The sequence below is a fragment of the Euleptes europaea genome, chromosome 11, assembly GCF_029931775.1.
Source record: "Euleptes europaea isolate rEulEur1 chromosome 11, rEulEur1.hap1, whole genome shotgun sequence".
NCBI classification, from domain to species: domain Eukaryota; kingdom Metazoa; phylum Chordata; class Lepidosauria; order Squamata; family Sphaerodactylidae; genus Euleptes; species Euleptes europaea.
Window position 1 is genome coordinate 5,226,247 of NC_079322.1, and position 60,948 is coordinate 5,287,194.

Genomic DNA, 60,948 nt, shown 5'->3' on the forward strand with positions numbered 1-60,948 from the left:
AGCAGTAGTGAGTTATGGTTTTTGGCTTTTATGTTTTGAATGCATTTCATTATAACTGTTGTACCGGTAAGCCTCCTTGAGCTCTGTGAGGAAGAAAGGCAGCTGATAAATGTTTTAAATGAAATAAATAATAAGAACATAAGGAAGGCCATGCTGGAGCAGACCAAGGTCCATCAAGACCAGCATCTGTTCACACATCAGCCCAACCAGGTGCCTCTAGGAAGCCCACAAACAAGACAACTGCAGCAGCATTGTCCTGCCTGTGTTCCAAAGCTCCTAATATAATAGGCATGCTCCTCTGCCCCTGGAGAGAATAGGTATGCATCATGACTAGTATCCATTTTTACTAGTAGCCATGGATACCCCTCTCATCCATGAACATGTCCATTCCCCTCTTAAAGCCTTCCAAGTTGGCAGCCATTACCCCATCCTGGGGCAGGGAGTTCCACAATCTAACTATAATAAATAAATGGAATCCTGAAAAAGCAGCAGTGATGCTGGTTAGGAAAGCTGAGGTCTCCAAGGACATTGCGCTTCCCATATTTTATGGGTTCCAGCTGATGCTTGCTGACTCAGGTAAGAGCCTGGGGGTTATATTGGCCTCAGCATTATTACTGAAGAGGCAAGTGAATGCACCTGCAAAAATCTGCTATTTCACAAAAACTCAGCCTAAAAGATGGCTCCCTGCTTTGACCTGGCTAATCTTGCCATGTGGATCCATGCCACAATAATGTTGACACTACAGTAATGCACTTCACATGGCTTGGCCCATAAAGTCAACTCAGAACCTGTTGTTGGTAAAGAATGCCTGTTACTCTGTTACTATCTGGAGCTAGGTGGAGCATGCGCATCACACTTTCTCAAGAATCTAGAAGAAGAGTTGGTTTTTATATGCCAACTTTCTCTACCACTTAAGGAAGAATCAAACCGGCATACAATCACATTCCCTTCCCCTCCCTACAACAGACATCCTGTGAGGTGGGTGGGGCTGAGAGAGTGTGACTAGCCCAAGGTCACCCATCCGGCTTCATGTGGAGGAGCGGGGAAACCAACCCAGTTCACCAGATTAGAATCCGCCGCTCATGTAAAGGAGTGGGGAATCGAAACTGGTTCTCCAGATTAGAGTCCACCACTCCAAACCACCGCTCTTAACCACTATACCACGCTTGACATAGTTCTTGCTTTGTTCCACTGTGCCCAGCAAGGAGTACCTGGACAGCGTTATTGTCAAAGCCAATGTATGGTGCATTTAAAACAGGACCAGATTTGATCACCTCACTGATATGCCAAGACATGTCTTTTACCATCTTTGTAATTATCAACACATTACTGACCTCCCCTTCCCCCCAAATGTATGGCTATCCACTGTTAATAACAGATTTGTTTAATTAGCAGCACACAGTAAAGCCAAGCTTGATGGTCTAATAAACAGGCCATTAACTTTGGTAATGACCTATTTGGGAAGATAATTATGAACTATTTTTCGACAGCTTATAAAAAGCAAGCGTGCAGTTTAGAATTCAATAAGCAGCCCAGATTTTAGCAGAGATGACTACCTTGAAATGGTTATTGTGTTAATTTTAATGAGAAGTAACATGAATCCCAGCAGGTGTATTTAAAAACATACTCCATAATCAAGAAGGATACACAAGAAGATCCCAAAGTGGGGGGCTTTCTGTTGTGAGATCCACTTGGCTTTCTTAACACTTCGCTGTCATCCTAACATTGGGGATACAAATGGTAGGTGTAGCTTTGGCATGGGACAAATAGGCTTCCTGCCTCAATTTCACAGATATTTCCATTTCTTTGCCTGTGTGTCCTGAGCCGAGGGAACAAACCTCCAGCTTGGGATTGCCATGCCCCCCACCCCGCGAGCAGAGCCCACCAAAGGAGCCACAACAACAGCCAAGAGGAAGTCGGCACGAATCCCAACCCCCTGCCGCAGGCTGCTTCCCCATCCAAGATGCGCTCAAGGCCCTGCCCAAGGAAGAAGGAGCCAAATACGATCAGCTCAAGGCTGCCATTTTGGACCAGTACGAAATTTCCCTGGAAACAGACTGGCAAAAGTTCTGGGCCCTGAGCTGGAAAAAGACCGAAGGACCCTGGGCCTTTGTGGGTGACTTACGGGACGCAGCATACCGCTGGTTGAGGCCGAAAACAACAGAGGCCAAAAAGGTATTCTTCTCCTGCCCCCACTTGCAGTGGTTAATATTTCATATTAATATGTGAAAAACTGTCTAATATTGGGGTCTTATCTTTCCAGCTGTTTTATGGGCTGCTTCTGGTCTGCTTTATGGATAGTTTCCTGCTGTTCTTATGTCCCTGATCTTGTTTTAACGTGTTCTTTGTTTTTGTATTGATAATGTATTATTTTAGCTGTAAGCCCCCTTGAGCAGGACAAGAATTGCCAGCTCCAGGTTGAGAAACACATGGAGATTTTGGGGGTGGAGCCTGAGCAAGGCAGGGTTTGGGGAGGGGAGGGACTTCAGTGGGGTATAATGCCATAGAGTTTACCTTCCAAAACAGCCATTTTCTCCAGGTGAACTGATCTCTATTGGCTGGAGATCAATTGTAATAGCAGGAGATCTCCAGCTACCACCTGGAGGATGGAAACCCTATGTAGGATTCTACAGAGGTGGCATTAAAATCTGTCCAATTCCTTTCTTTATTTACTCCCCCCCCCCAAGATGACTGAAGACTGCAACAGGATGGCCACAAGCTGGCATTTCCATGTTTGTCCAGTTGGCCAGCCACCCAGCTGTCTCCAGCCCATGAAATGGAGTTTGCCAATGAATCGCCAGCTTTCAGCCAGACAACCTAATCCATTCATTACAGACCCCACTGAATGTTCTCTGGAAAGCCTCCCAGTGGCTTCAAGGGGGTTGGAAGCAGTCTGCAGGCTCCACCAGTATTGATTTCATCGGTGAAGCTTTGGGAGCCAGCTAGGGATAGCAGGATGGGGCAGAAAACAGCGGGCTTCCTCTATAATTGTACAATTGGAACTGTTGTCTTCCAAGGTTATTGAAAGAAAAAGCAGACACAAACTGAGTACTTCTGGGGACTCGTCAAGCCGACTGCCAAGTCTTCCATTAGAAGTAATTCTTTGGGGACTTTCTGTAGATTATTAAACATTTCAAGGGAATAGTGAGTGACCAGCAACCACTCCACTTAGCCGCTGCTAACAGGCTACTTGCCGAAACCCAGATAAACAAAAACGGCATTTGCATCAAAATGCGCGGTTTAAGAAGATCCAAGAGGCCGTAGCTGTGGTGCAGAGAACAGCAACAACATCAGTGATCATGAAGTAGCAGATAATTTTGGAACTCATGTTCATGCCTGCATGATTCCTGACAGATGAGCTTATAACAAAATTCAGAAAACTCAACCATTACAAACTGATTTCTGTTCCAAAACATTCAACTCTTTAACATTTCCCTTTGGGATAAACTGTCACAAACACAAAAGGAAATCCGTGAGTCTAGAGTTCTTGCAAAATTACTCAGTATGTCACAGATGAAGAAACTGCTGGTGCTGCATGCAGATCCTCTGCAGAGACACTGCATTCAGCTCCAGCTTGGGAAATTCTTGGAAATTTGGCAGCAGCATCTGGGGAGGGAGCTCAGTTGGGGCCCTAATGCCACAGGGTCCAGCCTCTAAAGCTACCATTTTCTCCAGGGGAAACGGTATACGATTATAATTGTGGGGGGACTCCAGGGCCTACCTTGAGGTTGGCAATTCTATGCAGAACTAGGGTTTCCGGGTGCCTGCTAATGGTGGGCAATTGCCCCTCAATTCTTGCAGCTGCTACCAACAGAAGCATAACATCAACACAAGCATAACATCCAAATCGCAGGATGTCATAGTCCTGCTGTAAACAGCATTGGTCAGGCCACACCTGGAGTATTGTGTGCAGTTCTGGAGGCCTCACTTCAAAAAAGATGTGGACAGAATGGAGCAGATAAAGAGGAGACCAATGAGGATGATCAGGGGCCTGGAGACTGAGCCCTACGAGGAAAGGCTGAGGGAATGGGGATGTTCAGTTTGGAGAAGAGGAAACTAAGGGGAGACTCAATTGCTCTCTAAGTATTTGAAGGGCTGTCCATTAGAGGAGGGCAGGGAGCTGTTCCTGTTGGCAGCAGAGGATAGGGCTCGCAATAATGGGTTTAAATTGCGGGTGGAAAGGTACCAGCTGGATATTGGGGAAGGGAATTTTACAGTAAGAGTTGTTCAACAGTGGATCTGGCTGCCTATGGAGGTGATGAGTTCCCCCTCACTGGCAGTCTTTAAGCAGCAGCTGGACAAACACTTGTTAGAGATCCTCTAGGCTGATCCCGCATTGAGCAGGAGGTTGGACTAGATGGCCTGTATGGCCCCTTCCTACTCTATGATTCTATAACTTTCCCCCTTCTCCTAATTGGGTGTCGACCTGAGCAGCAATAATAGCCCTTCTTCTTTCCCCCCACCCCCGGCTTCCTTTTTCCAATCGACCTTGAGAAGGGAGCCCCTGGCCAGCTGGGTTGTGAGGGCTGAGCCAGAAGTGACGTCATTGCATGGGCGCCTGATCATTGCCCCCTGTGCCCACCTCCCATGATCTCCAGCCAGTTGCCAGGAGGAACCTGGCAGCCCTATGTAGAGCCCATGGAGAACTAGTTTTTTGCTAGGGTTGCCAGCTCCAGGTTGGAAAATACCTGGAGATTTGGGGGTGGAACCTGAGGAGGGCAGGATTTGGGGAGGGGAAGGACTTCAGAGGTGTATAATGCCATAGAACCCACCTTCCAAAGTGGCCATTTTCTCCAGGGGAACTGATCTCCATCACCTGGAGATCAGTTGTAATAGTGAGAGATCTCCAGCTACCACCTGGAGGTTGGCAACTAGGGTCCCTCTTTGCCACCAGTGGGAGGTTTCTGGGGCGGAGCCTGAGGATGGGAGTGTTTGGGAAGGGGAGGGGAGGGACTTCAATGCCATAGAGTTCAGTTGCCAAAGCGGCCATAGAGGCTGGCTTCTATCTTACAGGCTCCCAGGTTTGCCAAAGGTCTTGCAATTCAAGACTACAATTTTCAGTGTTTTCCTACTTTCTTCCTTTCAGTCAGCACAGTCTACTCATCATAATACCTCTCCAAGTCATGGCAGCTCTTCCAATGCATTTCACATAAGCCTTTGCTTAGCATGCAAACTCTTGACAGCTGGGAGCAGAGCCACATCTAAACATCTGCTGTCTGCTGGTCAGCCCTGGACCGGAGCCTCTTGACCAGCAGAGGCCTTCATAAGTAAACACTAAGGTTGCCAGATCCCTCTTCATCACTGGTGGGAGGTTTTTGGGGCGGAGCCAGAGGAGGGTGTGGTTTGGAGAGGGGAGGGACTTCAATGCCACAGAGTCCAATTGCCAAAGCGGCCGTTTTCTCCAGGGGAACTGATCTCTATCGGCTGGAGATCAGTTGTGATAGCAGGAGATCTCCAGCTAGTACCTGGAGGTTGAGGAAAAAAGGACTAGTACAACTCAATATATATAATCAACAATTCATTAACAACGTGCAACCAAGAAAAAACAACCGTGAGGTATGCAAATATATACAATATTTACAAAAATGATCGCTATAAACTTAATAGCAAGATACAAAGGTCCACATAAGGAAAAGAATCGCTACAAGCCCAATGGCAAAGTCCAATAGTCCATCACAGGTAAAACAATCTTCTAATCCAAAAAGTGGTTGACAATGTCAGTTAGTTGGCACGAAGTCCGAAAATAATCCAGAGAAGGAGGAAACGCTATTCCGGATATTGTGTAGCGCTTTCACCAAAGCACAGCTTCATCAGCCTATAAAATTTGTATAAATATTATAGCATACTTCTAGTAATTTAACATATTTAAAGGAAATGGACGTAAGTCAGCTTACCTCTCAATATGTTGAAAGCATACAAAAAGAGGAGAAATATTTAATATTACAATACGTTTTCTTCAGCAAGAGATTTTGTTTTTTAATTTTGCAATTTTTTATAATTTTCAAATAAGTTGAGTATCACTATTGGCTCCCAAGCGGAGGGCTGCTAATCCTTCTATGTTTAAGTTAGATAGTCACTCGCAACATTTGCACATATAGAGTCCATGGGTCACATGATCTAGTCAGGTTGGGTAAACTGCACTAAATTTAAAGTCACAGTGTCTGTATAAGGATAGTGAATGGTAAAGGCACACGTGTAGCCTCACAAAAAACAGGATAAATCAAAATCATTATTTAACCCATTGGGGGCAAGAGTGTTGAATAAATATATAAAGCGCATTTCATTTTGTAATAGCACTTTTTGTATGTTTCTATGGTCTGTTGATGGTCTTGGTAAACCCACAATACAAAAAACCGCATGTCGTTCTCGGAATGTTTTTGCTCCGCAAAATGGCTTGTAAGGGGGGCTTCAAAGTTTAGAGCGCGCAGCCTAGATCTGTGCTCGCCTATCCGTAATCGAATTTGGCGCACGGTGCTTCCGATATAGAGTTTGGCACATTTACACGTGACTGCGTAAATAACACGGCTCGTGGCACAGTTAGAAAAGTGTCTCAGTTGGAATTTAAAATCAGAAGTTGTGGATCGGAACTCTTTAACGGGGAGACTTAACGGACACACTGAGCATTTGCCGCATTTAAAATGGCCGACAGCCGAAGTGTGCTGTATAGGCTTGGAAAGATCAGAATGCACAGGTTGGTCTCGGAAAGACCGTGTCCTGCGCATGCCAAAAATAGGTGGAAGATCACAACCCGGGATATCACGAAGGATATGCCAATGCCTCCTGATGGCTTGTTGGATTGCATAGGAGTGCTTGCTGTAAGTTAAGGAGCAATAAATGTTTTGTTTCGGGGTTTGTGGTTTTTTTGAAAATAATGTAAGACGGACTCTCTCCTTAGCTCTACCACAGGCTTGAGTTATGACTTGTGGTGGATATCCTCGTTTATTTAAGGCGGCAGTCATATTATCAGCAGCTTTCTCAAATTCATAAGTACAAGTAGCATTCCTTTTTAGTCGTAAGAAATTACTAAACGGAAGGTTATTCTTTAGATGGATGGGGTGATTGGAGGAATAATGCAACCCCTAGTCTCTAGACATACTTTTTTTGTAAGGTCTCACTGCTAGTTTCCTATTTGATCCCATGACCACATTCTCATTTGTTTTTATAAGCTAATCCACCCTATGTGATATTTTCTCATAAAACCTCATTCCATAAACAGAATATATCTACCAATAGCTACCCATAAAAATGGCCCAGAACGACATTTCTGTAAACACACTATAATTTGCAAGACAAAGAACAGGGGAACCAGCACAGAGTGAGATTAAATGGACAGAGACAGGCCCACATCTTTCCATTGGCATGGCAATGAAAACTCATTTTGGGTACAGATGGGAATTTACACGTGATGGATGATAGTATAAAGCAGACGAGCAGGTCGGTGCAAATAAAAGTTATGACTACCCATGTTTTAACACTTTTTTTGTTTTTTGTTTTAAACACAATGTGGCAATCTGAGGAGACGCTTCCCTATTTCTCACCTTCATTAATTGCTTTGTCTCCAAAGAATGTAGAATCTGTAGGTGCCAGATTCGGATTCTGTTATCATTTTATATTCTTACAGCCAAGTGTGGGCCATTCTGCAGATATCTAAATCCATGGTTTGGGCCCACACTGACAAAGAACAAATAGTTCTGCAAACTTGGGGGTGGGGGTCTAAAACTTAAAAAAAATACATTGGGGGGGGCGTTAAATTTGCACATGCAGGATCATAGAATCACAGAGTCGGAAGGGGCCATACAGGCCATCTAGTCCAACCCCCTGCTCAATGCAGGATCAGCCTAGAGCATCCCTGACAAATGCTTGTCCAGCCTCAGCTTAAAGACTGCCAGTGACGGGGAGCTCACCAAAAAATTTCAATCTAAAAATAAAACTTTGGGGGGTTAACATTCCCCAATGATATAAGGAATGACTGTAGCTTTCTTTAAAAAAACAGATGCCTTCAGTAGCTGTTGCTGGGCAACCACAAAGGTTTTAGCAGTTTTCCAGGCATGGCTTCTGACAGTAAAAGGCAGTGCAGGGCCCTTTCCAGGGCTGTTTTGGCCTTAGAGAGAGGATTCATCGGGGCTAGGCAGAGGAGCAACCACTGGGTAACATGCTGCCATCTGATACATGACTTACTAGGGCCTGGCTGCTTGCCACTGTTCAACAACAGTCACCCTATGAAAGACAGTGTGGTGTAGCAGTTGAGCTTCAAAGCACGGTCTAGGAGACCCAGGTTCAAATGACTAGACTGCCAGTCATATACTATCAGGTTAACTTACCTCACAGTGTTGTTGTGAGATGAGAATGATGTCAGCAGTTTTGGTCCCCGCTGTGGAAAACGGTAGAGTATAAATGAAGTAAATAAATAATGAATATAGCTGAAGATGGGAGACAGATAAAAGGTATGTGAATGAATGGCTGAGAAGGCAAGAATGAGGCAGGGAAAGGGGAGAGGAGATGGGGGTTTCCAGGAAGAGGGAAAGAGGAAATAGTACAGGGGGGGTACAGGGGAAAGTGAGGTGCCCCCTTCAAGACCTCGCAGGTTCCCTACCCCATGCAAGTGGGCATGGCCTAGTGTTCAGCACCACATAGCAGGGCCATAGTTTTCCCAGGTCGAGGCTGCTGCGAGGGGGCAAAAGCTGAAGATGAGAGGCTGAAGGAAGATAAAGGTACTGTTGGATGTTGGGTGGGAATGAGAGAAGGAACCAGGAAAAGGGGAGAAGCTTGCAAGGCCCCTGCTGGTCAATCCTAAAACAAGGCAGAGCCCCTTGATTTGGTCACAGAGGCAGGGAAAAATCAACCCAGTAGGAGTAACTGCTTTCGCCAATAGAGTAATCCACTAAAGATTTAGTGCCCACTATGGCATTGTACCCCGATGAGGTCCCTCCCCATGATGCATCCCCAGAATCTCCAGGAATTTCCCAACCCTAAGATGGGAACCCTTCATTGACCACCGATAACAAAGCAGTCCCAATTCATGCAGTGGTAAAGTGGGGCCTCGTTCCACTGTACCCACGATGTAATTACAGTGCAATCCTATTTCAGTGGCCTTAGACTGGAGTATCCATTCAGAGGATTGTCTGGGCATGTGGTGTGCCAATCAGGAAAATTCTACAAAACAAGGGAAGAGGACAATGCCAAAGGGGGGGAAAAAGATTGCACAAGTTTTATATGCATGCCAAATGTATGTGCCACCTAAGCTGGCAAATGAGGAGAATATTTTCATATTCACGAAGACCATATTTTCATATTCAAGATGCCAGATGTGGTCTCTCAAGGTACACAGTATGCAGGGTGGCAGAATGCCTTTCCAAATTCACAGAGTAATATTGTGCCAAAAATAGAATTTTCGTTCAAGATCCAAGTGAGAAGTGTGCTAGACATCCCCCTGGGGTGCTAGTCACTCAGTCTCAACAGGAGACCAGTCCCTCTGCCTCTCACAGAATGTAATTAGAAACATTCAACTGTCACACACGACAAATACACTCATCCACCTTCTGCTTCCTCACAGGATCCTGGTGGCCGCTGGCAGAAGAATGTCCATTTGCAGCTGTCTCCATCTCACATCCCTGACCACCTTCCAGAATGCTGAATGTTAACAGAAGAGAATCTTCCTTCCTCCCAGAGAGCTCGGTTGAAGAAGTGAAAATTCCAACAGTTTTTTTTTTTAAAAAAATCTCCCACAGGGATCCATGCAGAGCTGAGAAAGAAGTGCTTCTGCCCCATCCAGCCCCTGACTCTTCCAAGACCTGCCACCACAAGACCGGCCACTCAGGAAGTTCCCCAGAATTCAGCTGGCTGCCTGTTCTCTTGTAAAACAAACATGAATGCAAACAAAGCTGCCGCATCCTGAATCAGACCTTTGGTCCATCATGGTCAGCCTTCTCAGGCTCTCCAGGGTCTCAGGCAGAGAAAGGTCTTTCACGTTGCCTACTGCCAATTCCTTTAAATTGGAGATGCCAGAAACTGACCCTTAGCCACTGCCCCTCCCCAGGGGGGCTACCATCAAAACCAAAAGTCTCCCACCTCTTGTGTCATGCCCCCTTTTTCCTTTGTGGTGGTCAGTGGTAGAGCATCTGCTTGGCATGCAGGTTCAATCCCCGGCATCTCCAGTTAAAGGAACCAGGCAAGTAGGTGATGTGAAAGACCTCTGCCTTGAGACCCTGGAGAGCCGCTGCCAGTCTGAGTACACAATACTGACTTTGATGGACCAAGGGCCTGATTCAGTATAAGGCAGCTTCATGTGTTCATGTGAAGCATATAATGCCACATCCCTGTGCCACATCATTGGAAGTAGGGCTGTCGATTCGGTTCCATCCGACATTAAAAACAGCCAAATTTTCCCCGATTCGGCGGTTTCCAGTTCGGATAGAGCCGAAGTCAAAAAAAGGCGGGAAAACGGTGAGCCAAACTCGGTGAGTTCGGGTGGACACTGGATAAATTCGTACAACTTTGGCGCCCCCGAATCAGCATTCTCCCGCGGCCAATGGTGGCCCAAGCTGGGTCATCTTCTGGCCAATCAGAGCAAGGATTCTCCCTTTTGAATTGGCCAGGAGAAGAGTATAAAAACTCCCAAGTCCCTCCCGTCCCATCCCGTCCCGTCCCATCCCCTCCCGAGTTCATTTCCTTCCATTTTGGTGCTGCTGCTCCTGAGAGATCCTGAGCTGAGCTGCTTACTGGAATAGGATTAGATTTACTTCTCCTCCCTGCTCCTGCTGGAAGACATCCACACAGTCTGATTTTTTGGGGTTTTCTCTATACCTTTTCTCCTGTGTGTGTAGGGGGGAAGCAGATTCTGTGTGTGTGTGTGGGGAGGCAGTTTCTGTGGTTGGGGGGGAAGCCAAAGGGGGGCTGTTGCCTGTTCTGTCGGGGGTGTATGTGCCTGCTCGCCTCTGCAGGAGTGTGTGTTCTGCCTTTTTCTGCCCGTTGCCACCCTCACCTGGAGTTGAGTCAGTGCGGTGGTGCGATGTGAGTGTCCCTGCGCTTGGCACCCGCCCCTCCTCCTCTTCCTTGGATTGTTCTTTTGGGTTGAGCCGAGAGCCGTACTGGTTTTGGGGGGGGCTTTGCCTGTTCTGCTGGGGGGGTGCCCGCTCACCTCTGTGGGAGTGTGCGTTCTGCCTTTTTTGCCCATTGCCACCCTCGCTTGGAGTTGAGTCAGTGCGGCAGTGTGGCGTGAGTCTCCCTCCGCTCGGCACCCGCTCCTTCTCCTTGGTTCGTTTGTTTGGGGTTGAGCTGAGCCGTACTGGTTTGAGGGCGGGTTGTTCTGCTGGGGGGGCTTGATTGCCTCTGTGGAGTGTGATTTGGGGGGGTTACCTGTCTGGGGGGGGATGATTGCCTCTTTGCGAGTGAAATCTATCAATCCTGAAGATACGGAATTTGCATAGGTCGCACGTACACTAGTAGCATTATAAGATGTACTTTGGCTGTGTTGAAATGAAAAGATACGTACGTTACCCATGCTAGTTACGCTGTTTACTTATGCTTTGAGCGTTGTTGGATGCACTTTTGGCATAGTTACATCGGCTCTTAGAAGCCACAGACTGGCTTCTACTGTGTGTGTGGGGGAGCCAAAGGGGGAGTGACCTGTCCTGGTGGGGGGGCTTGATCTCCTCTTTGCAAGTGTGATTGTTGCTGTTTTCACTGGTTGCCACCTTCGTCTGGAGGTCAGTGTGGGTCGGTGAGTCTCTCTCTGGCTGCCCCAGAAACAATGGGAGGTTTTGCCTTGGATTTGCTGCTCTCTGATGCACATTAAGGATTGCCAGCTCCTCTTCATTCCAATGGGCGGAGGGGGGGAACCCCTTCCAGACTCCATAACTTGTGACCCCCTGACCCAATCTGAACCAAAGTTGGGGGTTCTTGCAAGAAGGGTCCCCTCAAGCTACACTGAAAGTATGGGACCTCTAACTCCAAAAATGCCCCCCGGGAGCTGTGGAAAGCCGCCAATGTGTTTAAATGGCATTATTCGGCCGAATTTATTCGCGAATGCCGAAATTCTTGTCGAATTCCACAGTTTCAAATAGGGGGAGTTCGGACTTCGGCATTTCCTGAATAAAAATGGGCCGAATTTTGCCGAATCTGAATTTTACCCAAAAAAAAAAATTCAACAGCCCTAATTGGAAGGTGACGTGTCATAGTCTTTGTTGTGTTAAGATTTTGTGGGAAGCAGAAAGGGGGGGTGGACTGGGCTCTGCGCTTTCAGGCATCAGCCCCATGTTTTGGGTGTTGCCTGTCCCAAGTGATGTCTTCCATTGTAAAGTTTCAAAGACCTGAGCAGTACCAAATTGATCTACACCAACAGGTGTGAGGTTCTCCAGCCAACCTCGGCAATCCCAAAAAGTCACTCGCTCAGACAGGCAGGTCTAAAGCAGGTAAACGTTTATTCAGGAGCCGCAGGTACAGCATAAGCAATCCACAGGTTCAAAGCTGCTAATGACTAACCGAACTACAAAGCATAACTTTAAGCACTAAGCAATCCCAGGTGCAAAACCAAGCAGGCCTGGGAATTAGGAGATAACGGTGCTTGGTAGGAAGTAGGGAGTGAGCAAGCCATAATACTGAAGTTGCCTGCTTGAGACTCAAGGTCAGAGCAGGGGGGGAAGGAAAGGAGCGGGGACAGCTTGAACAGCTCAGAGAAACAAAACCAAAAGATGCACTTGAACAGTAATGGGCCTAACTCATGTCAAGAGCCTGTCTGGACAGCATGACTCCTGACAACAGGACCTTGTGGGAAGGGGTTCAATGTATGGCCGTGCACGGACCACTGGGAGTCCTGGTTAAACACCCACCCACCCCCCTCCTAGTAATGGGCATTTGATGGAGTCATGTCTCCATTTCATTTCCTTGATGGATTACTTTTCTATTCAGCTGCCTTTACATTGGGGACCTTCTCATCCTACACACATGCAAGTCCCTCCTCTGGTGGTGGGGTGTGTGTGGAAAAGTGCCCTCCAGTCACTGCTGGCTATCGCACTCTTAAACCAGGACTACAAAATCTTCACGTCCATCTAAGTTAAATGACTACATACTTTTGTTCAAAGCACCGGAGGCTGGAAGGCGTTTATCTAATAACTTGTAGTTACTCCAAAAAATTTCAAAATAGTAGTAACGACAAAGGCTCAATAAGTGTTATAAAGGATAATTACCTAACTTCTGATGAGAGCTACAGTAAGTCCCATGTAACCAGTTGTAAACAAGTTATATGTGATTGTGTGATATCTGTATTAGTTATATTTCTTGTTGAATTTCAAGGTTACAGTACGAAGAAGGATATCGAAATGGGATACTAGCCGGCAGACCTGGTGTGGTTCTATGTTATATTATCAACACTTTTGCTTTTGCATTTGCTCATTATTTGTATACTGTAATATATGTTTTGCAATTTATTTGAACCTTTGTTATTACTATTTTGAAATTTTTTTGGAGTAGCTACAAGTTATTAGATAAATGCCTTTTTCTGTCTTCTATCAGAGGTTTCTCCCTCTTCTTTTTTAAAAAATGCTTTTGTTGACAAGTATATTAATAACTATGATATGGTGGTGGAAATCGCCTTGAAGCCACAGCTGACTTATGGCAACCCGCGTAGGGTTTTTAAGGCAAGAAACGAGCAGAAGTGGTTTGTCCTTGCCTGCCTCTGTGTAGCAACCCTTGATATTAACCAGGGCCGACCTGCTTAGCTTATGAGATCCGATGAGACCGGGCTAGCCTGAGCCATCCCTCTAGATGACTAGATGTCTAAAAAACTTTCCTGAGAGGCTTCTTCTGTGCTGCTGAATGAAAAAAAATGTTGGGTGGGATCTTGCCCGTAGGTCTTATCAGGTAGCTAAACAACCTGAACAACATTTCACTCAAGTAAGTGCTTGGGATAAGATGACAGGCAGTAATTAATTTACCAATTAGTAAACTATTGATTCGTGAGATCTTAAAACCAGTGTTTGCATTTAACTTGCTACTCAGATGTTTGATTTAACATTTCCATTAGGTAATCAGCATCCATTAGTTCTCTATCAATCACCTTGCATGAAACTCAGATCAGTGGACCAGCCAGGCACTGGAATTGTACATAAAATTCTGCCTCCATTTGTGCATTGTTTTGAAGAAAGGAAAGCTTATGCTGGATGGATTCAAACAACCAGGGCATGATTCCTCACAGAGGATTTTCCACATTTCAGCCCCCCGACTCACACACTTATTTTTTCCCCACATAAGGTCATCCTCCATTTCTGTAAAAGTTGTGAACAGCCCATTATTTCCACCAAAAACTCTGCTTTAAAACAAAATCCTGCAAAAAGACATTTTTTGGCATAATGTTGTTTTTCTTCTGCCTGAAAGGTAAGGTACACCTTGTGTTTGAATGGAAGGAAATTCCCCTGTCCTCTGTACTTTCACAGTGAACCGCTTCCTTGAGGTGGTTGTGTTTCTTTTTAATGGGGGTGGGGTGGGGTGTCAGGGCAACATCTTAGTGCAGTTAGTACGTAGATTACAGCAGTACAGAACCAGGGAGATTGCAAGGGAGGGATTTGGTACCAGTGAGAAAAGAGGATTGGCACCAGGGTCTTTGCCAGTCCAGCAGTGAAATGTAGCCCGAATATAGGGGATGTGGTGAAAGGATTGGGGGGAGGGGTGTCAGGGCAATGTCGATTCCCAGAGTGGTGTAGACTAAGATCTGGGAGACCCAGGTTCGAATCCTCAGTCTGCCGCGGAAGCTTCCTGGGTGACCTTGTGTGAGTCACATGCTCTCAGCCTACCTTACCTTACAGAGGTCTTGTGAGAATGAAACAGAGAAGGGGAGAATGTTCTAAGCCACTTTGGATATCCGCTGGGGAGAAAAATGAGACATAAGTGAAGTAAAAAAATAAATAATAAACGTTGTATCATAGCTACTACAGTATGGCCATACAAAACCAGGGGCATAGGGGGGAATTGACATTGGTGGATGGAGAATCATTTATTTTTTATTTTATTTTTATACTCCCAAACAAAAAAGAAATAAAACATATAACAAAATAACAACAATGGTGGTAAATCTTCAGGTAATCATCTATAAAAGGTTTCCAGCTACCTAAAAATCCATCCATGCACAGTTCATAGAGGAGAGGGCTATCCATGGCTACTAGTCAAAATGGATACTAGTCATGATGCACACCTATTCTCTCCAGGATCAGAGGAGCAGGCCTGTTATGTATGTAGCAGAGAGCAAGGCTTATGTTGAGCCTGAAGTCTGCTCCAGGCTCCTCGCCTGTGTGTTCCTATAGGACAGTGGTCTAAAGCCGCCCAATCATGGACTTGGATTGCTCCTGAGCTCCCATTGGACAATGAACTACAACCGGCCAATTGCGGACTTGAGGGGCGTGGCTCCAGGTGGTTGGGTGAGCATATAAGCCAGGGTGTTGTGAGGTTTCAGTCAGAGTTCCACGGTTACTGTTGAAATCACTTCTAGTTGTTATAAAGCAGTTGTGGTTGGAACTCCGTCTCCGTTCTCATGCTTCGCACACGCATATATTACAATGCCTATTATCTTAGGTGCTTTGGAACACAGGCAGGACAAATACTGCTGCAGTCGTCTTGTCTGTGGGCTTCCTGGAGGCACCTGGTTGGCCACTGTGCGGACAGACTGCTGGGCTTGATGAGCCTTGGTCTGATCCAGCAGGGCCTTTCTTATGTTCTTAAGGTAGATTGAAAGTACATTATCTGGCATGTGTGGAAGTGCCAGTATATTACTACTTGTATTGGGTTGCCAATCTCCAGGTGGGGCCTGGAGATCTTCTGGGGCCCTCTATGGCATCGCACCCCTGCTGAGCTCCCTCCCCAGGCTCCACCCCCAAAAATGGCCAGGAATTGACCAACCTGGAGTTGAGGCTAGAGGAGCAGTTAGAGGCACCTGGAGATCTGCTCATGAATCAGGACCCGCTGTTCTCACAGGGCGGACTGAGGGATGTTCACTTATGCCAACCGTTGGGAGGCAGAGAGAGATCAACAGATATTGCTGCCATCTAGTGGCAGGAAAATGGCACAGCAAGCAATGCAGAAGGGAGCGAGTCAGAAAGCGTCAGGGGGCCTGACAACCATTTGCTTTATAGCAACTCCTCTGCAATTGACAATACAAAAATGGTTTCAACGGAGCAGCTGTACTGCAGTGCTGGCACATGCCGGCTCCACCCACCTTAGCATCAAGGAATGTAAGGAGCCAGGATGGCATAGGGGTTAGACTGTCAGACTAGGACATGGGAGACAAAGGTTCGAATCCCCACTCTGCCACAGAAGCAGTCATTGAGTGACTCTGGTGCAGTCACGCTCTAAGTCTAGATGGACCACTTGTCTGATCCAGCAGGGTTCTTCTTATGTCCTTAGGAGCACCATACATGGCAGAACTATGCAAATGTGTCCGCAGTGTATTGCCTGTCTCTACAGCGCTGTGCTGTTTGGGTTATATAGACAATTTGGTCCCTAGAAACCATTAAAAGCTGATTAATAACTGGATAATAACTGATTAATAACAGCAAGACTTGAGGTAGAATGTAGATCTCCAAAGATGAGGGAGACCCCACATAGAAGACTGAACTGGGGGTGGTATAAGTAAGAAATAGTAGAATTGTGAGATGGGCAGATGGTTCAAATAAGATTAAAGTATCCTTTGAATGTTGCAACCATTTGTGATATATGGGTACTCCTATTCCAATCAGAATGTACCTCTGGGTATTGAAGGTGGTATTCTGGCACCTGGCAGATGTGGAACCTCCTCACAGTCCTTTTCCCAAAACGCTGGTGCTGGCAGTTGTTGAAGATTCTGAAGCATGTTCTAGGGGAGATGCAGGGTGAAAACGCATGGTTGCTTTATCCTCCTTTAATCCCTGTTTCAGCCAGGATTCAGCCAGGATCGAACGCATGCGTTTCGCCTAATGTGAGTTCGATCCTGGCTAAAACAGGGATTAAAGGAGGATAAAGCGACCATGCGTTTTTGCCCGCAGAGTGCACTGAGCCCCAACTGTGCCCTGAAGGGACTGCATTTGACCCTTGAGCACACCCAAGAAGAAGAAGAGTTGGTTTTTATATGCCAATTTTCTCTACCACTTATTTCCTAAATTTTTTTAAAATGTTGGTATTCCAAAAGAGCATTGAGAGGGCAGGTTGTGAAGGGGGGGGGGGGGCTTGACAAAATGATCTTCAAATTAGTTGCAAAGAAGTGAGCAAAATGAATTACTCACCATTTCAGCCCTTCGTGAATAATTCAAATCCCTCTGTGTCACTGGATCTCATTAGTAATCAGCCAAACTATTCTTAAATTATCCAGTTTTTCAGGTACTTGCATAGCAATGATCTGTCCCAATATAATTATTAACCCATTTGCAAGACAGCAGCTCATAGGCCTTTCATTTATTGCTGGAAATGAGCCCCCGCCCTGGAAAAGTCCATTTAGCTTAGGAACGGTCCTTTTAGCAGCTGACCTTGCCAGAAGTCAGGGCCACCCTTGTATGTGAAGAGACATTCCTGAAGCTCCTGCTGGGACAGGAGGGGACGTTTAAGATGGTTGCCTTGTGTTTTCAGTTGGTGAAGCAAATGGCTGTTGATAAAGGGAGGTTAAAAGGTAGGCTGACCATATTTCCTTGAGACAAAAACGGGACATTGGGGTGGCAAAAACGGGACAGGGGTTATGTAATATTAGTGTAACCCGCTACTACCTGGCAGTTGGCAACCCTACCTTGGGCACTAGGGAACTCACGGGCACCATGTTGAGGACCCTTGGCCTAGGAAAAGCCTAGAGAAGGACTGAGAAATAGCCTGAGGCAGTCCTATTCCAGCATCTACAAAAAGCTGCAAGCCCAACCAGGACATTCTCCAGCAGGAAGCCTATGAAGTACTGCCTGGGGTGGAGGAACAAGGAAATCTGCCTTTAGAGCCAGCGTGGTATAGTGGCTAAGAGCGGCGGACTCTAATCTGGAGAACCAGGCTTGATTCCTCACTCCTCCACATGAAGCTCATTGGGTGACTTTGGTTTAGTCACAGTTCTCTCAGACCTCTCTCAACCCCACCTATATCACAAGGTGTCTGTTGTGGGAGGGGACAGGAAGGTGTATGCAAGCCACTTTGAGACTCCTTAAAATGTAGAGAAAAGCAGGGTATAAAAACCAACTCTTCTTCTGCCTTTTTTATATTGATAGGGAGAATGACAGTTAGAACACAACATGAGATGGATTGACTCAATCAAGGAAGCCATGGCCCTCAGTTTGCATCACCTGAGAAAGGTTGTTAACAACCGGACATTTTGGAGGTCATTATTTCCATAGGGTCCCCGTAAGTCAAACATGACTTGATAGCACAGAATACACACAGGCCTGGCAAGGATTTCAAGCCAGCCACCTTCAAGAACCATTAGCACCGTGTAGCCACTTCTCTCTGGAAATGTTTGGCTTGCTTGGGGCATTCTGGCCACAGCTTGACTGGAACTCCACCTGCAGATCGAAGAGGAAGAAAAGGAAGGAAGGAGAGGAAGGAAGGAAGGATCAAACTGGCTTACCATCACCTTCCCTTCCCCTCCCCACAACAGATACCCTGCGAGGCAGGTGGGACTGAGAGAGCTCTAAGAGAGCTGTGACTAGCCCAAAATCACCCAGCAGGTTTCATGTGGAGAAGTGGGGAAACAAATCCAGTTCACCAGATTAGCCTCCGCCACTCATGTGGAGAAGTGGGGAATCAAACCTGGTTCTCCAGATTAGAGTCCTCTGCTCCAAACCACCACTCTTAACCACTACAGCATGCTGGCTCCTTTGTCCCCCTTCTTGACCAGCAGGATATACCTGCCCCTCTTGGCTTGTGCTGCTGCTGAACAAATCCAAGACTCTTTCTGGTGAATCCCACTTTCTAAGACATGAATAGCTGCTGGAAAAAAGCCGTTTGGCTCTAACCGCCTCTGCTATCGTTTTCTGTATCTCTCATGTGAGGATGCACAGAACCTAGGGTTGCCAACCTCCAGGTACTCAAACCAAGTAACAGCAGTATTGGCTATGAAAACTACAGAAAACTACAACGTGAACAGCGTGGCTTTGTTGTCAATTGAATACTATTCAAAAATACATTCAAATACAATCATATAATACTATGCGCAGTTCTTACACCATTATATGAACAGAACTGTTGTATTCTCAATACAAAAGTGAAGAGAATTAAAGTCCAAGTCCATGCCCAGAACTCCTTGAGACGGAAAGGAACAATCAATCCCAATCTCCCTGGAGCTGCGTAGCGTGGTGCAAGACTTCAAAAGTGGACAACAGTTGGTTCAAATGAACCTATCACAGGACAGGGATCCGGTATTCTTCCTGTTTCGGTAGGTTCTTCATCAGAGTTCAACACAGACTGCACAGTAGCAAGTTCACATGTTGATTGGAAAGCAATATTTTCACTCCAGGTACTAGCTGGAGATCTCCTGCTATTACAACTGATCTCCAGCCAATAGAGATCAGTTCTGCTGGAGAAAAAGGCCGCTCTGGCAATTGGACTCTATGGCATTGAAGTCCCTCCCCAAAACCTGCCCTCCTCAGGCTCCACCCCAAAAACCTCCCGCCAGTGGCAAAGAGGGACCTGGCAACCCTAGGTAGCTGGGTTGGGGGCAACTGGAAATACATAGTGGCTTCCATTTTGGAAATCACTCCTCTAGTAGGAAGGATAAAACTTTTAAAAATACAAGTACCTACCCATAGCCCGTTCTGTGACACCTTATTGTAAGTAAGGATACCCAAAATAAATCAAAAGATAAATAAAAGCCTAGAGCAATTGTCATCAGACTAACTACTGAGTCTACAAAAGAAAGCAAAGCATCTAGGAGATCCTGGAAGCGGGCGGTCCCTAACCTTCTTGAGGCCTCAGCGAGTCTGGCTGGCCCTTCTCAAGAGCAGAGAGCAGCACCTCCCTTGCAGACTGGAGGGTCTTCTGAATTTCCTTACCATTCCGGTTCAATTCAGAAGTTCACGTTTCTTTTATGGGCTTTCAGCATTTGGGGTGAAACTGCAGTTGTCCTTTCTCCGGATCATATTAATGACATTCAAAAGAAATAATGTTATTAAACTGATGCTATTGTTGCATCAAGTTAATATTAATGACATAAAAATGATGGAAAAAACAACAACCACAAATTTGCCAAAGAAAGCAGGCAGAATGAAAATGGCTTCCGAGTCCATGCATGGCAAATAAAAGAAACCCCCAAAAAAGTATTCATGCATCTCTGATGCGGGCCAGTGACCACTTGCCATTGGGGAAAATATCCTGTTTAAATCTTTTCAAGGAAACAAATATTCTAACCAAATTATCCTGGCTGCAAGTCTTATTTAAAGTTGGCATCTATGAATTGTTTTTAAACCTTTTAAAGTGAACGGAGTATATCCTAAAGAGGGTACCAAACACAAACAAAAAGAAAGGAGAAACAGAAAAGCAATTAAAATTTGTGAGTACTTTCCAAATTGCCCAATAGATTTTGCCAAAGGCAACCATATGGAAAAGGTCTGCATGATAAACTACCACACACAAATTAAATAACTGCCACCAAGCACTCCTGTAATGGTTGCTAACATATTTCCAAGGTCTTAGCCAACCAGATTGCTTGGGCTAGCCAAGAATATTTGGAAGAAACTAGGCCGCTCTAAACAAACGTTTCCAGTTGTTTGGAGCAGCTATGCAGCCAGGACGGTGGAGGGGCGTGTGTGTTAAATCTGGCCATGTGAGACCATGCATCCCAGAAAGGTAAGGGTATCAGGCCCCTCCTTGCCACCGGCGGGAGGTTTTTGGGGCGGAGCCTGAGGATGGCAGGGTTTGGGGAGGGGAGGGACTTCAATGCCATAGAGTCCAATTGCTGAAATGGCCATTTTCTCCAGGTGAACTGATCTCTATCGGTTGTAGATCAGTTGTAATAGCAGGAGATCTCCTGCTACTACCTGAAGGTTGGCAACCCTACAGAAAGGCCATTGGCGCTGTATGGCATGAAGCAAATAAATAAATAAATTACAACAAGATTTGAGTCCAGTAGCACCTTAAAGACCAGTAAGATTCCTAGGGTATAAGCTTCTGAGAGTCTGATGAAGGGAGCTGTGATTCTTGGAAGCTCATCCCCTGGAAATCTTGTTAGTCTCTGAGGTGCTTCTGGACTCGAATCTTGCTCTTCTACTGCAACCCAACACAGCTGCTCACCTGAAATTAAATTACAACAGTTTATTGAAGCATAGTGGAGAAGACAAATGAAATCCCTAACCATGCTAAAAATACAAACAAACGTTACAGAACTGAGAGCACAAAGAGGAATACTGCAACGACCAGAAGCTTATCAGTCTGCCTAAAACTCTTTCAAATTAACCTAAGACAGCAGCTATTGATACAACTTGTGGGAATGAGTTCCATCAGTCAACTACCCATTGTGCGAAGTGGTACTTCTTTTTAAGTCTCTTGAAATACTATCAACCAGTTTCACCGAGCAACATCAAGTTTTAGTGCCCTTGGAGAGGGAGAAAATTGTCTCTCTCGGTATATTTTTTCTGCATCATGAGTGATGCTGTAGATCTTTGTCAGGGCACTAAGTCACAAAGGTAAAAAGGTAAAGGTCCCCAGTGCAAGCACCGGGTCATTCCTGACCCATGGGGCGACGTCACATCCCGACGTTTTCTAGGCAGACTTTGTTTTGCGGGGTGGTTTGCCAGTGCCTTCCCCAGTCATCTTCCCTTTACCCCCAGCAAGCTGGGTATTCATTTTACCGACCTCGGAAGGATGGAAGGCTGAGTCAACCTTGAGCCGGCTACCTGAAACCGAATTCCGTCGGGATCGAACTCAGGTCATGAGCAGAGCTTGGACTGCAGTGCTGCAGTTTACCACTCTGCGCCACGGGGCTCCTTTTTCTTTTGAAAAGGAGAAAGACACAAAACCGACTGTTTATTTGGAGGAAGTGTTGTGTCATGAGCTCAGGCCTACTTTGTTTGTGTAAAAGTAAATAGAAAACAAGTTTTAGGTGTATAAAAAGGCCCCAATTTCCCCATAATGTAATATGAAGAATCCCCAGAGGACTAGGTGCTAGCCTCAAATAAGCCACGGTTAATAGCTATAATGGGGAATAATAGGCAGCAGTAAAGTAGTAATTAGAGACCCTAGAAACAACGTGAGGAAGCTGTATTCCACAGAAGTTACAGCATTTCTTCTTTAAGGAAGAGACATGTTGCATTCTCAAGTCATGCCTTAGGGAACGAATTCCACAGGGGCAGCCCCGTTCATCTTTGGCATCCAGAATAAAACACGAAACCTTAAAGAGGAACATTTTTTCCTTAGCATCAGCTTTTGTGCACTAGAGCCCACTTCATCAAACCCATGAGGCGAATCTTCAGCTGCCAAATACCTCCCTGAAAGTTCTTCATTGGGACACTTCCCTTCATCTGGTCAGGTAGGAAATTCTTATGACCTGATGTTCAAACGGACTCTCCAGTTCTCCATTTCCCAAGGTATTTAGCGGAGTGCCATCTTAGGTTTAGGGATTCTTAGATGGGGGAGCTTGGCGGCAGGGTGAAGAAGGTGAAACGAACTAAAGGAGAAACTATGGCAGAGGGCAGAGAAACAGACCATTAAGAAGGCAGCTTGAAAGACAGCAAAACAAGTCACAACTAAGCAAGGTCAATGGCACTGAGTTTAGTCAAAACTAAGATCCACTCAGGGGATTCCCGTGGGACTTAGTGATGTCATTTGCCGGCCTATGCCCACAACAACTTATGTAAAATTTTAAAATGTAAATTATGACAGTGGTTAGAAACACCAGGCAAAGGGCTGGGGAAGAAGAAGCAATAGATACATGGTTACAGCCAAGGAAAATACACACCAATAAACATTGCTTCCGCAGCAGCTGCCACCACAGCACAAGAATCTTCACTGAGGGACTGAAGGTAAACTGGAGGTATGCAAGAGCAAAATTTTAAAAAGTATGTTTATTTATAAGACATCCTGTTAAGCAAAGCTTCTGCCTGAAACACCAAGGAGTAACTCTGAGAGTTCTGCATGACAGTTTTGGGTTGGCTCTGCCTCCTATGGCAGTCAATGTGCCCCTCCACTTTGTGTCCGAATTCCAGAGGTGCCCGCAGGCTTGAAAAACGTCGGGGACTCCTAAGCCAGATGCACGTTATATTATTTCTGCATTGAATGCCCACCAATGTACATGGCAAACTAAACTGCAAGAAGAAAAGCAAAAGAACATCGGTTTCCCTCTAGTTTGGACAACATGGAAAGACCTGAGTAAGCAGAGACTAGGGAGGCCAGTATCATAGAGGACGGATGTGAGTGAACAAACATCGAGGCACCCTATGGAGAGTATCTGTAGTAGCTTCCATTTTTAGGTGCTGCATAATGTTGTGCCTTGAGAAAGCTGCTGGGTAGGTCACGTTTTTGAGCTGCAAAGGCCTTTTCGAGACTTGCCTTTCATGTTCACACTGCGATAGAAAATGTCTCCAAGCACTTTGCTCACATTCAGCCGTCCTTCCTGCCGCAGACAGAAACAATTACAACAGAGCCCTTGGCTACATTGCTTCCTCCCCCCCCCCCTTATTTTTATCTGTCACATCATTAAAGGTTCAGTGATTCTCCAATTAAATCTCCCTGCCTGCTGTGATGAGTTTGACTGATAGTTGTCCTTGAATCAACCTTGGCCTGCCCCCCACACAGCCTCACTAGGCAGATGCACAGGAGGGGAAAGAGCCAGGGGGTGTTCGCCCATCCTTGGTTGAAAAGGGATGAGCCAAGATGCTCACCTCTTGGGAGACTTTCAGGTGCAGCTGCAGGGTTCTTCGGGCATCTTTGGGGCTGAGGGCATCAAGGATGATGCATAAACAGGTGTTCTGTGGTGGCAATGAGAATGAGCTGCAATCCAGCATGCGCCTGGGGAGTCTGCCTCCAAGTGGGTTTTAGGCTACTTCAGCACACCAACTGCAATGCAGGGATAATCGCACAGACCTGCCTTACAGGGCAGTTGAGAAGATTACACTAAAATAATCTGTCTGAAGAGAATGCTGCAAGTTCTGTGGACATGCTCAGTGCTTGTGCATGTTTAATACCAGTTTTGCTTGGATCCAACCACCGACTCAAATTCCGTCTCACCCCCCAATCCATTATGCAGATGAGATGGCGGAATCAGGCTGGAGGCACACATCGGATCGCTTTGCTGAGCGTTCTCTGCTTTATGACTTCCCTGCAATATGCTGAGATTCTCCTAGAATCTCTGACAAATACTTATTCTCAGTATTTCCCATCTGCACAATGGGTACATAGTTTTCTTGAACGGATTTCATGAAGAACCTGTTGGGTGGGTCTCTGATCCTGCCGTTGGGCTCTCCTGTTTGAATTCTGCCCTTTTACTTCTTGTGTGTGAGTCACTTGGAGACTGGAGGGTATTGACCTGTTGTGTAGGGGCCTCACCTCATACCTTCTCCGTGGCGATGATCTCGCAAAAAAATAACCATCTCAGGGAACTAGGGTTGCCAGGTCCCCCCTGGGGTCCAGCAAGAGGTCTTTGGGGTGAAGCTGAGGCAGGGATCACGTGCACAACGCGATCACATCACTTCCAGTTTACACCCGGAAGCGCCACATTGCAACGGGCCTTTGAGTGGTAAAAGGCCCCTTGAGATGCGACGCTTCCGGGTGTAAACCAGAAGTGACGCCAGTGCAGCAGCACAGCACCACACGCATGTGATCCCCGCTTCCAAGCTGGGCACTGGATTGGTGGGCCATTGCCCACCAATCAAAGCAACCTGGCAACCCTACAGGGAACCCTTGTCATTGTGACTAAACTTAATAATGCAGAAAGATAGATATGAAGCCAGCATGGTGTAGAGGGTAGACTGTTGGACTAGCATCCTGGCAGACCCGGGTTTGAATCCCAATTCTACTATGGAAGCTTGCTGGGTAACCTCAGAGGTAGGTTGTTGTTGTGCGATAATGGGGGAGGTGTTCTAAGCCATTTTGAGTCTCTCTCATCTGGGGAGAAAAGCTGGATATAAATAAATAAATGCAAACACATGAAGCGGGGGATTTGAGATCAAAGTAGAAATCCCACCAAGTCATGCTAAAGAAGAAGCTGCTTCAGAAGAATAATGACATTTCCCATGGAGTCCTGCTGAGAGTGACCCCAATGGCTGCCACATCCTGGGTAGGAGAAGCTCCACCCACCAAATTCACCTGCAGAAATAAGACCAAGTCCCCCCCCCAAAAAAAAACACAAGGAATCTGGCCACTCCAGCCTAGTCCCTTTATGCCTCTCTTATACAGGGGAATAGCAGACGTTCACCTTCTCACCCCCTGTTGTTCTTCCTGAGAGCCAGGGGCTGTCTTCTACCACACGTGGATAGGCAGCTCCATTTCCTGTCTCTTGTGGTAGGTCCCATTTCATTTTTCATGGGATTTCGTGCATTTCTTCAGAGTGTGCTCATCCAACAGCCTCTGCTTTAATTAGACTGGTTCTGTTCTGCCTTCCTTTCCTGCTGTTTTTAACAAGATCCTCCTGCAAATTAATCAAGAACTATCTATCATGGAGAGGAAATAATTAAAATGAAATTCCTTGCCAGGGTGAGTAAATCAAAAGGAGCTTACAGTCCCATGATTGGTGAACTTCACTTCTGATGCTTGGTGTGTCTGATGAACCTTGGTGCAGAAGTTAACCTTCCTTTTTTAAAAAATAAATAAAAGGATCACAATGTAAGAAAGCTGTACGTGTGCACGGAGCATCGAGTGCGTATGGATATCCTCTTCCATTGTAGGTCACCATTGACCTTAAAGCGGGCCAAGAACCAGAGTTGAAAGAGGCACATTCTCAGTCTGGCATGAGGGACAACAGCCATGGTTGAAGCCATGAGGCCTTTTGAATCTTAACTGCCTTTTAGAATCGTACACGCTTGAAGGCTTCCACCAATGTCTGAATAGCTCTGCTCCCACTCTGGAATATAACAGGGCCCCTATAAACTCTATTTCCTGATCAGGTTGGAGTTTCAACTTCTTGAGATTTATTATGAATACCAAAGCTGACAGTAAGTTAACCGTAGTGTCGACACTTTCCTTAAGGCTTTCTGGAGAATTGTCCACTAGAAGCCAATCATCTAAGTACGGGAAAATAGTCAGACCCTGAGTAGCTAGATATCCAACTACCACTCCTATGCACTTAGAAAAAAACCCTCGGAGCCATAGTGAGGCCAAAGGGTAAGATGTTATATTGAAAGTGTTTGCCATTGCAAGTGAACCTTAGGAGCCTTAGGAATTTCATGCATGTGGTATTGATAGCAATATGGAAGTAGGCATCTTTGAGGTCAAGAACTGCAAAATATACCCCAGGGACCAAAAGAGGGAATCAAAATTTCAGGAATCAACATCATCCTGAAGGGTCTTACTAGTATGAATATATTCAACACATGAAGGTCCAATATGGGCCTTTTGCTGTCCCCTTTCTTGTCAATGAGGAAATATCTTGAATAAAATCCATCGTTGACCAGTTCTGTCGGCACCTGTGAAATAGCTCCTTCGGTCAAAAATTCAGACATCTCCTGGACCAATTCCGGAGGACTAAACAGTTCATCTAGCGCAGACCCACAGTGAGGGACATGACTCCATTCCAAATGATAACCTTGGTTTATTAAAGAACCCATGCATCGTTCATAATCATACTCCAATTCTGAACAAACATGCACAGCTTATCTAGAAACATGGACTGTGTCGTAAATGTCATAAGGCTAGTTAGTCATGCCAAAGATTTTCTAGCCATCGCCCTATTGGGGGAAGGGCAGTCAGCTTTCTTGTTCTTACCACAAGGAGTAAACCTTTTCTGCTCCTGAGGGGGATAGAATGGTTTGTGTTGGGACTGATTGTCAAAGATTGCTCCAACCAGTCTCCACCAGTTGGACAGTCCTTGGTTGGGTGTTTAGGGTGGTCCACAAAACAAAACATTAACCTCAGGTCTTCAACCCCCAGATTAACGAGTAGCTATCACCAACCCTGGCTCAAAAGGGTGAGCCTCCAGGCAAGGAGTCCAGGGTAACTCCAGCCAAGCTCCAAAATCAGTGTGATACCTCTCCTGCCAGGTTGAGACCCGGTCAGGGCAGTTCACTCTGTTCAAAAAAGGTTTACACAAAAAAATAGCATGGTCAAAGCCATACAGGCACTTCAGATTTAGTCTTGGGAAACCACAGAAACCACTAGACACTTTCAATAATAATAGGCTTAAGATTTATTCAAAGATTTGTGCCCGTTTACAGAAAGACAAAAGTTACGTGAGGCATTTAGCACAAAAACAAGAAAGCTTCAATATTCTAACTACACATTTCAGTTGTAAAGGCAATTGGCATAAAGTAGGCAAATCAGGCAAATAGCTAAAGCATAGAGTGATGCAAAAGTGTTACCAAAGTCCAAAAGGTTAGCATCTGGATGTCAGCATGCTGGTCTCTATGAGGCAAAACAAAGTTTGATGAAAGGATCAAGGTGGGCACCCCAAAACCTCCATAGTTTTCTGATTCCAAAACGGATCATTTTATCCTCTCCATCTTACTGGCCTATGGCCATCTTAGCCAATAAGATAGCAAGGATTAAAATTAACCCTGAATTAATTTGTCATGTCATCTCTTAGTCACGAGTGTTACAAGCTGACTCGCATTCTGCAGTTATGCGAGACACCTGGGAAGACTCAGAGATAACCTTTAATGGCCCTAGTTGTTGCCTGGGAGATAAATTGTTCGTTGCTGCCCCCCCCCCCCATGGCTGTAAATTCAGGGCAGTTGTTTATCTCCAACCCTGTGACCTTGAGGAGTACTTTCTAAAATCTAAAATCGAAAGCACATTCCACAGTAATTTGTGAGAGGCCTGCTTGTGTTGTTTCAGGCCCCCGATGTTTAATTTACCAGAGTTTAATATCAGAGAATACTAGGCCTGAAGCCTGAACCAGTGTTTCATAGAAGGAAAGCAAGGTGCTTTCCTTCACACTGATATTGATATTGTCCCGGTTGATACCTATAACCCCTGGGATAATAGGAGGTGCCCTGTCTAGGATAATACCTAGGTTTGCCTCCTGTGGTGGCTTGATATGTTACACCTAGGGATTTAGCCATAACTCTATCTTTCTTGAACTTATGCAGGAATTCATCCGTAGCCTCATGGAAGAGTGCCTTCCCATCAAAAGGCATCTCCTTTAGGCAAGACTCGGCATCCTGTGGGAGACCAGAAGCTCTAAGCCTCCATAGGAGTATGCTAGAGGCCATGGTCTTACTAGCCATGTCAGTATAGTGGGCCACATATAGTTGGGGAGCGGGAGAAGAAGGAGGAGGAGGAAAAGGAGTTGGTTTTTATATGCCGACTTTCTCTACCACTTAAGGTAGAATCAAACCAGCTTGCAATCACCTTCCCTTCCCCTCCCCACAATGAACACCCTGTGAGGTAGATGAGGCTGAGTGAGTGTGTCTAGCCCAAGGTCACCCAGCTGGCTTCATGTGGGGGAGTGGGGAAACTAACCCAGTTCACCAGATTAGCCTCCGCCACTCATGTGGAGGAGTGGGGAATCAAATCCGGTTCTCCAGATCACAGTCCACCGCTCCAAACCACCACACCACGCTGAGATCCCAGATGGTAGCCTTCTGGCTGCATCGGCCTGCCAGCCAGTTTTCCATGCTCTGGTAAGTGCTCAATAAACTGGGTAAATTGATCCCACAAGAGCATTTGGTACCGTGCCATAAGGGGGCTATGGCTAGTGATATGGATTCCCAGGGAGCCTGATGAGTAGAACCTCCATCCCAACAAACCCAGTGTCCTGCCTCATTGTCGAGCAGCGCAGAGTGAGGCCCTAGTTTGCCTTTATTTGGCAATGTCTCAGCTACCACTGAGTTATTTTGTGGGTGCTGATAGAGCAGTGGTTCCCAAAGCGGGCAGTACCACCCCCTGGGGGGCAGTGGGATTACTTAGGGGGGCACTAAGTGGCAAGAGGGCAGCAGGGAGGTGCTAGAGGTAGGCCCCTTCAACTGTGTTGTTGGATAAGGTAGGGGGCACTGGGGTTGAGTTTGTGGAACCAAGGGGGCGGTGGCCCAAAATGTTTGGGAACCACTGTGATAGAGGAACTGAGTGTCCTAGTCCTGCACCTTGTAAAGACTGTCAACTTTGCAGGGGACCTGCGGATGTGTCGCAGGTTTCGGCCACTTTGCAAGTGCAATTTTCCTGATTCCCGTAACCATGGGGATACAGACAGGGACAACCTCCGCTGAATGTAGCACGTTCATAACTGGGTCTTCCTCCTCAGGTTCAGATGAGGATGCCACCATGCCAATGGCAGTGGCCATGCGCAATAGCTGTTGGCTGTACGTCTTGACATCCTCAGTAGAGGACTCCGGTGAGGGGTCTCCTACAATGTCATATGGCAAAGGAAGGGAGGTGATGTCAGAGTCCTTGTTCCACCTCCCTCTCTTCTCCTAATCAGTCTCAGGATCAAGTACTGGCACCTGCCTCATAGCTCTCCTCGAAGTCGAGAGCTCAGTTTCCTCATGTCATGTCTTCGAAATTGACTTTCGGTAGCCACTGTCCGACGTTGAGCAGTCCTCATGGCACCGGTCCTCCTTCATTGGTTCAGATCTCCGATGGAGATCTTAGTTGTCTCGACTTTGCGTGGAGGAAGTATGGTGCTGACTGGAATATTCACTTTGATGGGATGAAGGAGACCTGTCATAGGCATAACCACTTCGGCTTCTATCCAACAAAGGCGATCGTCCCCGGCGTTGGTCGTCATAATGCTCGCACCGACTCCAGTCTGACGGAGGAGTCCTCTCTCATAACTGAGACGGTCGGTACCAAGAAGGTGAGTAGCAGCAGGAACCCCAATGATGGTGAGATCTTTTGCACCAACTCCTGCGAGATTGAAGAGATCCACACAAACCTGTGTTGGACGAGACATCTGGGATCTTGATTACATCATGGTCCGGGGAAGATAAGCGAATCATGTCTTCCACCAGGGAAGGGGTATATGATGTCCTCTCCCTTGGGCCCCCAGTAGAGGGGGTCTCCGTGGGGAGTATGCATCGAGGCAATGAACGTTCTCTTGAAGGAATGTAATGCCTCAGAAACTTGTGAATCTTCGTAGACTCTGGAGACAGTGGGGTAGCTTTTGCCCCAGAAAGTCCTGGCTTTGTACGATGAGCGGGATCTAGATGGAATAGGACACTCCTTGTCTGTATGGTCTAAGCCTTTAGGCAGTGTTCGGTGCCGTGGTGACCGGCTTCAAGCCAAGATTCCCTAATATGTCAGTTGGCCTTTAAATACATCCGCAGAGTAAGTCCTGGCTTTTGCCCTGAAAGGCATCTCCTCCCCTAGAGAGTCAAGAAAACAGACATTTGTCATCTGTATGGAAGCTGCGTTCATGTTCATCCAATGCTTCCGACAGAAGGCTATCAGCATCACTAAAAATGGCTCCAGTTGAGCATGGGCTGGCTCAGCAGCATGAACAAACCAGTTCTGATTAATATTAATGCCAATGAATGTGCAAAATAAATGGCAATGTCTTGTAAGGATACATTTGTGAAGCAACCCCTTAAAAGGGATTGGAAAGGAGAATGGTACACCTTCAAAAAGGTATGCATAGCACAACACAATGTGCAAGGTTCAGAGAATCCTATTTAATGTTTTTCTGCCAATGCCTGTGGGGAACTTTGTGACCAGCAGAAATAAAACAGAGAAGGGGAAGCAACTCAGCTAAAAGGGAAACTCACCTCTGCCTTCAGGATCTCATCTTCCTTGCTCTGATTTGTTGGCTAGCTGGTTGCTGACGCCACCTACAGCAACTCTGCCGCTGCTGCCACCACCACCCTGTTGGTTGGGTCTGACAACATTATTCTTTGTAAGTTAATTTAGCTGTGGGGTTTTTAAAAAACTGATTTAAAAGTATCTACCCATGGGGTACTTAGAATTAATTAGAGAATGCTGATTAATTAAACAATCCAGGATTTTGTATTCATTTGGCAGTTTAAAAGTTTTCTTCTCTAATCAGGGGCAAATGTAGCCCAAAAGGGAGACTGCCCTTGATCGGGGCAGTTGGAACTCAGGGCAGATCCTCCCAGGGTGCAGCTTCAGCGGCCTCAGTTCAAGCTAGCCCTGAATCAGCAGGACGGAGGCACTCTCTGCAACGTATGCCCTCTGCATTGCAATTTACACCAACATGACAGACAAGGCAGTAGGGGGGAAATACATACCAAGAACACGGGATGGCATTTATGCCCTTTCTGTACACTTGCAACAGCAGCATGGAATTAGAAGCAGCTCTCCATAGAAGGGAATGGTTTCCCCAAGTGCTTTTCCTTCATCCTGTCCCCCCCACCCTTTATTAAAATCACGACATGTAGCCCACAAGGAATGGAGCCGGATGTTACCCAGGCCACTCCTATAGCAAATCCTCCTCTCCCATAATCCAATAGCATTGCAAGGTATGTTTCCCCACCCTTTGTCATGTCACCAGCTGCTCCTGGTGAAGGTGGGAAAAGAGGCATTTCATAATGATGCCAGGTTTTGTGATAAATTAAACTATATTTTTGAGAAGGGGAATTCAACATGGCGTGGGGGCAGCAGCCGTGGCCATTCCCCCATTGGAATGAATAGGAACCGGCTTCTATTCATTCCTATGGGGGGAAGGGGGCGACCCCTTCCAGACCCCATAACTCCGGATCCCCTGACCCAAACTTGGGGGTTCTTGCAGGGAGAGTCCCTTCTATCTACCCTAAAAATTTGGGGCCTCTACCTGTAAAAATGCCCCCCCAAGGAGCTGTTGCCATTCTTCTCACCATTGAGAAGAATAGGGAATTTTTTTTGCACAGCTCCTGGGGGGGAGCATTTTTGCAGATAGAGCAAAAACCACTCTTAACCACTACTCCATGCTGGCTCTCATTGTTGCCCATTGTTGCGTTTCCCATCAACCCCTCCCCCCCAGTTTAGACGGTAACCTCCTCAGGGCAGAGGCTGCATGCTTCATAGTGTTGTTCTACAAAGCACCACAAGCTCTGACGGTGTTTTCCAAGTAAGAACTGGGGGGCTTCCCATGTTAAGCAATGCACATCTGATGGGGGAAAACAGACCAGCATACTGCATATGACAAATCTACAGCCAGCAACTATTTTTGCTGGTATTTGCGGAGGCTTGAGAAAGGGGGCAGGCCAACAGTCCAGCACTGCCAGGAGTGGGGGGGATCTGAATTAAGGGCCTAGAGAGGCCCTCAGGCTTCAGACCAGAGCAAGCCTCCTGTCCAGGACCAGAGGCAGGGAAGCAGGGTCAGGAGCAACTCAAAGTCAAAGCCGCTGTAACTGTACAGTTCAGTTAGTACAAACGTAGTCCAGGAGGAGTCAGTTTCAGTCCAGGGTCATAGGCACACAGCATTCAGTTCCAAGGTAAAGTTGCAGTTTATCACAAGGTGGTGGCACAAGTTGTTCCCACCCCCTCCTGGATGCAAGACTCTGCTTAAATCGGCTTAGGAGGAACTAGCAGTTGCTGGTTCCTGTGATTCAGCACTCCTTGCCTGAGGAGGCTCATTATCCTCACTGCTGTCAGTGCTCTTCTTTGTGCTTGCAACCTAGCACTTCTCCTACGCTCAAGTAGGACTGATCTACTCTTCTGGCATCACTGCTCCAGAGGCTGTGGAGGGGAGAGGAGTCCCCTGCCCCAGATGGTTGTAGACAAGGGGAACATTCATCTCTCTGTTCCTGCTGTGGTTCTTCCCTTCCACTGTCTGCTGCTTCCAGGTCCGCTTCCCCTATGGAAGCCTCAGCAGGCTGGATCAGGACACCAACTTACTGATCTTCCATTCTGAACTGCCCCAGCCCAGCACTCTGAGTCAGTGAAGGGAGACGACCACTAGGGATTGTGAATGGTGTTTCCTGAGCCAAACTAGGGAACAGATTAGGATTTTTGTTTTGTATGAAATTTCCAGCAGTATTGTTATCTGCCTTTGGTATAGTTATGAAGTGATGTGCAAAGCTAAGCGATGCCTGCATGGTATGCTCTGGAACAATGATGAGGTGCACCGAGAACAATACATGATCACTATACAGCAAACACTGCACTCATGACCACTGGGCCTACCCCACAAGTGGAGCCTCTGATCGGTTAGTACTGCTAGGGTGGCCAACCTCCAGGTACTAGCTGGAGATCTCCTGCTATTACAACTGACCTCCAGCTGATAGAGATCACTTCCCCTGGAGAAAATGTCCACTTTGGCAATTGGACTCTATAGCATTGAAGTCCCTCCCCAAACCCCGCTCTCCTCAGGCTCTGCCCCAAAAACCTCCCACCGATGGGGAAGAGGGACCTGGCAACCCTAAGTACAGCCCATCCAAGTCTCAAAGACTGAGACTTTAATGATCACGATCACTCTTTATGGCAAGTCTTAGCACCTTTTCATGAAATCCTGTGTTTCAAATGCAACTTCATAATTCTTGCTTTAAGCAATTAGTGGCGATGGGAATGTGCGCACAGATGTGGTTTTGAGCTGTTTCCACGCAAGCCGCACAGCCCGGCAAATGCTTCATTCCCACGAGCGCCGCCTTCAATGAAGACGTGAGCTGCTCCAGCCCACTCTCGAATACATCTCGCGCCCACACCCCTTTCGAAGACACAACAGATCTGCATGGTTCAACTTTTAATATTTTCAAACATACAAACAATAATATAGACAGAAAAGCTGTAACAGTAACACACGTGGAATTTTTTTAAAAGACCTTGTAGCTCTTCAAAGTTCTTATCTCCACTTTTTAGGACTAAGCTGTTCCAAGAAACATGGATCCGAGGATATCCTATTCATCTTCTGGCCTGAAATTAAACAGGAGCAATGGATTTTGTTCCAGAACACTTTATAGGGGATAGCAGTAAAGTCAGAAGAAGGAAACAAAGGAAAGTTTTACTTATTTGGAAAATTTATGCTGTAATTCATGATTTTTTTTGGGGGGGGGGTATTACATTCAAATTACCTCCACTCAAGATTACGGGACAAAACCATGTAATGGCTTTGTGGACCAGCCTATCTCTGCATATATATCTGGCTCGCTTCATCCAATTTTCAGTATGATTTCTAAGAGAAATGTCTACAGATATGCCAGACAATAAGGCTATCACTACAAGGTTAAAATGGAGCAAAGATCCATTTGTACATAATCTACCACTTTGTCTCTTTGCTTTGCAGCTGGGCTTCTCTGACATATACCGGATGTACATCCAGACACAGCAGAAGACCCCCTCCCTCCAAGCCCCAGACAGAAGTTAACAGGGGAAGGACAGGGGAAGCAAGCTAAAGGCCAGGTCCTCCAGCAGACTCGGTTTTCCAGGCCACCCCGTCTATCTAGTGCTGCGGCCAGAAGGCTGACTGGACTGGGTCACAGGGACCTCTCACTCCGGTCTTCTTCCACCTGCACTGGCTCCCAAGTAGCTTCCGGGCTCAATTCACGGTGCTGCCCTTTGAAGTCCTATATGGTTTGGGGGAGCATACACTGAAGACCACCCTACCTGACCACTGTGATCATCTTCAGGGGCCCCATCGCCTGAGGCTAGGCAGGTCGCAACCCGAGGAAGGGCCTTTTCACTCATGGCACCAAAATTACAGAATTCCCTCCTCGAGATTTGTCTATCCCCCCTCATCCTGGTCTTCTGCCAGCAAGTGAAGACTTTTCTATTTCATCTGGCAGACTCCTACTGACCTCTTTTGTTTATTTTTAATTTGGGTGTGTGTGTCTGCCTGTGTGAGATAAGCTGCACTTTAGAAAGCTGATTTTAATATATTTTTAATAGGTTGCCGCCTTGAAAGCCCTGATTGGGTGAAAAGGCAGGATATAAATGTTTGAAATAAATAACCTTCCTCCAAGGAGCTCAGGAAACGTGCATGGGTCTCCTGCCCATTTTATCCTAACAACCCTGTGAGGTAGGGTAGGTTGAGAGGCAATGACCAGCTTAAGGCCACCTAGAGCAGGAGTCCCCGGTGGAGGGTGCCCGTGGGTGCCCGCTGACGCCTTTCCTGGTACCCACCTAGTGTTTTTAGAAACTGGAGGTGGGTCTTTTCTCCAGCAAGACTTCTGATTGGCTGTGCAGATTTTTTTTTTAAAAAAAAAACTGCTTTGGCAGCAGCTTCCACTACAACCCAAATGATCTTCGCTGTGTGACTGAAGGAAAGCTGCAGCAGCCATTTTGTGGCACGTCCTGCCCTCCTGTGGCAGCCATTTTGTGGCAGCCCCCACCATACTGCGTCAAAGGTGCCCACAGGTTCAAAAAGGTTGGGGACCGCCGACCTAGAGAATTTCATGGGGGAAGAGGGAATTTGAGCCCAGATCCTAGTCCAGTCCTCTAGCTCCTGTACCACACAGTCACTCTACACATGGGCAAGGGCTGAAAGCAATGAAGTGCAATTGCCGGTGGACTAGGACGTCCAAGGAAAGGCTCACTTCAGCCACTCCAAGAGCCTTTTTGGAGGCAGCCCCACGGGTGTGGAATTCCCTTGCATCAGACATCTGCTAGACCTGGATACTCAGGTCCCCAGAGCAGGTAGTAAACAGTTACTTCTAGAGAGTACAGAATCTCACGTGTCGCTGAATCGCGGCTGCCACTGTAAAGGATGGCAGTTTAGAATAACACTGAGTATTTTTATTTTATTGCTAGAGAAGAACTGGTAGGTTAAGCTTTGCTTTTTCCCTCCCCAAGTCTGTTCAGTTAGCAGCTACTGAAACATACACTGGACTGAACAGTAAACTCCACAGCCAGCAGCGTCTGTGGGCCAGGAAGGTACTCTCTCTTTCCCTCTTGGAAAACTGAACTACACCCTTCCTAGTTATTAGTGCATCCTGAACAATCCAACAATCAAGGCCAAGTCACCAGTGTCCAGTGGCACCTCACTTTTGGAACGCCCTCCCTCCTGAGGCTCGCCTAGCGCACCTACCTCACAGGAACTCAGTGGCACCTTATTTATTTCCTGCACAAAATTATGCTGAGAGATGCTGAGCCTCACCAACCCCCCATCCCCTACAGCAGTTTGGGTTCTGCTGAATGCTGCCCAGCACCAAGCTAGGGCCCTCCCGTGGCCACTCTGCTGGTAGGTGGCGGGCTCTGGTGAACCCCCTTCATGAACTAATGCCTCAAGGTGCTCAGCAAGTATCCCTGCCTCATTTTTTAAAAAAATCTATTTAATTTAGTAATTAGGTGGCACATGTAATAGGACCATGGAACGTGAGAAGTATAAACCAAAGTAAGCTCAAAATCATAAAACAAGAAAGGGAACGTTTAAACCTTGCCATCCTGGGAATGAGTGAACTAAAGTGGAGTGGATTAGGACATTTTCAGTCAGAAAATTATAAAGTGTTTTACTCAGGAAACAACAAACACAGAAGAAATGGAGTTGCTCTAACAGTGAGGCAAGATGGAGTGCAGTCAGGGTGCAGTCACATATTTCCCAAGAAGCCTAGAGTCTAGAAAAAGACCACTGACAGACTCAGGTTCCTGCCCTGCACCCAATTTTGCAGCGCCCTGGCAACAAGGGTATCTTCCTTTACTAAAGAGACACGAGTTACACAAGAGAAGGAGAAAGACAAGATGGAGAAATGACGGTAAGAGACATATAAAGACTACCCTATCCAACAACTCTTTTCCTACCTGTTTCCTTTTATCTGTGTGAAGACCACAATGCATTCTTCATTCAAGATATTCTGTATGTTGTATATATTCCCTGAAATCAGACACATGAACACATGAAGCTGCCTTATACTGAATCAGACCCTTGGTCCATCAAAGTCAGTATTGTCTGCTCAGACCAGCAGCGGCTCTCCAGGATCTCAGGCAGAGAGGTCTTTCACATCACACCTATTCACTTTAACTGGAGATGCCAGGGGATTGAACCTGGGACCTTCTGCATGCCAAGCAGATGCTCTACCACTGAGCCACAGGCAGCGTCCATTGTATAAACAGCCCTGCTGCTTTACGAATTCACATAACATGTCTGCAATGGTGATTTTAACCTTCACAAGCTTTCAACATTAGCGAAACTCAAAGGAATTTCACCCTGCGAGAACGTCAGGCCTGGGCTTTCCCACTTCCTAAGAATCTTCCACAAACCACACAAGCCCCAGTTCTCCTTCCATGGCCTTTACTTCTTCTACGGTTCTAGGCAGGGCACACAAATACAGGCATTGACTGCATGCCAATTTTTAACCTGTTCTGACTGCTCAACTACAGAAGAAGGCACCTCGCAAGCGAATGGCCAGCGTCCCTTCTTCCTTTCCCAATTCAGATGTATGGCTTATTGCTAATATGCAGGGCTGTGAAGCCATGCTGGTATTTTCAATAAAAACTAAACGTCTTTCTAGCCTTTAAACTTGACAGTGGGGCTCAAAAAGTATGGGGATGGTGAAACAAGATTACCAGTGGGTGCAAATGGACTGCGGCGCTTTCCCCCGCAACCAGCAACATACAAAAAGAGAAATCACATGAGCTCACTCCATAAACTGAGGTCACAGAATTAATGTTGTTGTTGTTTTTGAAGCATGGAAAACAGCCTTGCTAAGAGGCCTAAGAGCCTTGCTGTGCCTTAAGATCTCATGAGAATTTTACTGCTCTCCATTTGAGCTAGTACCACCTAGATTTTTAGAAGTGTGACAGAGAGAACACGTGCCAGAAATCAGAATGAAGTAAGGCTGGCAGTTATATAAATTAATCAAGAAAAAACAGTAGCCATATGCCACACCAACATTGCAATCAAACCTCAAAATACAAAAGCATGTGACTAAGGGACAAAACTCATAGATCTAATTATGTACCGACATAACTACCTATATATACTGACTGAAATACATCCAAAGTAACAATACACAATAATTCTACTGGCATAGAATCAAGAGTCCACATACAGTCCTTGAACTTGTTCTTCCATGTTGTAGACATCTCTTCAATGGAATGAGGAGTTTGTCAGATTACGTATCATTTCAGACAAATGAGACTGATGTGAAGTTCTGTTGAAGATTTTTACGAAACAGGATCAGGAGCCAAAAACCTGTCTAGTACGGAAAAGATTATTTATAGCCATTTTTCTACCAATACTGAAGAGATGATTTATAACTTTATTTGTTAACTGATCTACTGGTGTTGCATCATTGAAGAGATATGCACAACATATGGAAGAACAAGCTCAAGGATTGTATGTGGACTCTTGATTCTATGCCAGCAGAATTATTGTGTATCGTTACTTTGGATGTATTTCAGTCAGTATATATAGGTAGTTATAATGTTGGTACATAATTAAATATATGAGTATTGTCCCTTAGCCAGTTTTATAAATTAGCCAGGTTTGAAATTATTTGACTCTCTCATGAACAGTTAGTACTAAAAAGGAAAAGATGTTCACATGAATTTCTCAGTAGCTTCCAACCTAAAACATAACCTGAAATAGTTAACCCCTCCATAAGGTGTAGTATATGGCTATGGTTATCAGTCTTTTCACCAACAGTGATGGATTCCACAGAGCACGGCTAACGCTGGCCTTCTCCCCTGGTTCTCATGCCTGAGGAGCGGGAAGAGAGATGCACATTCTCCTCATGTGGGAGCAACATGTGGCCCATTCTGAGCCTCTATAGGAGACCAAAAGCAGTGGAGAGAGGTAGCCTTTTCTTTCGCTCATGCTGCTTCGAGGGAACACAGGAAATGGGCTTTATTCCTTCCTTTGCACCTAAGGCATATGCCCCCAACACTGTGTTTCAAGACATGTGTGAGCATGCTCTCAATCCTGCCTGCAACTTGACCTGGGCCCCTTTCACTCTGGGAAAGCAGTTGAGCTGAGATCACTTACCAGCTGGAACGTAGAAATAATTTCCAGCACACAGAGAATAAGATTGACCATACAAAGTGAAAAGAAGTCTGCCTTTGACAACATGAAAAACCTGCAGAAATAACACAATAAAAGTTACTTCAAAAATCATTTTTAACTCAGTCCGAAACAACACAGCCAGATAACAGGTTGACCAACAAGGAGAACTTGGCCCGAGAGCTTCCACAGCTTAAAACTTTCTCTGCACTTCCTATGAAATTTTGGTCCAAACTACATGGTACGTTTTGTCACAAGTTGGGCCTGGGTTGGTCAGATCAGACTTGCCCTCAACAGATGCTCATCGCTCCCCCTCCTGCCTTCACCTTGATGTCGGCTGCATGCCCAACCCTTGTTGGAAATGGTCTTGGGCTGTCAAATTCTAAGTCAGAATTCCATTCAGCTGAAAGGGTTATTCTTGGGCATGGGAAGCAATCAGTAGTCCTCAAACCTCTGATTCCCAAGGCACACTTTTCCCCCCAAATGAAAGCGGAAACACAGTTTACTCAAATGAAAGCAGAAGCACACCCCAAGAATTCTACCCAAGTCACTGCCTGGCGCACCTCCTAAATGGAAGGAGCCAAGTGGAGTGTAATAATTTCTCCAGCTACGCAGCAGGCAACATCTTTCAAAGATGGGTAGTTATGCCATCTCTTTCACTGGAAATCACAACTGATAAAAGACATAGCAGGGTTACCCACTCCCTCTGGGACTGCCAGTTAGGAAGACCCAAGGACAGAACGTGTCATCACGGAGATACAGAACACGTGGCCTCCTCGGAGGATGGGTGGTTTGAGCTTTCAGAAGCTTTCAATCATTTCGATGTAAATGAAATAAATTTCTCAAGCACATAGCAAGAGAATTGTTACCCATCACAACCTTCACACACTGAACCACAAATAGGCACAAAGCAAAGAAAAACATAGTTCCTTCCTGCCTCAAGAGGGAAACATAGTTCCTTCTGTGCAACATTAATAGAACTGTTATAATAGTTAAATGCTTATTTGATAGTAAATATAAACACCAATGAGAAGGCCTTGCCAACACTGCAAGTTATGCCGAGAAAGGGCACATACAGCACCTCGCCTCCTTACCAGTGTGTCTGTCGAGGAATACTGAGATCCCTTCTCTTTGAATGGCTTCAGTACCAGTTTGCCAACAGAAAATAGGGGAGTAGAAAAATATTTATATATGGACACGTCTTCATTACTGAAGAAAAGCAAATGTGAACGGCCGCTGCTCACACATTCTGTTAAAAAATGAGAAAACAAATATTTGCAGAGGATTCTACATCAGATAATACATACTGTGCCCTGGCAAATTGTTACCCAAGATAGATTAAGCCTCTACTTTATCGTCATGGTGCCACAGAAGATCCAACAGCACGCCAGAAGGCGATGTCACAGGCAACGCTAGAATGAGGGGACTATATTATTTGGGACAAGAACACTGAAGTAAGACACAGGGGATAAGAGGATCTGCGAGGTCACCGTGGTTTCTCGATGATCCAGGAACATTTGTATATGCTTGAAAGAGAAAACTAACCATTTGAAAAGGTCCACATTGCTTACCTTGAAGAACTTCTTGCATTGTGGCCACATCAAACACGTGAGCTGGCTCGGAGAGATCTTTTAAGGCAGCATTTCTGTTTTCCAGCACCTTCCCTGCAAGACAGAAGCCCAAATAAGGAAAACTGGACATGAGATTGCTAACTTCCACAAGCATGGAGAAAAACAGGGCAGTGGCTCTGGATGAAGACAGGCTCTTAGATATAGGACTTCAAGACCTAAACAGCGCTGCTAATAAAACATGCTCCCCATCAAATTTAGGGGTACCTTTTGATGTTTATCAGCCTTCCCCATACTTATCTCACCTGTGTGTTCCTTCTCAACGTAGAGCCATTTCTCTGGCCAAATTTAATGTTTTGCCATCTGCGCTACTAGAAGGCAGATTTCAGAAAATTCCTCTGTCTGACAGGCTTTGCCCCTTGGGGCAACAATTGTATTGAAACGGTTGCTCATGTCTTATTTTATTGTAGTTTCTACACAGAATCTCGCAACGAACTTTTAAGCCCCTTGTTGGTTAATAGACAGAAAGTCTCAGATTCTTTTAACGCTTCCTATATATTGAACAATTGTTCGCCCCATATATGAGACACAGTGGCACAGTTTTTAAAGTTTGTTTTAAAAACCCGCCAAATTGTTAATTAGATGGCAGTATCAACAAACAGCGCTATTTAATGTAACTGTCTTTTAATTATGCCATAAAGGGCACTTTTTAATATCTCCATTCCTTTTGTACCCTTTGTGTATTATGTTTTTATGCCAATAAAGGAATTATGATGATGATGATGATGATGATGATATTATTGGAAGCACCAGCTAGAATTGGGGGTTTCAAATGCATGTGGTCCATTAAATTGAAGCTGCTCATAACTGTGTGGTTAAATTGATATACACTCCATTTAAATCAGTTGGATTTCTGCATATGCTAATGGAAAGTCCATCTGTTAGATCATAATATAATTCTTCTACCTTATCAGTTAAAGTACATTATCCACAAGGCCCAAACAATAGGAGCAAATACTAGAGTGTCCCTAAGGTAGTGCATTTCAGAAGAAACTGTTCTTGTCAGTTAAGATCTGTGACTCTGCAGCTGCTTGATTGCTTCTAAACAACTTGTCCAAGTCTTTGAAACAATGGATATTTTCAACAACAGAAACATTTGACATAACTGTTCACAAGAATGTTTGGTACACCTCCACAGCAAACCACTTTCTGACAGTTACAAGAGTCAATGCTGCAAAGACTTAGCCCAGTGGTTCACAAATATTGGCTGCCCTTGATATCCAGCAAAAATGGCTATCCACTTCTCAGGGAAAGCGGAACACCCCTGGAGCTCAGAGCAGATGAAGCGACAAGCCTCTGCTCCTTTGCCAAATGGGGCTTGTCCCTGCAGTCAACCTGAGCTTAGGAGGCACAAAGAAGCGCCAAGCGGTTACTCACGAACGGTTACTCAATATTTTCCTCAGAGCCTGCCCTGGACTTTTTAAAAGAAATAAATCTTTTTTCCGCAAAACAAAATTAAATTGCTATACTCCACCTTTTATCCAGCTGGCCCTGCAAATTCAGAGCCACCATCTATCCAACAGACCATGTAGATTTATACAAAATTAGTTGATTCCAAATGCATAATTTCAAACCTTTGTAACAGCAAAGGAGAAATACCAAATAAAGGGAAAGACTTCCATACCCAAGTCCATCTCCACAGGCTCTTTTATCCTTTTAGGTTTATGGGGTTCCTTCTGTACAGGTGATATGATTCCACTGGCTACAAGCCCTCCTGAAACAAAAAAGACATTATAGAATCACTTGTGCATAACCACTTCTAAAAAATGTTTTGTTAATGAAGGCAAACGGAATACAACAACATAGCATGAGAACAAAAACAGCATGATCAACAGCAGACCAAGCATTTGGGCTCTATGACTTGGAGAGCAGACACTGTCCTATTTATTTTAATACAGGGACAGATCACATCTCTCAGCTAACTGCTCTTAAGGTGGTTGACAAGAAAAAAATAACTAAAAATACATATTTATATAAAATCAAGGCAACACTGTTGCAACAAGACTTTAAAAGCCAGCACAGAACTCAAGTACTTGCAATGGTTACACATTTTACGCCTTATGTGACAGAGTCAGATTTATTAAAACGGTCAGCGACCAGACAGAATATGTACAAATACAGAAAGACATTTAAGTTTAAAAGGAATATATAAAATCCACAACTAATAACCTGATCATTTATAACTGACAGAGTCCTTACATAAGTTTTTGTAAATCAAAGGTCTGAATGACTAGCAGTCAGTGAGGGACCCAGATCGTTTATGATTGCCTTACGTTTAGTAAATGCGATGAACAAAAATTTTGCTACTGAACGTGAAATCTCCACGTTTTTGTCCTCCAAGAAATATCTTACTAAAAAACCCTCAGATTGGTATATAAAACTTCCGGTTTGGTTAAAATGGTGTATAAATGGTTCAATTAACCACTTTCTCTCCGAGGCATACCAATCGCAATGAAATAATACATGAGAAACTGTCTCTATGGAGTCGCTTGAACAGGGACAGAGTCTCATGGAGCGGGGAGTATGGAGGAATCTGCCATATAGTAGTGAGGAGGGAAAGGCATCAAATCTTGCCCTTGATAGGGCCCATCTATGGTTTGGGTTGGAAATATTGGCCAAATATGAAGCTGGAGCCAAACCCGAACCAGGATTCAGGTGGTAGCCATATGTGACACATTTTATGCCTCTCTGACACTTGAGAGGTGGTGGGAAAAAATCATACACAGCAATATAAACCGAAAAACAGATCTGGGCAAAACCGATCTTTACTTGGTACCAGGAGCTAAACAAGCTTGGAGTGACGGACACAGCTGTGGGGAAGGAAGCACTGAAGCCCTCCCCCCCATTTCTAGCAGCCATGCACCTCACCTCTGAAAGTGAGATATACTGTCTTAACAGATGAACAGGGTCATGTGGATACCAAGCTGTTTAGCTCCTTCCAAGTGCTGCTAAGAAGTTGGTTTTTATATGCAGACTTTCTCTACCACTGAAGGAAGAATCAAACCGGCTTACAATCACCTTCCCTTCCCCTCCCCACAACAGACACCCTGTGAGGTAGGTGGGGCTGAGAGAGTGTGACTAGCCCAAGTTAATTCAGCTGGCTTCATGTGTAAGAGTGGAGAAACAAATCTAGTTCATCAGATTAGCCTCCGCTGCTCATGTGGAGGAGTGGGGAATTAAACCTGGTTTTCCAGATCAGAGTCCACCACTCCAAACCACTGCTCTTAACCACGACACCACGCAGGCCTAGAAGCCAAAAGTTTAAAATCAGCAAGAATCCGCTTCCTATACCAAAAGGACTAGAAAGCAATCCTGCTGCTGCTGCGTACCAACAGAAGTCTCAAAAGGGACAACCAAAGTCGGGCGCATAGCGGTGATCTATCCTGGATGTGACCAGAGCAAACCACGACTCTCGTGAAGGGCCACAGCTGGCTAGCCAGCTGAAGTCGGCTAGAGACACCCTCAGAGGAGACCTGTAGACCTGCTCCTTCATGTAAGGTGAAGTCCAGAACAGGCTGAATCCTCAAGTCTCTATCAGATCTTTAACTGTCCAACAGCACCTCCAGGTGGCCTTGATCATGCTTCGGTTTACTGGACCTCATCCACTCCGCAGCTGCCTCCAAATCCTCTGGATGGAACCCACGTTTACAGATTATTTCACAGCCCCACAGATGCTCCTTCAGCTGACAAACAGAACTATTAATGGTGGCTTAAGAGCTGGGCCAAGTATTCAAGCCATGTGGTAAGGGAACAGACATGTCTGATCTCTGAGAAGTGCATGCTTAAAGCCAGGCAATTGGCATGGAAAACACAGGAAACCGCTCAGGGTCAAAGGTAATGATGGCATCCCAAGCTGGAAGAGCAACTGCAGAAAGACCAGGGAAGAGGAAGGCTTGGGCAGCAAGCATCTGGGTGACGCATTTGGGGCAAGAAGTTGCACTTGATGGCAACAGCTGAGATCGTAGGGGAAAGCAACAGTTCAGATGAGCTGCCTTTGGAAACGGGTGCAGAGAAAATGCTCCTGATAAGGCTCTTAACAGATTGCTTACCTGTAATTAATATTCTTTGCACAGTCACTGGCCCAGTCACACTAACAGGACTCGAAACTTCCCAAGTTAAAGAAGATTTTGCTTGCTATGCCCACTCTGAGGAAAAAAGTCCCACCGTGCATGCCTCAAGTACCTTCTCGCACAGAGCAGCAGCAGAAACAGATGCACCTGTTGCAAGGGAAGGGGGGGGCAGGCCAGGTGACCAGATAGATGACTACTTGGAGAAAATCAGTTACAGGTAAGCAGCCTGTTCTTTGAGGCCACAGGACATGACCAGGAAGCTGACCTACCTGGGAGGTGAAGAACAAGTGAAGACAGGCTAACAAAGCACTGCCTACCTGGCCAAATCCTAACCCTATTGCATTGTTTATTGGCTGACTTATGCTGTCTGACTTAATGTTTTTTGTACTTTGCAATTTTCTGAGTCTCAAACAGAAAAGTGGACTATTAATGAAGCAAATGTTAGAGTTGTTAGAGATGGCAGCTAGTACAACTCTATGGGACCCACTTCACAGAAATTTTGATTGGCTGCTTTTATATGTTTTACCAGACTACAACCTGGCACCTGTATCAGTTAGTTTTCACTTAGACTGATCACCTTGCTTATCTTTTTAATCTTCTGATCTTTCTCGTCACACATTATTTGTAATCGCTGTGTGTTTCAGACGTATGGACCAGTCACACTTCGAAGCATCATGATGCAATTCCCACCCCTCCACACAGTAAATCTGCACTAGAAAGACTCATGACTGAATTAAAAACCTCCACCTTCACTTACTCCCATAACCCACTCCATGCAAAAGATTCTCAGCTGGACTCCCATGCATACCTGAAGTGAGCGGTGACTCACAAACAAAAAGTGCATACTGAAATACATGTTGTTAGCCTTAAAGGTTCATCCGGACTTTGGTATTGTTAGCATGTGTAAGCTGTGCTGAATTTGACACAGCCAGGTAAAATAGATGTCGCAGGTACTCAACACTGGAATGCGTTCTCTGATACCTGAAGTGTCCATCTTATACATTACACGCTCTCCACGCCAGTACTCCAAAGGCTTAATCCGCAGTCGCCTGCTCCGACGAAGACTGGCTGTGTCATCAGGGGGCCTTACTAAGAAAGAAACAAGTGGATCTATGTAAGTTAAGTCCTTGTAACAGCTGGAAAGGCAGACAGATGGCCACGCATATGGGCCATTTCTCAGCAACACACTTCAACTAAGGGCTGCACACATGGGGGAATGTAACCAATTCCAGTCCCAGAAATGGTTTTCCACTTCAGTCATAGACCTGAACCAATTGGTACAGGAAGGTCACAGAACCCTTTCCTAAAGGCCCAATGTAAATCTTCACCCCATCCTGTGCCCTATGGTTGGGCAAGAGAGCCAGGTGAGAGATGGAAGCCACACCCACTCCCTCTGGAGGCTGCCGCACCCCACTAAGTGTTGCGAAGGCCACGGAAAGCACAGCAGCCCTTGAAACCACGGCCCGTCTGTGGCGCAGCTCCAAGTGTCCCCAAAGCTGATGTTTGAAACTGGGGGTAGTGCTGAGTCATGGTTTTCAGCTGTGCTCTCTTCAAGTTTGAGAGTGAATCCCCAGAGGAACTGTTACGAGCAAGGAAGCACTTTGAAAAACCTCTCTTAAAATGTTATTCGGAGTTCAAAACATGCCAGCATTTGGGATGAAGCAAACCTTGCATATCTTTTTCCCTGTTTTTCTTGGATTCACTGAATTCCCACAACCCTTTATTGGCACAGATTACAGGCTCAAACTATTAATTATGACCCAGGGTAGAAAAAAGCAACACAGCCATAGAACTTACCCACTTGATCCTTTAATGAAACTGAAGGCAAAAAGGCAGAATCCTCCTGTATGGCTACTGATGGCTCTAACAAAAAAAACCAAACACACACACACACACAGATTTCAGATGCTTCTAGGGCTAACTCCTTTTCTCTCTTTAGAGGGAACCAGGGTGCCACCATTCACAAACACTGCACATAAAGCAACCTACAAATGCTAGCGCTCTACAGATCAGCAACCAAAACCAGAAATGGAGGTACAAATGACAACGAAGCATATTCTACAGGGGAGTAAAACACACGTAAAATGAGAGAGAATTCTTTGGTAGATTCAAGTCTATCCAAGTTGGGGACCTGTGAGGATCTGGGTGGAAGGACAGTCTCATTCTTTGTCCTACGAGTACCCAATCCCACCCCCAGACTCTGCCGTGCCAGCCCCCCTCCACCTTTCTCCTGTCACTCCCCTCCAGTGCCCTCCTGCCCCCCTTTCCAGTATCCTTGTCAACCATCCACCTGGTCTTGCTTTCCCTCCACCACTCTCCCTTCAGTCCACCATATCATCCACTCACCCGGATTTGTTCTACCCCTCCGAGTCCCACTCTTCCCACCTGCTCCGTCCTTCCCTCCCACCCCCTGCAGTTTTTATTCCTCCTTCCCCTCTTCTGTCCCATTCCCTTCCAAAGCTGGGACAATTTTGAGCTGCAAAAGAAACGAAAACGGAGCCTTGTGTACTCACCGTGACGGCTCCTTCTGTTCTGGGTTGAAGGGCATCTTGTCATCAGTGGGTATTGTCGTCACGTGCCCAGGGAGGCAGGACTAAAAAATTATCTTCAGCTTCCTGTCTCCCTGGGCGGGAAGCCCAGTTTTCGGACTCGCCGAGCTAAAGAGACAGGTAAGTGCATACACGAAGAAACATCAAGCAATAAACACTGCTATAATAATACACTGAACTCCAATAGAAACTGTAACATGTAAAGAACAACAGTGAAAAAGGTCCCTCACAGAGAGGCTTAGGATAGATGGCGGACATAGGGAGAGAATTGACCCGCACTATAACCAGAACATATTCCCAAATTAAACTGTAAGAACAGGAGGAGATAGGTCTTGGATCCTAAAGGGCGGGCAAGATGCCCTTCAACCCAGAACAGAAGGCGCCGTCACGGTGAGTACACAAGGCTCTGTTCTCAGTTCTGGGTGAAGGGCATCTTGTCATCAGTGGGATATCCAAGAGCTCAATGACTGGGAGGGATTAGGACTTATCCAAGACCTGCTGCAGGACCCTTCTACCGAAGGCTGCGTCAGCAGAGGCCATGGTGTCTATTTTGTAATGCTTTATGAATGTAGACGCAGTGGACCAGGTGGCCGCTCTACATATTTCTTCCAGAGAAGCTTGCCTATTATAGGCAGCTGATGTGGCAGCACTTCGCACCGAATGTGCAGTGATGCCTGATGGTGGAGTAATCTTACTGGCCCTGTAGGCCTCAATGATACACTGTCGGACTGCCGTGCTAATTGCAGAGCTAGACATTTTGCATCCCTTGGAGGGACTGGTTAGGGAAACGAACAGGGCGTCGGACTTTCTGAAGGGAGCGGTACGCTTGAGGTATATTTTTAGCAACCTCCTCATATCTAAGGGGTGCCACTCCTTCTCCTTGGGATGAGTAGGGTTAGGACAGAAGGAAGGTAAATGAATCTCCTGTGAATGGTGAAAGGAGGAGTTCACCTTGGGAATAAAGGTAGGGTCAGGTCTGAGTACGACTTTGTCTCTGTGGAAAATACAAAAACCTGGGTTGGAGGAAAGAGCACTCAGCTCCGACAAGCGACGAGCCGAGGTCACAGCTGTAAGAAAGATGGTCTTAAGCCTCAGTAATCTTAAAGGAATTTCACTAATTGGCTCGAACGGGTGGCGAGTTAATGCTGTGAGAACCACGTTTAATCGCCAGGTCGGGAAGCGATGTACTACTGGAGGGCAGGTCTGCCCTACGCCCTTAAGAAATGTTATGACATGGGAGTGTCTGGATAGAGGTAAGCCACCATCTATTGTGAGTACGGTGGACAAGGCTGCCACCTGCCTTCGTAGAGTGGAGACCTTAAGCCCCATCCGAACTCCTTCCTGAAGGAATTCGAGGACGTTAGGAATACCAGGATAGAGAGGGTCTAAGTGTTTGCGTCTACACCAGAGCACAAACGCCCTCCAGGATGTATTATAGATTCTCCTGGTTGATGGGCGTCTGGCCTCGATCATTGTATCTACTACCTGAGCCGTGTATCCTTCTTCTAGAAGGGATCTCCTCTCAATTTCCACGCGGTTAAGCGCAGCCATTGAGGGTCTGGGTGAAACAATGGTCCCTGATTGAGTAGATCCGGTAAGATTGGAAGTTCCCAGGGCGATTGGATCGAGAGTTCCCTTAGGCTGGGAAACCACGGTCTCCGAGGCCACATAGGAGCAATGAGGATCACGGTTGCCCTTTCTTTTCTGATTTTTCTTATTACCTTCGGTAATATAGGAATGGGAGGAAAGGCAAACAGTAGTTCCCTCGGCCATGGTGCTGTAAGAGCGTCCATGTCCTCCGCCCTCGGGTGAAAGAACCGGGTGTAAAACCTTGGAAGAAGGTGGTTGACCTCCGAGGCAAAGAGATCCACCTTGGGGTGGCCGAACCTCTCCAGGACCTGGTGAAAGACTGACCTGTTTAGGGACCACTCTCCCTCGTCCAGAACCTGACGACTGAGCCAGTCGGCCTGCAGATTGAGCACACCGCTTACGTGTTCTGCAGAGAGAGACAGTAGTCTCTTTTCGGCCCAAGTCAGAATGACTTCTGCCTCTCGGTGGAGTCTGGATGATTTTGACCCCCCCCCCCCCCCCGTTTGTTGATATATGCTTTGGCCGATATGTTGTCTGTTCGGACCAAAACATGTTTGTTTCCCAGTAGGTGTTCGAACCGTTCTAGTGCTAGCCGAATCGCCCTTAGCTCTAGCAGGTTTATGTGAGACTTTCTTTCTGCTAAGGACCAGGATCCCTGGGTCATTAAGTTCTGGCAGGTTGCTCCCCACCCCTTGAGACTTGCGTCCGAGAAAACCTGTATCTGGTTCTCTATCAGGAAGTGTAGACCCTTGTTGAGATGTCTGGGAATGCTCCACCAGAGGAGAGATTGTCGGAAGGCTAGAGGGAGTAAGATAGATTTGTCCCTGCTCTGGGTGATGAGATCTTGGTACGGCCGTAACAGACTCTGAAGGGTTCTGGAGTGGAGTCTGGCCCATGGTACCGAGGTGAGGCACGCCACCATTTTCCCCAACAGTTTGGCCAATGACATGATTCTGCCCTGAGTGGATCTGACAGTGGATTGGACCATTGTCTGTATCTTGGCTATTTTGTCTTGTGGGAGAATTACCCGGTTTCTGTGAGTGTCTATAATGACCCCCAGGTGTTCTAACCTCTGGGTGGGGACTAGATGACTCTTTTCCATGTTCACTAGAAATCCGTGTTTGGAGAGAATGTGAATTACCCTGGAGGTGTGTGTCAAAGCTTCCTCTCTGGAATTTGAACAAATCAAAATGTCGTCCAGATAGGGAAAAATTGATATTCCCTCCTGACGGAGAAGTGCCACCAGCGTCACCAAAATTTTGGTGAAGACACGGGGGGCTAACGCCAGTCCAAACGGGAGAGCCCTGAACTGATAATGAGTTCTGTTGTAGCAGAATCTGAGGAACCTGCGATGGGATGGGTGGATGAGTACGTGCATGTACGCTTCCGTCAGGTCCAGTGATGTTAGGAACTGGTCCAACTGAAGGGCTTCCAGGATGGAGCGTATTGTCTCCATGCGAAATTTTCTGTACCTGACCCTTCTGTTGAGGTGTTTTAGGTCTAAAATAGACCTCCAGTCCCCATTTTTCTTGGGGACTGTAAAGAAGATGGAATATACTCCTTTTCCCAGTTCCCCTTGTGGGACTGGCTCTATGGCCTGAATCTGTTGTAAGTGTAGAATGGCTTGAAGTGTTCTTTGATGTTTGTCTGGTCGAAGAGACCTTGGAGAGTTTATGAACTTGTCCTTTGGTATGCTTGTAAATTCTATCAGGTAACCTGATGAGACTATCTGGGACACCCAGGCGTCCGTGTAGGAACGCTCCCACATCTGGTGGAAAAGTAGGAGCCTCCCCCCCACTTCCAGAGACCTGGCGTCACTGCTTGGGGTTCTTGGTGAACTTGTCACCTCTGTTGTTGGCAGACTGCTGATGTCCCTGTGAGGGACGAAAAAATCTGCCGCCCCCTCTACGAAAGGATCCTCTAACGTTGTTATTCCAGGATCCTCTACGGTGGTCAGGTCTAAATGGCGCTAGAGTGTGGGAGGACCTGAAGTTGGGGAAAGAGGATGAGGACTTACCGTCCCTCTTATAGGATCTGGGTAGAACCTTCTTTTTATCTTTGTTTTCGACTAGAATCTTTTCTAGTCTCTCTCCAAATAGCTTCCCACCTGTGTAAGGATAAGATAAGGTTAAGGTCTTAGTCTTTATCTCATTTTGCCAGGGGCGAATCCAGAGTGCCCTTCTAACGGCAATGTTAGAAGCAGTGGCCCGAGCCGCAAAGGACATGGCATCCAGAGAGGCGTCTGCCATAAAGGCGGAAGCCTTAAGAAGTCTGTTGTCCTTCTGATTTTGCGATTGTCTCCTGTATAGAGCTGTATGATCTTTCTGAGCCACACAATGGAGGCTCGTGCCATTATAGAGGTTGCAGCTGAGGCCTGGATGGCCAGGGTCGATGCCTCATGCACCTTTTTTGACAGGATCTCGGGCTTTCTGTCCATTGGATCCCTAATAGTTCCCATGCCATCTTCTGAAGGCAGGTCTGGGGAATGAACAGCTGCTACAGGAGCATCTATGAGGGGGAGTTGAAAAAGGTTCATTGCCTGAGGAACCATGGTGTAGAGTTTTTTTATGTTAGCTGAAAATTGCCTATTTGCAAGAGGCTTATCAAATTCTGTTTGAACCTAAGTTTCGAAAAACTCTGGAAATGGGATTTCCCAGACACGGGGCTTAGAGCTGGGAAAAAATTCCTTTGAACCCTTTTTTCTGGATTTGGGTTTGTTCTCACTGACTGGGTCTGGGACCTCATTAAGATCTAAGGCAATGAGGGCCTTATTTAGTAAGCCCTGGAAATCCTCTGCCAGGAAAAGGAGAGGGTGTTGCTCTTCTAATAGCACGGGGGTGTCCTCGTCCGAATCGAACTCCCCTTCCTCCCTGCTCTCAGTATCGGATACTATGGACATTTGCTCCTCCCTGGAATGGTGGGCCTGTACGGGGGGTTGCGCCTTTAAGGCCGCCTTGGTGTGCCACTGCCGGCTAGAATGAGCCTCCTGATCCCCCTGTCCCTGGGTAGGGGAAGGGGAAATGGTCTGAGAATGTCCTGGGTTCACGGGCTGAATGATAGGGGCAAGAGAATCTCTAAAAGCCTCCATCATCTGGGATTGTCTGTTTAAAACCCCATTAAAAAATTCAAGCATTTCCCGCCTCGAAATAGGAGCCTCCGGCTCGTCATGACATACATTACCCCCCTCCTGGGAATCGGCCGTCGGCGGGGCGCTATCAATCCTGGGACTCTTCGGGACCAAAATGGCCCCCGGCGCCATTTCGCGGGCTTCGCTCTTTTTGGCGCCATTCTGAGGCGGCTCCTCCGAGCGCGCCTTCTTTGGAGCCGGCGGCCCCTCAGCACCTCTAGCCCCGGAGCCTCCGCTCTGACCGCCGACGGTCTCTTTACGGCGACGCCCTGCCGAAGCGACGAGGGCTGAGTCGCGGTCGTCCTCGGACAGGAGGTCCGAATCAGAATCTCTCCTGCCGTCCGCCATCTTGCCCAGCGGGGCGAAGTCGGGGCGGAGAGATCAGACAAACGGAGGGAAAAAAGATGGAGGGTTCAATTTGCAGCCGAAGCCAGCAGGCACAGAAGGTAAAGTAGACAAAAAAGAAAACTTGGGGGGGGGGGGAAGGGAAGGGGTAGTGAAGAAAGATTGAGGAAAAATTAGTCCTACAGAAGGAGTTCAGAACGAACGCTGCCGCCCACGGCAAGGCAGGACGGAAATTGGGCTTCCCGCCCAGGGAGACAGGAAGCTGAAGATAATTTTTTAGTCCTGCCTCCCTGGGCACGTGACGACAATACCCACTGATGATAAGATGCCCTTCACCCAGAACTGAGAAAGGGCGCCGGGATGTCTCCCCCTGCAATGTGTGCAGCTGTGTCGCTATTCTGTTTGGGTTTTTCAGGTTAGAACTTCTGAGGGTTTTTTGTTTTTTTTGGCAAACCTGGGAGCTCCCCACAGGTATGCACAGAAACAGAGTGGGAAGGGGCCATGCAGGCCATCTAGCCCAACCCCCTGCTCAATGCAGGATCACCCTAGAGCATCCCTGACAAGTGCTTGTCCAGCCTCTGCTTAAAGGCTGCCAGTGAGGGAGAGCTCACCACCACCCTGGGTAGCGGATTCCACTGTCAAACAACTCTTACTTAAAAAAATTTTTTTTCCTAATATCCAGCTGGTACCTTTCCGCCCAGAAATTATACCCATTATTGAGAGTCCTATCTTCTGCTGCCAACAGGAACAGCTCCCTGCCCTCCTCTAAGTGACAGCCCTTCAAATACTTAAAGAGAGCCATCATGTCCCCCCTCAACCCCCTCTTTTCCAGTCTAAACATTCCTAAGTCCCTCAGCCTTTCCTTGTAGGGCTTGGTCTCCAGGACTCTGATCATCCTCATCGCTCTCCTCTGCACCCACTTGGTTCTGTCCACATCCTTTTTGAGGTGAAGCCTCCAGAACTACATGCTGTACTCCAGGAGCATCCTGACTAATACAGTGTGCAGTGGGACTATGACACCTTGCAATTTGGATGTGATGCCTCTGTTGATACACCTCAATACCGCATTAGCCTTTTTTGTCGATGCATAACTCTGGCTGCTCATACTTAACTTATGGTCCCCCCGTACCCCAAGATCTTTTTCACACACACTGCTACCCAGAAGTGGATCTCCCATCCAGTATGTGTGCTTCTCAGTTTTGTTGCCCAGATGTAGAACTCTGCATTTATCCTTGGTTTAATCGCATCTTATTCACATCCGCCCGCTTTTCCAGTATGCTCAGATCTCGTTAAATTCTATCTCTATCTCCTGGTGTGTTTGCTGCTCCTCCCAATTTGGTGTTATCTGCAAATTTAACGAGTATTCTCTCCATACCCTCATCCAGTAAATTTATAAAAAATATTGTAAAGTTCCAGGCCTAGAACTGAGCCCTGTGGCATCCCGCTGGACACTTCCCTCCAGTCAGACGAAATGCCATTGACAACCACTCTTTTGGTGCGGTTCTCCAGCCAGTTCCCAATCCACCAAACTGGGCATAAATTATTGATTTATTCATAAAAACATCAAAATTGTTAGGATACTTTCCGGAGTGACAGACCTGAGCCTAAGACACCTTGAAAAATCTAAAAATGAAACATGTCTCCCTTCCTAAAAACGGAGGTTGGCCTCAAAATTTACTTCTGCACAACCCAGAAAACAGTTTTGCAACCATTAGCCAAGACATAAAAATGGTAATGTTTACACCTTATAAAACAAGAGTATGAGACAGAATACTGGGGTCTGGACATTGCTTTACCTCTTCTGGACTTAATCTTGGGGCAGAGAGAAGAGCCTGTTTCCAGGAACATGAATTAGGCTTGCTTCATTTACCAGCAAACAATATAGATACATCAATAATCTCTTTCCACATGGACATACAGTAAGCAGAGTGTCAGGTCTTTGCTACCTTTGGAGTAGGAGTTTGGCAATTGCAGGCCAGAGGCTGGCTTCCTGTCAAGGCCAGGTTCTGGCTGCTAGTCAAGGTTTTGTTCTCATGCTGCAAATCCTGTGTACTGTTTATCACATTGTGATGTCTGCGATTCTCTAGGAACCGTTATCTTGTAGTTACTGCACTGTGGTTTCACTTTGTTTTACTTTCTTGCCTAGAAGCTTTTATAGTGTAACCTACCTGCATAGACCCCACTAGCAACCTCTCCTGCGTGAGAGGCAGTCAGCTTCTTTCAATCTGTCTTTTTGCTCCTAATAAATTAGCATTGCTTAGGATCACCTGCCTGAGCGTGTCTGTTTATGGGATGCTAAGGATGGACGCCTGAGTCTGACATTGAGACAGCCTTACCTGAAAATGAATATTCCATGTTGCCTCTAATCAAATCTTCCTTTGAATGGGAAATGATATCCTTCGCCTTGTAGACTGGACCACTTTAAAAAAAGAGGCCCGTGTTTAGAGGAGATTAAATCAAACACAGCAACAAGCAACACACTTATATCCCTTCAAGTGAATACTGCTCACCAGAGATAAATCTAGAACTAACGGACAGGGACCCTGGTATGTGGTGCAGCTATTCCTTTACCACAAAACTCACATGCCTATATCAAGCGTTATCCCTGCAGAACTTCCAAAGGTCCCTTAGCAGTAGGCCTTCTAAGGCAATCAAAGACTTAGTAAATGTTCTTATAAACATTTTACTTGAGCATAGCTATCTATCAGCTCCATTACCCCATTAACAAGCAGAAATTGACCCCAGATAACCTAGACCTCACTCTCCCAGTTGGCAACTTGGCTCCTGATTTGTAGCTGCTGCTTGTACCGAAACAAGACCCAACCAATTAAGGTCTTGGAGTGAAGATGGTTAAACACTGGTGCTGGGGGTGCCTTGAAACCAGGACGGCACAACAGACCTGGGTTACAACCTTCAAGGAATCCAGGTGCGCGCACAATCCATGGCTCACTGCCAGTGGACTTAACCCCGGTTCGGAAATCAAGGGAGAGCTGCAGATGCTTACGTGACGCTAGTTCCACATCCTAGGTTAGAAATATACCCTGATTCACATCAGCCTCACTCTGAAGCTCTAGTCAAAAAGGGCAAGAGTCCAGTAGCACCTTAAAGACTAACAAAAATATTTTCTGGTAGGGTATGAGCTTTCGTGAGCCACAGCTGAAGAAGTGAGCTGTGGCTCACGAAAGCTCATACACTACCATAAAATATTTTTGTTAGTCTTTAAGGTGCTACTGGACTCTTGCCCTTTTTGACTACTGCAAACAGACTAACACGGCTACCCACTGTGAATTATCTGAAGCTCTACTTAGGACAAGCTAGCTTGCAACAGCTCTGTTATAAAAGATATTTCTCCACAAGCTGTGCTTTCTAGCCTGGAGTGTTGTGGCCAGATACACAATTGTTGGTAGCGGACACAGCCAAATTTCTGCAGCCATGGGGCAACCGCATGGCACATGAACTGTCTCGTGTTCAGGTGGTTCAGCTATGATGCAACATGGCACCTTGAAACAAGATCTCACAAGCATTTCTAGAAACTTGTTTTTAGATCTCAGGATGCCTGCACACACTCAGCCCCACCCGCCTGGCAGACAGCACTGCTCAAGGGCCACAGCAGTCAAAAACTGCAGTCAACCCCCCCTCCAGCTCTACCACCAAGAATACTGAAAAACAAGTTGTGGAAAGACACCTGTGGGGAATAAAGCCAATCCCAATGACATCCCTCATCCTAAATTGAAAACACTTCAGCACATTTCTAGACAGAGAGAAATAATTAGCTGACATACGTAGAGTAAGGAAACTTACCTCAGATCGCTCATATTTATAGCTCGCACAGAAGGACCCCTAAGAGAGATTGCACATGGTTAAACTTGCTGCAGTTCAGTAACAGCTCACAGCAGGCCCAACGGCCATTACTGAGGTTAGCCTTCCGGGTGTGGAAGGCCTCTGCTCAGGCTCGGTGAGGGCCGTCCCTTTTCACGGAGGCCTTGAACTTGGTGCACAGCTCATGGCTTGCTACTATGAGAGTTCGGAGAGAGCTGTGACCGGCCCAAGGTCACCCAGCAGGTTTCTTTACTTTAATGATACTGTTCATATGGCCAATTCGGCCTGAACAGTGTCACACTAAGATCAAAATTAAAAAGAAGCTAGATAGATGGAGATAGATAAACAATAAGTATTTTTTCAATCTTGACGAAGATAAAAACTTGGCTACTGCCAATGTAGTATTAAAATCCACCCCTGCTAAAAGAACCCTCAAATTATCCAATTCAGATTCCCAGATAAAAGGCTACTTTGAGGGAAAAGGCCAGCCGACCGGCTCCCTGCCCACTAGCAAGGTCTGAAAGCAGCCTTGTCTGCCTGCCCACCTGGTAGAGGGTCCCCCTGTTCCCTGGCTACTCCTCTGAGAGGAGACCCCCCCTCCCAACCAGGACCAAGCTGAACTGCTGCAGTAGAAAGTTTCACCCCTGAGAGGTAGCCGGGATTTGGCAGGCGGCTTGTCCTGGTCTCCTGTTTCTAGAAAAGACCAGCATACAAGGGGAGGGGTCTGGCGATTGGATGGTCATGGGTCCCACTTTCTCCTCTCCTTCAGCGGTCCTTTCTAACTCTGGGAAAGATGATTTCTGGGAAAAGGAGACCCACATGGACCAGCAGCCATTTGCGTCAGTGGCTGCAACGTGGAGCAAGACATCAGTCCTGCCTTTGCTGTGGAGGTGTGGGAGGGTGATTTTGTCTTCTTCCTGCCTCCTCACTGCAACCACTGACTGGTGTGATCCATAAGGGTCACCCAGTCCCAGGAGTCCACTTTTCAGGGGGAAAGGAAAGAGAAAGATCTGCGATCCTTGCATCAACAGGTTGTTGGATTCAAGCCATTTTCTACAGCAACAAAAGTGGTGAACTGTGCACCAAGTCAAATCGACGTATAATGAAAAAGCATGAAAATGTGCTTACTGGAGTGAAAGCGTCCTGCTATTTTGCCCTGCCATGGATGGAAATGCTTGTTCTGCCTCACAGGATCCCTCTTGGGGTGAAGACCCGCCACAATCGTCTCCAGGACTTACTAAAAACTTTTGACTGACAGGGGCACTCCTCTTCTCTGGAGGAATTAATCTGTCCCCAGGAGGTGTTCCAGCTCGCTTGTTGCACAGTCCTTTGGCTTCACTTTCAACACCCTCCTTCAAAACTAGCGCTCCGAGTTTCCTCCCGGCATCTCTAACGAAACTCTGCCTTTCTGCCTGCTTTTCCAAAGGCACAATTTTTGGACATTTTTCCTTCCTATTTGTTTTACCAGTGGACGACTGTAGGGCTGGAGGTTGAATGGATTGGGGCTGCTTTGAAAAACTCTCGCCATGTTCCACAACTGGATCGTGATCCCCCCCGCACACGTTCTCTATGCCAGGCCCTTGGGCTGCCTGGTCACTTCCAAGCAGTGGAGAAGGTGAACTCCTTTCCTTGGGTAGGCTGTTCCTTCTGGGTTGCAAAAGCCAAGAGGTAGTGGGGCTCCCAAATGATTCCGCTATCAAAAACTCGCCCTCGTTCTCTGACTCTGAACCTGCTATATCAAAAGGAAGGGGAAATGGCAGTGCCTGAGAAGTTGAACTCCTAAGAGACAAAAAGAAAAGAAATCCATACGTCACTGGGAATGAGCTCAAGTATTTTCAAAAAGTTACCTGAAAAAAATCAGTATAAATGACCATATTATAATAACCTAAGCAATCTTTCAAAGGTGTTGGCTTCAGCTAATCAGCAGCCTATACGTCAACATCAAATCTCTGTCTCCCAATACCCAGCCGCTGTGTTTTTAGCAAAAAAAAAAAACTGACAACTTGCCAATCATAAGAACATAAGAAAGGCCCTGCTGGATCAGACCAAGGCCCATCAAGTCCAGCAGTCTGTTCACACTGTGGCCAACCAGGTGCCTTTAGGAAGCCCACAAACAAGACGACTGCAGCAGCATTATCCTGCCTGTGTTCCAAAGCACCTAATATATTAGGCAGGCTCCTCTGATCCTGTAGAGAATAGGGATGCATCATGACTAGTACCCATTTTTACTAGTAGCCATGAATACCCCTCTCCTCCATGAACATGTCCTCTCCCCTCTTATAGCCTTCCAAGTTGGCAGCCATCACATCTTGGAGTTGACTCCCTTAATTTTGGAATTAGGACATCACCTGTAAAAATGGCCCCAACAACTAATGAATAAAGCTTGGTGTCACAAACTGAATCTGATTTTCTATTGCTAAGCCTTAAAATCGTAAATAGGGTTTAATTTAAATGTTTTTAATCTACTTCATTTATACCTGGCCTTTCTCCCAAATTCACTCCAATCATTCTCACCTCTTGCATTTTATCCTCACAACCCTGTGAGGCTAAGAGTGTGATTGGTCCAAGATCACCCAGCGAGCTTTTACAGCAGAGCGGGGATTCGAACCCAGGTCTCCCAGATCCTATTATAATACTTGAACTACTACACCATGCTGGCCATTTATTTCTAATCTCAGGTATCTTTAACAGCGAGGGTACAAATAATTATGGCACCCCACAGCATTTCAAGTCTGATTATATAGCTATAACAGTGATGCCGCATTATTATTGTGAGCTGTTCTGAGACGATATTGCACATATATAAGAAGAGGCAAACGGAACTGAAAAAGTCAACAGACAAAACGGAATATTTATTCTAGAAGATCATCTTTTGCCTTTACTGCTTATTTTCTTAATATCAACAAAACTCTGCTTCTCAGAGTTTTGTTGATATTAATTTTGGAACCTTATGGACTTATTATTATATTATTTGTTGAGTACAATTGTTTTGTGGACACTCACCTTTGACACTTACCTGTACTGGTTGCCCTTTTTGGCTAATCCTGTAGGATTGTTCATTACAGGTTATTTTACATTTGTATGTTGATATACATAGTAGTTTGACACCAGTGCTTGGCTGTCTATGTGGATTTCATTTGTTGTATTACATTTTACATAGCAGGGCTAATTTTTCTGTGTTATATAAGAGAATCAACAATTTTGCATTTGAATTCCTTAAGAAGCTATGGATATACAACTTATTTTCTTCATTTATAGTCTACCTTTCTCACAGAGACTCAAGGTGGGTAAGTGTTCATACTATTTAAATTCTAAACAATATTTTAAAGTTGCAGGGAATTCATACTGATTGCTAGCCTATCCAGTTATGTATCACCTTGCAATCCTTTGGTCACCCAGACAACACTCTAAGCCCTAAGAACAAATATGTTCCTTAACCCTACCCCCAGTGCCTAGAAACAGTGTTCATTCCTATTGCCAAAACCAAAAATGTATAGGAAGTCTACAAGCTTCAATTTACACAAGTAAAATATTTTAAAAAGATTCTTGGTTAAATAGGGCTGATACCAAAAGGCATTTCTGGAGCTGTTTTAGCACTGGCATTTCTATAAAAAGAAATTAAAGAAGATCTCTCTAAAAATAAATGGCAGCTTTTAAGTATAGAACTGCAACTTCCCTTCCTTTCTTCAATAATAACCCCTCATTGATAACGTGCAAATGAAACTATTAAAACCTCTTAAAAACTTAGATAATCAGCCAAGCTAAAAATATCTTAATGGGTTGACCCCTGAAGTTGTGGCCTCAAGAGCAATTTGAACAGGATGCTCGAAGTTTTCTTTCCCAACTACCCTTGGGAGAACTATAGTTGAAATCCCCATAGATAAAGCCAAGGAGTTTGCAAATGTTTCTCAATGAGATTCTGTAACCAAAGAAAACACGTCCAGAGCTTCAGGGTTCAAAATTGTGTCTGCTGGGAAATACAGATTTGCCCAGAAAAAAGAAAAAGCAGATGACTTCTGACACTCCTCTGACATATGGCTGGGGGGAGGGGGAGGTTTCCACACAGGAAAGTGTTGGGTTTAGCACTAGTACAAATCCAAGAGAGGCTTGTACCACTCCCAGTTTGCTACTTTAAACAGAAGCAGAATGGCTAGGCTTTCAATTGTAAATGCATTGCATGAAAACACACGGCCTACAAGCACTCCTTTCGGGTCTCATAATCTAATGATTTGAAGGACTCCAATTTCTTTTTTCAACTGGAAGCGACAGCAACCTATCCAAGCCAAGCTCTTTAATTGTTTAGAACAGTGATTCCCAACCTTTTTTTGACCAGGGACCACTAAGACTTTTTTGTTCGGTGCAGGGACCCCAAGGTTCAAAATAAAAATTCTGAGAATTTGAAAATAAACTTTAATTATAACTGTTAGTTAAACATTAAACTTAGAATAACATTTGAATATATATTTTATAATAGAGAACTTTTAATTGAAAATAATAATTTATTATGGGTTTATAACTTTCTTTCGTGGACCTTAATTTAGTTCTTGCGGACCCCTGGGGGTCCATGGACCCCTGGTTGGGAACCAGTGGTTTAGAAGAAGCAAGGACTACTCAATAGTCACACAGAAAGTGCAACTGATAACGTACACCTGGAATGATACGTACGGGAACAGGCTGCCCTTTCGATCGGGGGGAGCCACTTCCGGGTCCCTCGGTGCATTCAGTTCCTCAACGAGGAGAGCAGGTAAACCAAAGCAGATCTCATCCTCATCAGGAGAAGTTACAGGGAACACATCCTCATCTAAAATGATAAAATCTTAATTTTATAAAAAATTCTAAATTTCCATCACCTCTGCTGAGAAAGATAACTTCAAGATGCCATCTTCATCTGAGCCTAGAGATGGGAAGGACGGGGCAGGGGGGAAGCATTTATCTGACTTCTTTTTAACAG

General features: G+C 46.0%; 1 protein-coding gene across 1 annotated transcript; it reads right to left on the bottom strand.

Annotated features, from left to right (window-relative positions):
- Nucleotides 1-33,824: 33,824 nt before the first annotated feature.
- Nucleotides 33,825-40,503, bottom strand: CENPC (centromere protein C). Its single transcript, XM_056857884.1, has 5 exons — nucleotides 40,441-40,503; nucleotides 39,964-40,118; nucleotides 38,855-38,945; nucleotides 36,670-36,742; nucleotides 33,825-33,849 (listed from the first exon to the last, which is right to left on the bottom strand). The coding sequence occupies exons 1-5, from the start codon at nucleotides 40,457-40,459 to the stop codon at nucleotides 33,834-33,836; spliced, it is 354 nt and encodes a 117-aa protein (XP_056713862.1). The 5' UTR covers nucleotides 40,460-40,503; the 3' UTR covers nucleotides 33,825-33,833.
- Nucleotides 40,504-60,948: the final 20,445 nt, after the last annotated feature.

What these genes read in the sequence shown, in the direction of transcription:
- CENPC (XM_056857884.1), bottom strand. An exon ending in ATTCCTCGACAGACACACTG is followed by an intron (nt 38,946 to 39,963) that starts GTAAGGAGGCGA and finishes TTATTTCTGCAG; the next exon opens with GTTTTTCATGTTGTCAAAGG. An exon ending in TTATTTCTACGTTCCAGCTG is followed by an intron (nt 36,743 to 38,854) that starts GTAAGTGATCTC and finishes GTCTGATTTCAG; the next exon opens with GGAATATATACAACATACAG.